General features: G+C 40.1%; 2 protein-coding genes across 3 annotated transcripts; one reads left to right on the plus strand and one right to left on the minus strand.

Moving 5' to 3' along the window:
- Positions 1–25,166: 25,166 nt before the first annotated feature.
- LOC121352576 (prolactin-like) lies at positions 25,167–29,144 on the plus strand. Its single transcript, XM_041465643.1, has 5 exons — positions 25,167–25,203; positions 25,286–25,437; positions 25,568–25,675; positions 26,729–26,908; positions 28,607–29,144. Exons 1-5 carry the CDS (start codon positions 25,167–25,169, stop codon positions 28,799–28,801), a joined length of 672 nt encoding a protein of 223 aa, XP_041321577.1. The 3' UTR covers positions 28,802–29,144.
- Positions 29,145–33,221: 4,077 nt separating this feature from the next.
- Positions 33,222–57,302, minus strand: DBX2 (developing brain homeobox 2). Of its 2 annotated transcripts, XM_041465624.1 has the most exons (7): positions 56,705–57,302; positions 44,734–44,829; positions 39,933–40,120; positions 37,209–37,520; positions 36,964–37,000; positions 35,240–35,379; positions 33,222–33,856 (listed from the first exon to the last, which is right to left on the minus strand). In XM_041465624.1, the coding sequence occupies exons 1-6, from the start codon at positions 57,246–57,248 to the stop codon at positions 35,297–35,299; spliced, it is 1,260 nt and encodes a 419-aa protein (XP_041321558.1). In that variant the 5' UTR covers positions 57,249–57,302; the 3' UTR covers positions 33,222–33,856; positions 35,240–35,296. The 2 variants fall into 2 exon arrangements, with proteins under 2 accessions (XP_041321558.1, XP_041321557.1); XM_041465623.1 differs by lacking the exon at positions 36,964–37,000.
- Between the last annotated feature and the right edge of the window lie 11,004 nt (positions 57,303–68,306).

Genomic DNA, 68,306 nt, shown 5'->3' on the forward strand with positions numbered 1-68,306 from the left:
ACTGTACAGCAATTCATCATTAAAAATGGAAGAGGCGGAGAAGAAAAATGAGAAAAAAAAGTAAGATTTCTCTGCAGACAGACATTTTTCTAAAAGGTACCTCTCTAAAAAAAATGCTGCAAGGGTTGTATTTGCATATTTAATCATTGCTTTTAAAGATCTTTTCACTCCTTTGAAATTTCAAAGCATAAGGAATTTATTAGTAAAATGACATTTTGTATTGAATTTGAATATATTATAGTTTAGATTATAACCTTTATACAACAAGAAATATTTTTTATGTAGTCTCATTTAAAATTGATAGATATACATTCTGTGCAGCCAAATGTTTAATTTGCTATGAGTACTGCCACCATTTTTATTTCTTGTAAAAGGTCTTTAGAACTATGCAGACACAGCATGGCCACTTTTGTTAATCTTTTCACAAACAAGCAGTCTTCTTTCATGTAAAAGTGTTAAAGGAAATTTGCTTTTGTGCTATGAGTATTTGAGGGAAGAAATGGAATCTTGAAAAGCTTTCACTGGTCCACACCTGTACTTTTATAATACGTGTGAAAATCTGTAAAGTGACATATGATTTTCCTGTAACCAGTTCACTACATTCCAAGTAAAATATTTAGGGATGCTGTTCTATAAAAGGTATGGGAACTAGTTTTAGACACCTTCTGGTACTTTTACATGAGCCACCTTGTAGCCTGTCAGGTTCATTTCAAATGTGTATAGTGTAAATCATACTTTTCCCTTTTGCACTTCATCCCCTGTAGTTATGGCAGGAACAGCTTGCACCAAAACTGTCAGCTTTATACCAAAAATCTCTCAACATGCAATGCATATTCTGTGCAAAAATGTCAGGATGAATTTTCCTGATGTGTATGTCATGCATTGTTTTCATCAATCTTTTAGGAGAGCAGGAAAAAAGGCCTATTTTCCTTTGCAGATGAGAAAAAAAATGTATGAAGAATAATTTAGTTAACTTTCCACATTATTTCTGTTTTCTTCAGGAAGATGGAGCTGTGTTTCATCTTGTAGCATATATTCTACACGCTGCACACTTGTCTCTAAAAACATTAAGAAAATCACATCATGGTATCAACTGAATGTCCAGAGTTTTGCATTTTAGATCTCCTGTCTGACAGCTAAGTGTCTCTGTAATTATCCATTGTTTCTGCCAGCTCTCTACCTGCTTAGACTTCTGTGTCATACAAATGCTGCTTGTGAGAAAAGAGAATAAGTGTGTGCCTTGGAACATGACACAGAACTGATTAAAAACCTGTGAGGAAAGTTAGTATTTTGTGGAAGATTATAATATTTCATATCAGATTATAATCACTGCATGCATTGGAGTGTCAGGTAGCAGAGTGCCATAGAGGGACACTTTGGAAGGTGAGACAGGTAGATTCACATTTCATTTGTATGAGTTTGGGGTGAATAGGTTACATATAAAGGCAAGTGGGTGACAGACATTGTGCCTTCCCCAAAAGAAGGAGTATTTCCCCCACTGAAACTGATAAATAGCACACTGTGTTTTTATACCAGCTCTCATTTGCATTGACTTTCCATTGAGGAGCATAAAGCAAGTGTGGATTTATTAGATGGAAAGAAGGGGAAGTTCAGATGTGCTGTAACCACCCTTCTCCACCATCAGCATGACCTGCTACAGCACGTATGTCTCTCATCCCAGGGCATAAGGCCTTATGATACAACACAATCTTTCTGTTTGCATTTGACTGAGTTGCAGCTTTAGCTTTCTGTGGAGGGAAACATTCAAAATTTTTTCAATATTTCTCTTGTGTCAGAAGAGCTGATAAAGTGAATATTTTTTTTGTTAATGTGGATTATCATTAAGAATGCAGCAAAACATTATTCAAGATGAACTGTATCATGATCATTGTAGAAAATAATTTGATATAATGGTGATTTGAGCACTCTGGGGGGTTAAGATCTTATTCACGACCATCAATCTCACACAGACAGTCTAGGAAAATGACCGAATAGAACTAAAGAAATTAGAAAGAAATTAAGGATTGAATTCTAGAGAAAACTTCTCAGCCTTCTACAGGACAACCCAGGAAAAAAGGTAGATAGGTATATTAATTTCACCTAACCTGAGACATCTGCAATACAAGTGCTTCTATCTGAGCTTATAACACTAAATACCCTTCATCTGGAGGAGGCACTTCTAGGTATTGAGTCATCTGACCCACTTTAGATGTTGGCTCCAGGGTGAGATGATAATAGCACAGGAGACCCAATTTCTCTTTATAAAGGTAGTGTAGATGACCAGCTGTGCTGGGATTGGCTGGGGTAGAATGAATTGTCTTGACAGTGCCTGGTATGTGGCTGTATTTTGGATTTGTGCTGACCACAGGGTTGATAATACAGAGATGTTTTTGTTATTGCTGAGCAGAGCTTACACAGAGCCAAGGCCTTTCCTGCTTTTTGTACTGCCACACTGGGGAGGAGACTGGGGGTGCCTGGGGGGCTGGGAGGAGACACAGCCAGGACAGGTGACCCAAACTGACCACAGGGAGATTCCAGCCCATGTGCCATCATGCTCAGTGCATGCACTGGGGGGAAGGAGGAGGAAGTAGGAGCTTCTGGACTGATCGAGTTTGTCTTCCCCAGTAGCCATTACATGTGATGGGGCCCTGCTCTCCTGGAGATGGCTGAGCACCTGCCTGCCCATGGGAAGTAATTTTGTTTTGTTTTGCTTATGTGCAGCTTTTGCTTTTTCTATTCTTTATCTCAACCCATGAGTTTCTAGTTTATACCCTTCCAGTTCTCTCCCCGATCCTGCTGGTGGAGAAGTGAGCAAGCAGCTGTGTGGGGCTTGCCTGATGTGGGGTTAAGCCACGACACCAGCTCAGACCTAGATGTGTACCAATCCATCACCAGGCAGAGCAAGTTTTTACAGCATAAATCAAGTTATAAAATGGATCCAAGTTCTACCACCACCTTTGTTTTATTCAATGAGACATCTGTACTTGCCAGAGATGTATGGGTCACTTCTGAAAGACTGAGTAATTTTAAAGGTCTTAACTGAACTTTTATCAACCAAGCTGAATTATCTTAAGAAATGGTGTTTCCATAAACTGAGGTGAACAAGAAGTACATAGTACTAACTCCAGTTTCCAAGTGTCAACTTTGGCTCTCTCTCTGGAGTTCAACTAAAAAGTGATAGTTCAAAAAGATACTGTGGGAGAACTTACTCTGTTCAATTTTGCCCCATAATCTGGATAGTCAACTTCTGCAGCCCAATTACCTTAGTGAAACTTTTTTTTTTTTTTTTTTTTTTTGTCTTTCTTGCCATAAAATTTCCCAAATTTTCCAGGCAAACTAAATCATTAAAATCCCAGAGTCTCTAGAGAAGGTAAAGCAAATTCAGTTTTCTCCTACTAGGCACTGATGAATCTCCAAAAGCTCAACATTTCCAAAGTCCTCCGAGGAAAAAAAATAAGAAATCGTAGCTGGCAAAGGGCATGTCAGAGATGAAATGACAGCAGAGGAGGTGAGAAAATTGAATGCTGAGTACACTCAAGATTCACACCACATTTTAAAGAAAGGTCGTTTGAACACCTCACTTTATTCCAACCCAGCCTGCTGAAGCCTCAGCCAGAGCCTGCAGCTTCTTTTAGTCCTGGGTAGTGATTCACTGATGAGCCTTTTGGGCCACAGACCAACAGGGAGGTTGTGCACTCTGCTGCTCATAGGGAAGGGGTTTGCTACAGCTTCTTTTAATGTGATTTATAAACAACCTCCCACAAGCTGTTTGCTTTTTCTTAGGCTGCACAGCATATGTTCACCTTGGAAGAGGTTGCTGCAGCAGAGAGAGCAACTTCTCCAAAAGTCCTTCAGGCTTACACCCACTAGCCCCTGCTTTTTGCCACTCTCCATGATCCCTTCCCCCACGCCAGCTATTTTTATTCTAGTGAAAATATCAGCTGCGAACTAACTAAACTTATTTTCAGATCTCTTTCCTTTAGAAATGGTAACAAACACTGTACCCAAACACTTACACTTCGTTCTATGAAGGGCTTTCAGCTGCAATGGTGAAATATCCCAAATGACAAATCAGCTGAATTCATGTCATTATTTCTAATATGCTCTTTGAATTTTTTCTTTATGGTGTATTTACTTTGACTGTTTTGTCCTCTTGCAGCTGCAATTTCTTTCTATACTTGTGCTCATTTCAGTAATTTTGTGGTTTGTGGGGGTTTTTTGTCTTTCCCAATATATCGCAAATGGTGATGAAGGAAGAGAGTGGTTGAAGAAAAGAAAGTGAAGTGGTACAGAAAAGGAAAAGTGAAGTGATCAGCCTTTGGCTTAAATCATTCCAATGGTAAGCCATGAACCTAGTTTTGTTCTGCTGCCCTCATGTAAGGGGAGGGCTCATAGATTTGGGGGTTGGTTTTTTTCAAACATCTTCAGCAAAACAAAGCAGAAGTTGGTATGTGTTTCTTCATTATGCTGGTGAATATGTTCAATACACCTTCTTTACAATTCCCTCCTATTAAAAAAAATATTGTACAACCAACAGGGATTTTGTGTCTTTGTTTTCCAGGCTTTTATTACCATGAAAGACTGCAGCCAGTGCAGCAGCAGCATAATTACTCTTGTTCAGAAAGGAAAAATGCAATTCCTCAGAATTTAATTTGCTACACTGAATTAATGACATTCCTGGTTCTAATCAGAAACAATACGAGGAAAAATGAAACTAAGAATTATCCATTTCCTGCAAAATCACTCCAAATTATATCAATGCAGCCATTAATTGCTGAAGCCATTTTATGACTGGGTCACAATAATCTAGCAATTTTGAAACCTTTACTAACTCTCTGCATGTTTGTATCATAGCACCAGAAGTTCCTGCAAAGTTCATCAGCTTGGAACTAGTGTGGAACATGCTCACAGGTGAGAGAAACAATAGAAACCTAAGTCACCAAATGTGAACTTTTAACAGCTAGACATAATAACTTTGTTTAACAGAGGCTTAGGGTTTAGAAACTATGGGTTGGGGTTTTTTAAGTAGATATTGACAAAAAAATCAAAATGGAGTGAGAGCTTTGCAGATGTCTCTTAACCTGTGTGGCTTGGCTGGCAGAGAGCCTTGTTCAGAGAGGATGTTGTGTGACAGGTGGCATCAGACTGGGCTGGCCAGTGAAGGGGAAGACAAAAGCCCAGTAAAGATCATCATAGCAGGTGCTTGGGGGTGGTCTGGGTCCTGGTGAACTTACCATTATTGCTTAGTAAGCATTTAGTAGAACATAAGGGAACTCATTAGTGGAAACAAATGCACATAATTTAAATTTAATGCTCTTCTCTGTGGGTGTTTTCATGCACAAACAAAAAACATAAACAGGTATTTTCGAATCTCAGTACATTTCTGAATATGACAGCTCTTTACACCTACTTAGACTTGATCCTCTGCATACAACATATCTACACAGGGGGGTTCTAGAAAAATCACAGAGCAATCTGAGGAAGGGTATATTTGGAATGCTTGGATGTTTATTCAAATGCCTGACAAGGAACTTTGGGTTAGTTGAGGGGGTGAAAGGTCCAGCCAAACATTCATGGGTAGTTCATATGCATCCTGCACTGCTCTGTGCATCTGACAAATCCTGCAGAAGAAAATGTCAGAACGGGGAAACAAGACTGAGAGAACACAGGAAGCACCATCTTGCAGTGATTTGTATCAACTAATACTTCAGGAGCAGAAAAGTCAGAGTGCCTGCAGAAAGTGAGGAAACATGGAAAGAGTTACAAATATGAGGCAGGAAACAACATGAACAACCTAATGCCTTTAGGCCAGATTATTGGAGCTTGGATCCAATATTTTCCTCTTCTGTCAGGTATGATGATGAATGGGGTCACTAGAGAATAAAGTTTCTAGTTCTGATAGGGCCAGGACATGTTTCATGAAGTAAGCTAGATAAAACTTAAGGCTATTGGAGGACTTATTTATGTCCCAGCCAAAACATAAGGCAGATTCTGGAGTGGAAACTGCTGGTCAGAAGGCTATGAAAAGAGCTTTTGCTTTAAACTTTTCAGAACCAGTGAGTACTTTTTCTTTACATTTTCAGGCTTATAGTCTTCACCTGAGGAATAGTATCCTGATTACCCCATGTCCCATCTCATGGGACTTTTGTGAAGATTATTTTGCAACTATAGGATGTTTTAATGTGATAATAAAAATCAAGATGGAAATGAAAATGTATTGTCTGAGAGGGTTCAGAGTCTGTAGGAAAGTATACCTCATCTGCATGTATGTATTTCTCTCTCCATGATTAATAATTCTTTCCTTAATCTAAAAAAACCTTTCCTTTGGAGTCTGATATGTATGTTCTCGTTTTAAGAAAAGTACAAGAGGGAAATAAACATTGCGCAATGAAGTTTTGTATATTATAAAATCAGTAACAAGCTTTGGGTGACATACTAAAGATCTTTGCTGTAAGGGTCTTAGGATTCTCTTTCCAGTATAGAGGGCTACGTGATCTTCCTTGACCATTTCCTTCAAATTTGCTCCTTACTTATTGCTGTCCTTATCCTGAGGCTATTTCTTCTCCAGCTCTTGACTAACAAGTGCAAGTGCTTTTGCTACTTCTGTAGCTCTAATGTTTTCTCAACTTTGTCAGTCTCTCTCCTCTCCATTCAGTACAATTGTGCTTTCTTTTACAGAAAATCTGTATTTCCACATCTCAAGGTTCTTATCTCAGTGCTAGTTTTACTTACAGAAGAATTTACTCCTCTCTTCAATCTCTCTCTAGTGTGTCTCTTCCTGCAAAGAAATACCCAGTCTCAGTATTCATATTAGAATCATCCAAAGTTTTCATCATGCCCCTGCTTACTCCCTAGTCTCTGGTCTCCTTCCCCATACTGGTGGGCAAAACAATCTGTTTCTCAGTGAGTGGCTAGGCTACTTAGCCAAAACTGTTAAAATAATTTTGCTGAGAGGCTATAGTCTCAGGATAGAGAATTTCAAACAGAACAGACTTGGTCATAAAAATTGGTTAAAATGGTCTTTTACAATCAGACAGGTTTTGTGCTACAGGCCCCAGGTATACTGAAGAGTCGTTTCTCTAAGATTACTGATGCAAAGTAATCTATTGAAAGTGATATACTGCACCAGTATTCCACGATTCCAATTTATAAAACAGAAAGTTTCATGGCCAATATTAATTTTCTTTTGCTGCAATACATGGTTTTATTTCATGCTCCATTAACAAGTGTAGGTGTACTTGACACTAACTCAGCTCTTTCTAATTAGGTCTCATGCATTCATGCTCTTCCTCCTACAGTGCAAAAAGGGGGATAAGGTAATGTTAAGAAAAAAAGGGAGATGACTTATTACTCATAGGCCTAAGAACTTTAAGTTTCTGTGTACAAACTATTTTCCCAGCTTAGCAATTTCCTTAAGACGAAGGTGGTCAGCCTGTGACCGCCTGACCAAACGGCTAACCCAGCATGTCCAGCACTGTCCTGGTCACAGGAAAAAGAGTGCCAATGTGGGAGTAACCCAGCTATGTCTTCTACACCCATCTACATTATTCCTGGACAACTGGTAATGGTGGGTAATTTGCAACAGCTGCCCAACCCCTCAGGCTCCCAGCTGGGTGTTTCAAGATAAGGAAAAAAGAAGCAAGCCTTCAAGGCAAGGTAATGTTTCTTTTTCTTCACACCAATGACTCAGCCCCATTATGAAGCTCCCTGCCCTGGGGGAGATACTGAACATTCCTGCCTGGATTTGAGGATACATAATCTGGGGACTGGGATCACTACTACCACTGGACATCCAGAGAAGGACATGAACTTCCACAGGAGGATCAGACCTTCCACAGGACCACTGCTTTTGACAAGACTGCAAACACTGCTTAACTGGCCATGAGCATCATGCTGACTGACAGGGACCAGGTTGTAGTCTGACTTTGTGTATTCAAGCCAATTTTTCTGTACTGTTGCATTTATTGTAATCTTTCTATCAAATTGTAATTTCCGTCTTGAAATGTCTTGCAAAGTATTTGTGTGGGGTTAGTTTCTCCTGCTGGTTTACCTTCAAACCCTCACTAGCACCCACATCCCTCCTTCTTCCAGACCCTCCTTGAATGCTCTCCAGCAGCTGTCCCAGAGTAAACAGTTCATTCTGAGGTGGCACTGGGTCGCTCTCTCTCCCGAGGCTTGGTTGCTCCATAGATTTGTCTATCTCCTGTTGTGGCCTGTGGTCCCCAGGAAGGTACAGCTGAACCATCCCAGGCCCTGACCTGCCCAAACTAGCAGACTGGGGAAGGCTTGGAAGGAACCCTGTGATTATTTTGTAGCTAAGAGGCCACTGCTGTCTGCCTCTTTTGCCAGGATCAGCCTCAAGGCAGCAGCTAGGGTTTATGTGCACACGCTCACAGCGGACGCAGGAGCAGTGAATGCTGCACAGGACAGCTGCAGATTGTCCTGTAGGATGTGGCTCCTAGTGCTATGGTCTCGATGGCAAAGTGGTGACCAGCTGAAGGCTGGACTCAATGATCTTGGAGGCCTTTTCCAGCCTAAATGGTTCTGTATGTCAAGGAGATGGAGGCAGACCATGGGGCAGGGACTGTGGTATCTCACCCTTGCCAGCCACTAAAGGAAGCTTTGTGGCTTGCTTGCCTAGAAAGGTTTAAACTAGCAGATAAATGTACCTCTCATATATCAACAATGTGTTGTTTTTATGAACAAGGATAAACTTTATGAAATTTCCAAATTCCCAAAAGCTGAACTGTTTTATCAATTGTAGTGCAAGTAGTAGACTAAAATCCTCTGTGCAGGTCATTGTGTCTCCTGTTAACCTCACTTACACCTGTCCTGACTGTCAATAGTAATTCAGCTAAATAAGATGCCTGTTTGTAACCTTTTATACTGCCAGAAAAATGTGCTGTTGTTATAAGAAAATGGCGAACTGAGGTCTTCTGAGAGGAAAAAAAATCCCCATATCAGCAAGCACCTGAGTAAGGACACCGTATAACACTGAACTAATGTAATAAATCCATTTATTTGAAAAAATGTCTTCTCTAAGACAAGATTGCTAAGTCTCATCCAGTTTTAATTCTTACAATGATAGTGCATTTAATTACAATGTTAGCAGTATCATCATACTGCTGGAAGATGCAATTTAGCTGAGTTAATTTTGCAAAAGTACAGAAAAAATAGCATTTAAAGCACTTATGTTCAAAATAGGTGAGATACCCAGATGAGAAAGAAGGGATGAATTGTAATTCTCCTTTCAGAGATGAGGACTGACACACTGAGAGAAGAACCTGTCTCCCTGTTTTTCTCTTCATCTCCTTGACACCAAGGTCGCAGGAAATCATGGCAGTGAGCAGAATTGTACTCAGCTGCTTCAGAGTGCCAAGCCCAGGCGTCAACCATAATCTACCTAAAGAAGCTTTTGCAAATCAATGCAACAACAAAAGTAGACATTTTGACATATCTTATTATACTTAATTAGATAGAATTGCGTCTCCTTAATTGCCTTTATTATATGCCGATTATATGCTGATGACAGGCATTGTGTTTTAAATTCCTAACAAGAAAGCACGTTTTTAAGTTCACCTTTCAAACTATCTTTTGTGCCTTTGGCTCTGTGTAAAAAGTATGGAAAGCTCCTTCGTGGAACTTTAAATCCATACAGTTTACCAGAGCTCTATGAAGGAAGCATTTGAAGGACTGCACTATGGTCCTGGACTCATTTTATTACCTTGCTGCTTTTGGATAATTTCCTGAGCTGAGATTTTTTTTTTTTTTTTTTTTTTTTCCCAGAGCTGTTCCCAGCTGTTATCTAGATGGAAACTTCTGGGCCATTGACAAAAGAAAAATAAAACCCAACAATGCCCTTGCAGTTATTTTTACATTGCAGCAGGGAGGTTGGGGAAGCTAAGGAACTGCCAGATGTCAAGCTTTGAAGTGGTCTCATATCTTGATTCCACAAAGCATTTAGACGTACTCTGAGATCCAACTTTCTTCCAGGCAGCAGGAGATTGCATTTAGGTACATGCAAAAAAAAAAGTACTATAATAAGCCATCCATATATTGCAACCATCTGGGATGCATATAAAGTGCATAACCACAAAATCCTCCTTTTGCTGTACAAATCTATTTAATGGAACTAGTTTTATTTGTCCAATAGTTAAACAGCAGTGGTGCATGTTCAGGTGAATTATTTTGGCTAGAATTATGAATAACACCAATTAAAACAACTATCATGCCCTTTTTCCTTAAACTATAAAATGTCCTAGAAACAGTCCCTTCAAAGTGTTGTTTTGTTCGGAAAGTTGGTCTCTAGAAAATGAAGTTTGCTGCGCTCCCGTGTCGCTATCTAAAGGATTGCACTGCCATCTTGTGGCAAGAAAAGCAATTTAAATTCGGGTACTGATTGTGAGGCGGAAATTAAGCAAAAAAAAAAAATAAACAAAGCAAGTATCCTGTAAGTATCCTGTGGTAGAAATTTACTAAGAAGGGGTAGAAGATAATAATTTCCCCACTCTTCATCACATTTCTTCCAAGGGTTTCCCAAGTGGTTAGAGGTGGTCTCTTCTTGGTAAGAGTTCTTCCATTGAGTTGTGACATCAAACCCACCAATTAAAGGTCTTCAATACTTTAAACAGTGGAAACACACAAACTTCTTGTCAATATCGGCAGCTTGAGGTACCATTCTCTAAACAAACAGTCCCAGCTTTACTTCTTCAGGGCACTTTTGGCATCCACTGCACTCTTAGAAAGCCGGGCTACTTTCAGAGACCCATAAGCAATGCTGTACGTATACTACACTTGATACTTTTCCTTCACATCAGCCCAGAAATCCCACAACATCTTTTTCTGTGTGATGATCCTGACCTCATCTTGTCTTCACACCTTCACCCCATCCTTTCCACATCTTTCTTTCTCACGCAGATGTGGATACGTGCAATGGTTTCACAGAATCACAGAATATGCTGAGTGGAGAAGGATCCAAAAGGATCATCAAGTCCCACTCCTGCCCCTCCACAGGACACCCCAAGAGTCACATCATGTGCCTGAGAGCATTGTCCAAATTCTTGGACTGTAAGACTTGGTGCTGTGACCGCTTATCTGGGGAGCTGTTCCAGTGCCCAAGCACCTTCTGATACCAGATAACAAAATGGAAAAAAAGGAAGAAGAAAAAAATCAGAGGTAGAAAGTGTGCAAAATGTGAAAATTAAATGTAACATTGCAGGACCAGAGTAATATGGATTGGGAGAGAGGATAAAATTGCTGATACCTTACAACAGTCATAACCATTTTCTAGGGAAACACAGGACAAATCATCTGGTCATGGAATAGAAGTACAGTATTATTAATGAATGCCTTGAGTGCATCAGAATTAAAAGATCAGCAATCCAAAAAACCTGTTAGAGACAAAATAGTTCTAGAAAGAAAAACAGGAAAAAAAAGACAGCAAATCCAAAACTTTTGAAGATAACAGGTGTATAAACAAATTAATAACAAGGCTGAGAGTTCTCCCAAGTTTTCTTCCACTGTACATTTTTTCATAACCAAAACTTGTCTTAAGAATTGAGCTTTTATATCCAGAGGGTCCAACAGAAATGAAAGACAATGAGTAAATCTCCAGCTATTTCAATACTTACGTATATATCTCTAATACTTTGCATGATTCAGGGAGATAACTAACAGACCAAAGTAAATAAAACTGAATGTCTTAATGTAAATACAACTTTTTTTGAGGGGAAAAAACCCCTCTGCTCTACATTTTCTGGAGGTTTTTTTTTTTTTCCAAATTAAAAAATAACCTGTTTCCTGTTTTGGGGTTTTTTTTAGAAAAGGAACGAGAGGGGAAATTAAGTTTAAACTCTTCTGTAAGAATCTTGGCAAAGAAAAAAGATGCAACATTTTTTTTAAAAACGGGTTTTCTTGTTTGGGAGATTGGGATTTTTTCTTTATTCTGAGTTACATTGTCTGTTTGCCAATCCTCTATTAACTATCTACCTGTAAAGACAAGCAGGAGGCATAAGTCTGCAGTGAAGCAACTCCTGAAGCTATGACCCTTTTCCCATCAACCATTCTGCTTTAATTGCTATGGCTAGATCTGAATCTCAATTTCTCCTCTGCCTTTCTGTCTTTAAAACTCTATTATCAGTAACACGCTAGACATGTAGGTCAATATCTGAAGAGCCCTCACCAGGACCTCTGAATTCATGTCTCAATAAAAAGCAGTATGCTGACATTTAGCTCCTTGATTGCAAACACAAGTGTTGCCTGCCACCACAATACAGAGTTAGATATCAAAATGCTCTTTCTTTTGCCATTTGGCTGAAAGAAAACAAGACTGTTTAACTGTTTAAGGACTTTTTTCTCTAGAAACATTTCACACAATTTACAGCTTGTAATAACAATGTCTGCAAAAGCTTTTATGTGTTTCTCGTTATTTTCTGTATTACTTACACTGTTAGAAAAGCTATCCCCAAAACCTAACATTTTCCAGTAAATGACAGATGATGTAATTGATAAGGGAAAAAAATGTGGACTTCGGTGAAGTTTTTAGGAAGCTGCAAAATGTCTTCTTCTGTTATGTTCTTATGGCTGTAAATATGATTTTATATATTTTTCATAATTGGATAAATGCTAAACTCTTCTAACAATTAAAGTGTTTGTTTAGAAGCAATTTTTCCCCTTCTTACCTTTTACATTTCTGTATAAGAAAAGGGAATATATATACACATTAAATCAAAACATCTCCAAGTATCATGGAGCCCTGGCATGTTTGCATTCAATTGAGGAAACATTGTTTGAATGGCTTTTTGCTTTGGCCAGATGAATATTTGGTTGTGTCGAAATCATACTGACTGATTCTTTCCTTTGCACCTGGAAACTACCACTTTTATTTCAGTTTGAGTTATTCTTCCCAGAAGAACTGAAAAATGAATATGCTTTCAGCTGTTTAATTCCATGTCATTTCAGCTGCCTTTTCACTTGTGCTAAAATGTTATGCAACTTTTATCAAAGCAGGCGACCTACTGACTTCAGCAAGCCAAAGTAAATATTATTTGTCCATCTATAGTAATTCTGCCATCCTCAGTGACTCACTCTGCTCATAAGTGAGACAACCCTCCACTTCTCCATTTAATAGTGCTCTTCTCTCCAACCTGGTCAACAAATATCCTAATAAATTGACTGAATGGTCTCATCTTTCCCCTTTGAGTTTCCATTGTATTGTGTTACTTCCAGCTGCTTGCCAGAGACCCTGCTGAGGATATCTGTACTCCTGTCATGTGTCAGGGTATAAGTTGACAATGCCACAGGGCAGACAGTCACTCTGCTCCTCAGGGCTGGTTATACTTTACCATCCCCACTTCCCATTTGCACTACAGCTTTTTTCATCCCTTTATTCTTGTTCCACTTGATGCTGTGTTTCACCAGCTTCAGTGTCACTGTATTCATCTTGTTGCTCAGTACTAGTTCCTGATTCACCAGAGACACTTTGCCATCACCTCCAGACTTGACATCCTGGTCATTGATCCTCATTAGGGTCTCCAAACTGAGAGTAAAATGCTGTGCCATCACTCTTTGACCCGAGTCAAGGGCTGACTAGGGTGTGGGTAAAGGTTGTAAAGGATCACAGCTAAAGATTAGCTGTTATCTAGTATCCAACCTTGCTTTGCCTCTGCTGCCCAACACCCAGCTCTCAGTTCACTGGTCTCCTGGATTTTCTCTCTTCAGAATTGTTTTGGAGTAGTTATCTGTAGGACAGAAAAAGAAACCCTAATCCACAAGGCAAATTATCAATCTTCCTGTCAGGGTTGGAAGATCTGCTGCTATTAAGCAAACAGCCCCATGGAGGTCAGTGGTGCTGTGTCAAATTACAATGATAAAAACTGGACAGTAAAGGCAACACATAGCAATAGATAAGAAACATGTTGGCTGTTGGAAAAAAAAATCTAGTTACAAGATAAACTACTAGTGCTCTATCATCTTTGGATTTATTGCTTATGATTGACTTGAGTTTAGTGGCCTTTGGTAGCCTTTAGTTCATATCAACTTCACTTTGTCATGTAACTGACAAATACCACAAATTACAACAAAAACAGAAAGACCAACATCCAATGACAAAATATGACTAAAAATTAATTAAGCATAAAACCAAAATTCCCTATTGCCTAACTAGAGGCTACTTCTACAGGTCAAAATTAAGGTAAAATTATAGAATAATGGAGAAAAACCTTTGCTGTGACCTCCTTCCCTTCAAGACAGTATGAGCTCTGGTCAAGATCATCCTCATTTAACCTTGCATTATGAAGTGACTCATTCAATGTCTCCTAATCATTGAAAATCTACCACATGAGAAGGACACCAGACAAAAATTAGTTCCACATGTGCTCATGCTTGAAGCACGCTTTTAATGATTTGAATTGTATGAGTCAAATATTTGCTAATGGGCAAAGACAAAATATTAACTTATTAAACAATAGACTGAGCTTCTCAGACAATATTTATGCATTACCTAAAAACATTAAATTAAAGATAACATTTTCAAAGACCCTGACTTGAGCTCCCACTGACTTTCCCATCTCTTTTCTGTTCTCTTTTTTGGTCCCTTTGAAAAATCACCTGATAAATGTCAGGCTACTTAGATAACAATGTAGCTCCAAAGCACAGTTCTCTCCCATCAAATGATATAGAATGCACATTACAGAGAAAATCAATATATTCACTATCACTGCAGACTTAAAAATACCTCATTCCAATTTATATCATTTGTCACTGATATTATTATAATAATATCACTGGTATTATTAATAGTCTTTCTTTCAAATGAAGAATTTGTTTAAAGTCTTGCCTGGAATTAGTTTTGCATTAGAGCTGGATGTGAATGAGAATCCCAAGTACAATGGCAAATCTCAACTGAGAGTATTTAATTTCAGCTTGCATCTTCTAAAATATCAGAGGTGGTTGCTGCTGTCAGTTCCTCAGACCACCCTCTTGGACCTGGATTCTCTACAGCTGCAGAAGGTCTTCTCTGGATGTAGTCCTTAAGACTTCAGGCTTGAACTCCAAGAAGTACTCAGCAGTAGCTTTAAGTAATCCTGCAGCTGTCAGACTGATCAGTTCAGCTAGCAGATGTTCATAGCCACACATATATTCTCACACTCTGCAGAGCTGGTGTCTTTATACCCATTTTCTTTGACAGTTTTTCCCTTCTAAAGACATACTCTGCCACTGACAAACAGACAACCACACCATTTTAATTAAATGGCAAATAGTTGCTAGTCAAGAGAATAGTTACTATAACTTAGAATGGCTACTTAATGTCATACTTAGTTACTTGTATATTTAAATACATTTACATGACAGACTTGACAGTGGGAGAAGAGAGGAAAATATTACTGTCATGTCAGGAGTGAAGAATGAGGAAATAGGTATAGTTCAAAATCTATACACATTTAAAAACCTGCCAGAACTGTTCTTGCTAAGCCTTAGGTTTTGTAGCATGATGATTAATGGCCGTAAATAAACAAGAAAGATGGTGCAACAACATACTTCCCTATAAAAATCTCTCAGTCTTTGGTTCAGTAATTCTAAATCAAATATATTCTTGGCAATTAAGTTTCACTGTCAGCATATTCTGTCTGTGGTTTAAAGAAAGGAGCATTTGCTAATGAGTCTGCCTGTGATGGTTCCTTCAGGGTTCACATTTTTCACTACAAAGTCGAGGACAAGCTTTCACTGATAGAAATTGTCATTTCCTAAAGATCATTGATAGCTGGTGACACACAATTATAATTTATTTCTTAATGCCAGGTACAGTTTTCCATTTGACCATGTGCTGGTTCATTCATTTTTATACAAGCATCAACTAAAACACCTGTATACCTAAGAAAAACTGAAAAATCCAATAATACATCCATAAGATAACATTGAGAAAGGCACAGTGTTAGATTTTCTTCATTTTATTTATCATGTAATTTTATTTCCTACAGATTTTTTTCAACTGACATTCCAAAAAAAAAAAAAAAATCCCCAACACTATTAACAGTCTCTTGTCAAGTAAATGGGAAACTTAAATCAGAAGAGATGGGAACACAAAGGTTTCTCTAACCTATGTCAGAGGTGAAGCAAACTTTGCTCATTCTTCTCATTTGCTGAGTGACAGACCAGTCTGAGCAGTGAGCTTGAAATGCTGAATGTTTTTGTCCATCTGGGATCTTCCTCCTTTTGCCAGGTTTTCTAGCCTCAGACTGGCTTCCCTTCCTATTTCTCCCATTCTTTCCAAGCTTCACATTTGAGCCGGTCATTGCAGGGAAAAGGAATTAGACATATTTTTTTGCAGTAATGGCTGTTAGTTCCTTCTGGCTGGACTTATGTTTTTGTTAACACTGTTTACTTTTTTCCTTCTCAGATTTTCTCTTAGCACAAGCTTTTTTTTTTTTTTTTCCAGAGATTTTCTTCTACTTTTTTTCCCTTTTTCACTACTATAGACGTTGCCTTGTTGGATTTACCAACAAGAAAAGAGCTGAATGTTACTGGGATATGTCTTAGGGCTAGTGAACATCCAGTCAGCTACACCTTAGACAGATTTATGAAGCCCTGGGAAAGGGATAAAACTGAATGGGGCAGTTCGACCTCATGCCATACCACAAGACTGGTCAGGCTCGGAGTCTTAAAACATCACGGATTTAATCAGAAACACAAACCCTTTTGCTCCTTAGCAGGCCTTTCCGTGGTCCCTTTATCTCTACTCATGTATTTTCTTGTATTCCATCTTGTGGTCAGGGAGATCAGACAGGAGTCAGGGGAGCAGAAGTCCCTGTAACAGAGTTGCTCTTGGCTTTGGTCTGCTTAAAGCTTCAATTTCCCATTCTTCTGACAGGCTCTACCCTGCCTACTTGCAGATAGAACAACACATCCCTGGCAGCAGATATGTATTAAGAGGTGATAGGGTGTCTGGTATATAAATCAGGAATATCATCAGGCATTTTCAGAAACACTGTCAGGGTAAGGACTCTTGCCATCACTTGTGATTTGGACTCTGCCATTCAAACAGCACTGGCTCCTGACAGGGCTGAGCACTCTGATAAGCACAGAGCCACAGCACCCATGGAGCACGAGGACCAGCAGATGAGGACCAGTGCACAAGAAAGAGCAGCACTTGGCCTCCAGCTTCCTTTGCTCCTGGACTTGGCTGGAACAAGAAGGGCTGCTGCCATAAGCTGTGGGGATCTTGGCAAGTGACACACTAGTCCCTGCAGCAAAGTCCAGAAGAATGCTGCAGTTCCATGGGTCCTGGGCTGCCAGTATGGAATTTATGTCTTTTCTTTCTCAGAAAGATGAGAAGATGAGGACAGCAGACAGGAAGAGTCTTGTACTCCTGGCTGGATATGCCTGGTTCAGGATTTTTATTTCTCTGCACTCCTTTCACACAAAGGTCATTTAGAGCAAATACTCAGGGGAAAGTAAATTTTAATTTGCATGACTGCTTCTCCCTTTTGAAAGAATATTCTGGCCACTCATTTTAAATAATTCCTGTCCTGGGGACAATAAGGATTATTAGAAAATGCTGGAATGAAGCCTTAAGTTACATTACAGTAATTTGTTATTTAATTATTTTCTTTGGCAAGAGTCAGATGTCAACATATGTGCATGATAATTATATATATCTACACATTACTCATTCCAATTAGTTTTTTTATAAGTATGTCATATTTCATCCTTGTCAACTCTGACACACAACAGGACCAGTGGGTTCTTAACATTTGGTAGTAGGTTTATTTTTTCCAAGGAGTTTGACAGAGACACGTGAAAGACAGACACACATTCCATGTGACAGTAAACAAATTTAGAGACAGCAGCCTCTATAAATAATCTATGTTCATCATCTTACATAAGAAAGTGGAAGGTTAGCGACTTATTCCAATCTATTAAATGGTTTGCAGCAGTTTAGTAAGAAAACCTGCAGGGTTTCTCATTATCGCTGTGCTGTCACATGGCTGCAGTCAGATGACACAAGAATAAAGTCCATAAACATGTGAATATAAATGGAAGTACAAGTCAGTGATTTGGAAAGACGCGCACACACACACACACACACACAAACCCTCTAGGGAACACCACCAGAGATTAATGAAGATGGAGCAATTTTTAGTTTCTGGTTCTGAATAATTTGTTACTTTATACAATATTTATTGTAACATAAAGGTCCAAAGCATGTGCACTAGTCTTTTCTCAGCATGGAGCACCTAGTCTTTCCAGGGAAGGATTCCCGAGGTTAGAGCACTGGAACCGAAAGGCATGGGGGTTTTTCCCAGCCAGGAGGACTTGCACCATCTTGGAAGAGTCACTTTTCCACTCAGTGCTTCTTCCATCTGTAAATGATTGAAACACACCTCTACTGTCCCACTTACAGGTGAGATACTATGCACTATCCCACCTGTAAGCGGGGTAGTGCATACTGTTAGCACCTCCTAGGAGTATGAGGTCTGGTTCTCTGCCTTCCCTAACCCCTGGGTATTGTGGGTGGGGTGGGCAGGGACTAGAAAAGTCTTTAAGTCAAGGGAACAGAATTTGTTCCACAGAAGCCGTGTACAGCTCAACAGCTCAACTGTAAACTATAAGCTCAGATAGGTATTTTCTATTCTTGTGCAAATTCACCCTCTTATTGTCAATTTGTAACCTTTTGGAAAAGGAAAACACTCTTCATATCTGCAATATAACCTTCTTGGTATTAGCTGGAAACTTTCTAACCAATTTCCCCTCCACTCAACCTCCTTCATCCCAGAGATGATGCAGCTCTAAACTACCAGGGGATAAAAGATCTTGGCCATGACACTTAACTCAGAGTATGCACCATTTAATCTGCATTGCCTCTGCCTCTGCTGTGCTCTGAAACTCTGAAAGAAGAATATGCCCTATTCAAACACAGAGAGGATGTGTACCAGCCCCATGTAGAGCAGTTTGGGAAGTACAGTTAGAGGAGAGCAGGACCTGAATTTTTCCTTCCAAGTTTCAGGGACATTCTGTCAATCTTCAGACCTGACTAGTGATAAAGCAAATAGAATGAGGCAAAAAGTCTTGTGCAAGGAAGAGAATGAATTAGGTTTTAATGAGGCAGATAAGATAACTAGAAGCTAAGTCTGAGGTGAAAGACTTGTAAGAGATATAGGGAAAAGTATGCAACAGGTTGAATAGGTATCTCAAAACAAGAAGGCAGGGGAGAACTGGAGAAAATATCCATATACAAGGAATATCTGGTGAAGGGAATACCTACCATGTATCAATATCTCAGTACTGGATACAAGACTGACAGTTTTGTCTAATTACAGCACAGCCCTTTTACAGCTTGAGAGGGAACAAAATGTTCCCACGTCTCACTTAGTGTCAACAAATATCTTCACCCTTTCCCCAGGGATGAATAATACCTTACCACTGCTATCAACTCCTTGCCTTACAAGAAAAACAAAAATAGACCTCAGTGTTCCAAGCAGAGGCGAGTGAAACTACCTATTTTTCCCCCTGTGATTGTGGTGAGGAAAGTATCTTCAGAAGACCAGAGCTGGGACCTAAACAAAAGACTTTTATACCTGAGTTCAGTAAAGATATTACTCATATATGAAGCTTTTCATATATGATGTGAGGCTTTTCTTCAAGTACTATTAATTTCCTTTGAATGGCAAATTGATTATCCAAATGAGCACGTAATTTCACTGTGATTTTTCATTTATCTACAAAATGGACATGATAGCATCCATCCATCTCAGGAATATGCTGGGATAATAAATTAACTAATGTGTGTGAACAGAAATATATTTGAGAGCAATAGAGAGCTTCCAAAAGGAAAATGATTATGTATTCAGAATGGGTTGGAACAGTGGGTAGTAAAGAAGGCATGAGAGCATACAGTGATCATCAGGAGAAAAGCACAATTCAATGGCCATGTATTCAGTTGAGTAAGCCAAAGTAGAAACCATGAGAAAAAATACCGTTCAGTCATATCATTAAACATATTAGCATTTATGCACAAAGATGGCAAAGGAAGATTCCATAGCATAGTTAGTATTTCCAGCCTCAGCAAGGTGCAATCAAATGCCTTGATAATATTTGAGAATATGAAAAGAATGTAGCAGAAACTACAAAGTATTTTTAAAAATGGAGGATCTATATATTTATGTCATTTCTCCTGTGATTCCTGATGTGAACAAAGCAAAGCTTGAGTTATTGCCAACTCCTCTATGCTGTAAAATATCATTATGTCATTGGGAAGGCACATCTTGGCAACACCTGACACTAGACAGATGTTAAAATTAACTGCAGTTAGGTTATGTCCATACTACACTGGACTTTTGGTACCTCTGACAAGATTCTGTTCTACAGTGATGACTTCAATATGGTGGCAGATGGGAAGTTACATTTTAAATGAAGCATAATTTCAAATCTGTAGACAGTCATAGTCTCTTCTTCCCTACTTCACTAAATGCTCTAAATAATTTTATTTCCTAATTATTACAGAATTAACCCCAGGGGCTGCAGTTCATTTTCAACTGCAAATGTTTATCAATAATATAAAGTCAGGACCCAAACCTAGTTTTTGTGACATCAGTGAACCAAAAGTAAATACACCAAAGTCAGTGAAACTACACCAGCATGATGGTCTAACCCTGTGTTTATTAAAGTCAGCCAAAGCTGATTAGAGATTTGAGTGGGCATCGGGACATGGTATTGAAATTGCCACCTTTGTGTGACAGAGATATCTGTATTTCCTTAAAATTCTCAGAACTGAGGTAATGACTTTGCCTGAAATTTATCTCCAGGCAATTTCAGATTATGAGCTAAAGAATGCATTTTTGCTTGATGCACTTACAAACATTAAATACATAAATTTATTTTCCTCTACAAAAAAAAAAATTGTTCAAATATAAGCCCATCTCCTCTAAAATTTAACACATCTTTTTATTATGTTAATACTGATCCTCTTGACACAGCAGTGACACACTTCCTATCAGGAGAAATACAGCTAAGCTTGAAATACTTAGTATTATTACAGCACATCATGTAGACTGTGCTATATGGACACTGTCAGAAGTAGAAAGCAGGATGATGCACCTTTATAGCTAGGGTGCAGCTTCTTTTGAGAAGACTGGTTTCCTTTATGGTGGTTTAGAGGAAGATGAAGTTCCGTTGTAGGATTTCCATAATCTGCAGCTGGTAAAATATAACACCTCACCTCTCTCAGTAATGTTAAGACAGTAAGAACATCTGTAAATATTCAAGCAGTAGGATTCAATCATGTCTTTCTATTTTTCAAATATTTTAATATATTTTATAAATATTTTGCATTTATAAGTATGCGTATTCTTCAATGGAATTGAACATCCCAGAACGAAGAACTTTTATTCTCCTAAAGTTCCATTGTCTAAATAGTATTAAATATTTTAAGTATAGATCCTACCTTTCATGCTCAGATCCAATTTGTTTCTCCAGAATATATTCAAGACCAACCGCAAAACTGAAATATACAAAATTTTATATAAAACGTATAATATAAATTTGAAATAATTAAATTTCACAAACAAAAATCTGTGTAGGAAAGGACCTAAAATTCCAAGTTAAGTTTTCATAGGGTGTATTACACTTTCAAGTTTCAGTGAGAATCAGAATTTTCACCTATTTTTCCTGTGATTCGATCTGTCCTTCAAAATCAATATTAAGTAAATCTTCTATCAGATAGATCTAAATTCACACATATAACTAAGCACACTGAAGCCAACAGAGATGAGAACAGAAATGTTCTCCTCTTAAAAAATAAATTGAAACAGTATCCTAAAAACAAAAAATCATAAATAAAGCATTAAGACATTGATTTTCCCACTTGACTTGCATGATGTTTAGTATGGTGAAAATCATTGATTTACAGTAATATCTGTTTTTTTAGCATGGCAATATTCTGCTCAGACACTCCACATAGACTGCAATCTGTCCTTACAGAATTGATTCTACCACTTTAGCAGGATGTGAAATAACATTATAATAATAATGAAGGGATCCAGAACTTAAAGCACCTGAATTTGTAACTGGGTCTGTGTCTTCAGTTTTACTTAATTATGTGCATACAGGTCTCGCCTAAAATAGCACAGAAGTTCATTCTCATGAGTAGCCAGCACACCAGCTACGGAATTCATCTCCTCCAGAGGGTTGGAATAGAGCAGATGTTTCAAAAACATGTTTCTCTCTACTTGTGTGCTACAATCACAGTCACAAATAGTAGACATCTCTGTAGCCCCAAGGGAGGCAAAAATGCAATATCTGTACGAGGAGCAGAGGAGTAGAAAAAGAAGCAGCTCACCAGCTCCATTTGATGCATCAAGCACATGCTCCATCAGCTCTTGGACTACATTTGCAAACAGAAAATGAGATTTCCCTGCACTAGCTCAGTCTATACTGATCACCCTGATCTCAGCTGAGAATCAACAGGCAAAACCATGCACCACCAGAGATTAGTGAATTACTGAATGAAGCAACTTCTCAGTGGGTGAAATTATTTAATGAGATGGAGGATAGGGAAGGATTTTGCCCAGAGTGATAACTGGAGACAAGAACCAGTTGCTTTAAGATGAGAGAACTAAAAATTGTTTGTACTGTGTGAAAGGGGAAGGAGAAGTAGAAAGATATAAAGGCAAGAAATATATAACCCAGAGCAAGATGAGGTTTGCAAACAATATATTTTTTTTTAAAAATAGTTGATCAAGCAGACAGTTTTTCAGCTTCACTTTGAAAAAGCTCACATTTCCTAAAAACATTGTTTCCATTTTCCCAGCTATATCAGTAGATCTAATGAAAAATACTATGTGTTTTTACTTACTTTGTATTGTCTTCAGAGTCTCAAGATTGCAACAACCAAGAGCAACACAAATCAACACAATCAAATCAAGAAAATCAGCAAGTTGATTACTACATGAAAGCAGGGAGACATGAACTGGACAGCTGTTTCCATAGAGAAGAGAGAGAAGAGCAGAGAAGAAGAGAAAAGTCAATTCTACATGAAGTGATTCTGTTTACAGAAGTCAGAAAAAACACAGATCTGAGACCCAGCCTTCTGAAAGTGGTTTACTCCTTTAAGAAGGTAGCTTAATTTTCCTTTTAAGATCCAGGTTACATAGTCTTCATCTTGTTTTATTCAAGAGCTTGTATTGCCAACTTTCAGAGCAGAAGTGTGTGACATCTCCCTTCTTGAGCTGTAAAATGTGCCTGTTGTTATAGGAAAAGGTTCAAATCCATAGTAGACAGTATTTGATTGAAACAAAGCTTTTCATTCCAGCTTTTACTCCTTCCTGATCTAAACTCAAGATTGATTCTTGAATACGTAATGAACTCCAGCTGATCTTGCACTATAAATCTTTGGCAAGCTGGAAGGGGCAGAGCTGCTGTCCAAGTAATTTACATTTTCCAGAGTTCAAGTTCATTGCTCCTTCAGAACTTAAAAATTTAATATTTCAAGAAACCTTTTTAAGATATGCATATATCAGGATTTCTCCAAGACACATGAAAAAGAAAAGAAAATGGCTATTGGCCAAAAAAAGTAAGTTAGTGATCCATGTGTTTCCCATATGCAGACTACCAATGGCTTTCAGATCCTGTCATATGCACGATTGCTTGTTTTATGATAATTATTAGAATTAATTACTATTAATATTCCAACCCTAACTATTAATTAATATTAATATTCCAAGCTGGACCACAAGCCATTAAGCAATTTATCAGCTAGCAAACAACTCAGAGCTATAGCCATAGTGGTATGGTCCCCAGTAAGAACTGGCTCAGCAGAACTAAACTGAAATCACCTGAAATCATCTGCATTGTTTTTGTCATTAGGCACATCTTAGTAAACTGGTTTTAAAATTAACTTTAGAAACTCTAAAAAATGAGGGGTTAAAACACAGGTCCTTTGGAAATGCCTCTTGACTTTATGCAGAAGCAGTGGCAGACAATTACTTTTAAGATCAGGCTAGAGAAGTAGCTACCTCTACTTGTTTTCTACCACTTTTTTTTAGTACCCACACAGAATATAGGTGACAGAGCTTCCTTTCACCTTGGCCAAGAACTAGTCAAACTCATGTCTTCTACCTCCAGAATGAGTTCTAGTCACCCAGCTGCCCTTAAAAGGTGGGGAGAGGGATGATATTCATCATTCTGGCAGAGGTATATTCCCTCCATTTTCCATAAATGAAATCAGGATTCAGGGGCTAGAAAACAGATACATAACTCCAGCATAATGGCTGAGGAGAAAAGATAATTTCATGTCACATGTATCCTCATTTCTAAGCAGACTTTTCCCCTGGCAGTGAAAAACCCTAGTAAGAAGGGCAGAGTCAACTAATTTTCCTCATGACAAGCATCTCAACTTTTCTTACATGTCCTGAGGGTTGCTCAGGATCTTGTGCCCCAAAATAGAGGACACCAACCATGTCCACAGGACTTGCACCCCTTTAGGGATCCTGATCTAGGTCCTTTGCTGCGCTGCTCCCTGAGCATTTAGCCTCATGGGATCAACCATCCTGAGGTATATTTGCACCACCAAACACACATTCACCAGCTATTACATCTTCAGCAGTCTTACCTCTCACCACCTGCAATGGAGCAGGAACAGCAGATCTGAACATAACAGCGTGATTTGAAAAGACGGCTAAGGGATGAATGTCACCAGACCAGGCTTCTCTCCTACCCCTCATTTTGCCCATTCCTGCCCTTTTATAAACCCCGTTAACACGAGCATAAGCAATTTATTTTCCTGGTCTCCCTTCTCCCACCCTTACCCCCTCGGACGCGCTGGGACGGACCCGACCGCGCCACTTCTGTGCGGGGGCGCGGAGCCGCCCCCCTCTGCCCAGGGGAGGGCTGTGACGGGCGGGCGGCTCTGGGGGTCTGTAGCAGCCCCACCACCGAGCCCAGGAGTCAGTTCCATTCCTGCCGGGCCCTGTGGGTTGCCGAGGGCAGTCTGTCCCTTCGGTCCCGTCCGCCCGCCGAGCCGCGAGCCCCGCTCCGGGCGGGCTGGCTCACGATGGCCGCGCACGTCAGGGGAGACACCCGTCCCCCCCGTGAGATCCCGGCATATATAGGAGCTGCGGGGGCATCGCCGGCCGATCGCAGCCGCTCCGTGCCGCCAGGGGCTCCGCAGCGCCATGGCCGTGGCCCTGGCCCGGGCGGCGGGGCGAGCAGGTGAGGGGGCGGGCGGCGAGGTGGGGGCGATCGGGGGCGCACCCCGACATTCCTCGCCCCGACGCCGCCGCCCTCTCTGCAGATGCGGTTGCGGCGCTGGCGCTGCTGTGGCTGCTGCTCGGCGCTCCGGGGGACGCCGGCTGTCACCCTCTGACCGTGGCCGATCTCTTCGACCGGGTGATCCGGCACTCGGGCAGGATCCACAGCCTCTCCACGGCGCTCTACGCCGAGCTGGTGAGTGCCGGGCCGGCCCCGCCGCCGCGGAGCCGGGCTTGCGCCGCCCTGGGAGCGGGGAGCGGCGGCCGACGGGCGGGATGGGGGAAAAGGTGCTCTCGGTGCTCGTTTAGGTGTTCTTCCCCCGCAGGAAAAACACTTTCCTCCCCGTGACAACGAGCTGGGAAGGCCCGCTCGGAAGTGCCACACGTCGGGGATGCTGACCCCCAACGGCAAAGAATACGCCCAAAAAATCCCGGTAAGGGCAAGGGCGGCGCCGACGGACAGAGACAGGGCAGAAGGGGGTACTGCGAGGCTTGGGGGACGGGAAGGGACTCTGCGGTCACACCGCCTTTTTTCTCCCCACCCTGGAGAGGGTTCCTATATACCTCCTGTCCTGTCAGAACCCTAAAATATCTCATTCATCATGCTGCAATGGTCCCCCACTCCAGTCGAGCTGGAGATAGGCAGAGAGGTTTTTATGCTTCCGGAGCTTCATCAACAATCTGGATGAAAGAGGCTGCTAAGTTTTGACACCAAACAGGTGCACATCACAGAGGTATTGCATATAAATCTTTAATTAGTTGAATTTTAAATCTGTATGTGGTACCTAAAATTGGATCATAAACACTAGTTATAATAAGGATATTGCAGTAGTACTTTGTCAGAATGACTGACAAACATCCTTTGATTTTGTTGAGGCATACTCAGTGGAACAGAAACTTAGAAACTTGTGTGTGTGGCAAAGAAGTCACATTAATCAGTATCACTGCAAAGTACAAAAAGCAATCAGGAGAAAGGTATAACAATCATCTCTGAATCGGTAGTTAGGTAAGGGGAAAAGAACAGTAAATTTGTTTACATCAGAGTTGTGATGGCAAAGAGAAAAAAATCGTTATTAGTTTGGGGAAGAGTAGGAAGAGTTTATTCCTACAGAGAAAAAGCAAATTGTGATGTTGGCAACAAACTAGTGGGAGAAACTTTTGCCTCTAGGAGACAGACAAAGATAATTGCTAATATTTTGGCTTTTGGTTGTGATGGAGTGAGGAGCTTCCCCCAGGACGTCCTTCTAGAAGGTCCCCTAGAAGGGCAATGAGAGATGAGGCCCTGCTCATGTTAGCTGAAAACATGACAAATACAACTTCTGGGTGTTATTATATATATATACAAATAACCAGAGACAGAGTGGTGTTTTAGAAGTGATTTGCAGATATAAATCTTGATCCCACTGAGATTTCATCATGAGACTAAGAGTATTCATATGATCTGCTGCAAAGTAACAGACACATTCTCTACTGTTTCAATTTATAAGAGAGAAGAACTAACTCACGTGATACTGAAACTTCTGCAAGCCTGGAAAGAACCACTTTCCCACTTTAACCAGCATATTGAGCACCATCAAGAGCTACCTGATGACAGCCTTAGCAAAGCTAGGCAAATCAGCAATATGGTACATGAGCTGAAGACTGGAGTCGAGAAAGTAACAGAAAAGGCAAGATTTTCGATGTAGCTTTTATTTATATCAGTTATGTGGCATGGGTGACTTCCAGGAGGAGGCGATGTCTGCTCCCACTTGGATTTGGAGGCTCTTATTCAGTAAAATGCAGGACTTTGTTAAAGATACTTTAGCAAAGTGTCTTCCTGTCACAGGATGTGACTTAGCTATAGATTGGCAGATATGTACCTAGGAGTGCATATCTGTGAGGCAACATTTTATTAATATGACATATATGAACAACACACACAAGTACAAATGCTTGAGCCTTTTGTATCTTCATATATGAGCCAGTAATGACTTGAGTTTTCTAGGCCAGGAGAGACAATGTGGGTAGACCATAAAAATGCTTAATAATTGTGTTAAGTTTTATTTGTATTTACATTCTATGCAATTCAAGTATCACTGCTGTCTGATGCAAAGAGCTCCTTCCTAAGGCAATAATTTTATGCTGGGATAAGTTCTTCAAGACAACAGTGGCATTGCTTAAGTCTGATGTCAGTCACAAAACATTTTCAAAACTCCATTCCAAATTATGGCAGATTATATATAAATCATTGGATTAAATTCTTTGCTGTTTCCATTTCTGTCTTCTCATTACTATCTTGAAGTCCTAACCTTTGCAATTTTTGTTCATTTATATCTAAAATTAACTGTGGTTTTGGCTGAACAAATAAAATCTGTGTGCCCATTCTCTAAAATGCCTACACTGCCAGGGAGTCTGTTTCACTAAAAAAAGAGTGATTAATAAACTAGTATCTTACACTAGCAGATCACCTCTCAACTTTATGAACACAGGTGAGGAATACAAGTTTTAAAACAGTAAGCAGCTCATCACTAGAATAAGCTGAATTTTACTCTACCATAAAATGCAGCCTTCTTTAGGGTAACTCAGAGTTACAAACAGAAACTCCATCATCGGAATGCAGCCATGCAGCCATGGTTCTGGGTTAAAATGGCCTTAAAGTTCAGAAGTCTTCAACCTCAAAGCTTGACCTTTGCTTCATTCTGTAGCTGAAGCAAAGTCTAAACTAGGCATACTCTTTTGGTGTATTTGCATGCTTTATTTTTTCTAAAACACCTTTGAAGCTATTACTAAGAGGGAAATCTCTGGAGTATTGATTTCTCTGTACCATGGATATTTCTACGCAGGGTAGAAATATAATTACAAAAATTAATGTATACCATATTTTGCATCTATGTTTTTCTGTTTAAAATTAGGAGAATTCTAAACTTGCTTATGTTGTGAAGCACCTACTCTGAGAGGTGATCACAGTCTGTAGAATTCACCAGGTTAAATAAACAGCACTGGTGGATGCTCACGGTTAGGAGCATCCCTTCAGAGAAAGCACCAAAATAAATGGCTAAAAAAATCTCAAGACTGATTTGCTATAATTCTTCAAGAGGAAATAAGGATTACCAAACAGGTTCCTCTACTTAAACTCAGATAAAGTATTCATTTCTAGTGTATCAAGAAATTTCAGTCTAGTTTAAAAGTTGCAGAGATACCATTAGGATAAAAAAACAATTTTATTCTATGTAAGGACCTTTACATACATCTTCAGTAAGTATGTGAAAGATCTGGAATAGCACAGCCCAATGGAGTGAGACCTCAGTTGTCTTCTGCAGTAGTATTTTCAAGACTTGTTGTATGTGTAGTTACAAGTTGAACTTCTTTTCCTGTTTTCAATACAGATGCAGTCAATGGGGATCATCAGCAATTCATTAAATGGAATGGCATCATCTGAAGGAACTGGTTTATCAATTAGTAATGAAGCAAACATGATGAGTGACTCTGATTTCATTCACTGTTTTAGGAGAGATTCCAATAAAGTACAAAGCTACTTAAAAATTCTCAAATGTAGGATTATGCCAGAAAATAGTTGCTAAACTCTAATCCCTTGACAAGTAGTCTTCAGCATGTTGTTTATAAAGATTTAAAAAACCCCTAGAACTTCTAAATTTCCACTTTCACAGTAATTTTAATAGGAAAGTGTGTTTAAAATCCTTTGGAAGCTGACACAGTTGACCAATACAGATGAAATACAAAATAATGCCTCATGTGTGTATGCTGGTTAATGCACCAATAAAAAGGAGTGCTCTAGCATTAGATAAATAAATGTTGTTGCAAGTTACTCTGTGGCAGACTGTACTATGACTGATTCACACAGTTTAGATAAATACACAGAATTACAGAATGGCTTGGGTTGAAAGGGACCTTCATGATCATCGAGTTCCAACCGAGTTCCCCACTCTGCCATTGGCAGGGATGCCATCCACTAGATCAGGTTGGTGAGGGCGCCACTCAAGCTGGCCCTGAACACTTCCAGATATGAGCCATCCACAATTTCTCTGGGCAATGTATTCCAGTGCCTCACCATGCCTTTGAATAAAGAACTTCTTCCTGACATCTAATCTAAATCTCTCTTATTTTCGTTTAAAACCATTCCCCTTTATCCTATCACTCTTTATCCGTGTACAAACTGCTCTCGCTCTTTTTTTATGAACAAACTTTGAGTCATGTAAGCCTGCAATGAGCTTTCCCTGGTGCTTTCTCTTCTATAAGCTAAATAATGCCCAATCTCAGACTTTGTGATGTTCTTGTGGGCCCACTTCTTAAGCTTGTCCAGGTTCCCCTGGATGACATCCCCTCCTTCTGTTGTGTCAGCTGCATTGCTCAGCTTTGTATCTGCAAACTTACTGAGGATGCGCTCCATGCCATTGTCTGTGTCATTGAGGAAAATACTGCAGAGCACCAGTCCCAAGAGACAGAACCTTGAGGGACACCACATGTCACTGGCCTCCACCTGGACATAAGAACCACTGCTCACAATCCCCTGGATGCATCCAGCCAGCCAATTCCTTAACCACCAAATAGGCCAGCCTTCAAACCCATGTCTCTCCAATTTGGAGATAAGGGTGTCAAATGGGACCTTGTGGAAAGCCTTACAGAAGCTGAAACATAGGTACAACATAGTTGAAAGTAAGATTCAACCTGTTAAACCTTGGTACATCTGTATACTATCAATAAAGTATTTTACCTAAAGAAAATGTTTTCCCTCATTTCTACATATATACCCACCTGCAGAATATTTATTAACACTGAAGAGGGGCACTGATGTTGATCAGCTCATTTAACTGCAGGGCCTATGCCAGACTTTTATATTCACGTCATACTTCTTACTGATTTCTGAGGGCTTTCATATGTGTCCCATAAAATCTAGTATTTTTATTCATTTTGAATGCTCTTTTATGTCTGTAATGGCTTCACTGATTTCAGTGCAAACTCCTAAAGAAAAAGTTTGTGAAAAGTAAGTCAGAATTCTGGTCCAAATAGCATTTCAGTCTAAGGGCTGAGCAGGGAGTAACAACAAGTCTCTTTCCCATTCCACATGCTGCCACAGCTCTTGGGTTTTACAGTAATGATTACAAACTCTATTGCAAATAAAATATGAAAGGTGTCAGATATTTTAAGGAAATCACATTTTCCTAGCAGCAGGGTGGTGCTGCTGGCTGTGCATTCAACAAAACTTCTTTGCATTCAGAGCCTGAGACATTTGAACAAGTAGATATAATCAACATGGATTTATTTTTAATATTCTTGACTTTTTTACCACTAAGTGCTCTTTTCTGGCCTTTCATGATCTTGATGGTTGCTGACAGTAGCAGGAGCTCAGGCAAGCAAGAACGAGGAGTAAAATGCTGATGATTTTTTAATAACGATACTACATTTGGGCTTGAGAAACCTAGCAGAGAAAGATGTCAAAGAAGCATTTATGCAGACCAGAGAAACAACACTTTAGTTACATGCCTGTAACTGCAAATATCCTCAGATATCTCCTACCAGGTAGATGGCTGCTGTACTTTTGCAGCTAGAAGCTGTGAGTGGTCACAATTTGCATCTGGTCCCTGCTCTGCCAAGTATAGTAGAAAAGCAATGGCTTACATTGTGCTTGCCCTGAAGTCAAGTTAGTGGCTGCAGTTCCTTATGCAGTAAGATACCACAAACACCTCATGAAATAGCAGCATTCATGGGCAGATTTTGGGGAAATTCTGGAAACCAAACACAGCTCCAAAGAGAGCAAAGGAAGGCTCTGAGCAAACACACAGAACCAGAGGGGGATGCCCACACTGCCTGCATCTAGCTGTGTTCACAGAAGATGTAGTAGCAATTAATAGCTGTATCATTAATGCGGCCATCCGGTGCAGCCGCAGTGGCGGAGCACAGCAGCCCCGCGGCAGCGAGGGGTCACTGCTGGCTCCCAGGCGCTGCAGCGCCTTCACTCGGGAGACAAGCGGTGCCAGGGCACTGCCGCGTACCGACACAGTCAGCGGCCAGGGGTGACAGACACGGGCGGGGGCACTGCGTCCGAGCGGCTGCCGGCAGGAAGCTCCCTCCGGACCGGCTGTGGCCCGCCCCGCTCCCCGGGGCCCCGCGGACGGGGCTGACAGGGTGGGAGGCGGCCGTGTTCCCCCGGGAGGTGGCCGTGCCCTGATGGTCATGGCTGGTGGCAAGTAACCGCAAGCGAATTGCATGGTGACTCAGAAATAGCCGAACCCGCGGCTGGCAGGACGTCCCAAGGGTGCAGCTGAGGGTCAGGTGGAAAACCTCGCAAACGGAGCAGGTCATACAAAAAACTCGCACCTCGGCCAAAGTGCTAAACCCTGGGAACGTTTTTCTGTACAGAAATGTGAAAACCGAGAAAATTAGATAGTGGGTGGCACACGAGGAACAGTGCACCGAAGTGTTATCCACAGTCATTCATCCTCATTAGTGTTATATTTCAGTTTTGCCTTTGGCTGAAGCGAGGCATGTTGGTAAAATAAAAGACTTCCTATATTGCTGGCATTGCTTTGCTTCCTCTTGTGATTGAGGAAACAACTGAGCAATGGGCTGAAAAGGGCATGTTTTTCTCTGTGGCCACCGATGCCTCAAACAGAAATACAGTGATGGTTGCTTTCTGCACAGGGGAATACTTCATCTCCTGCATGATTTCCTCCAAGACAGCAGCACAAATGGTTAGGAGAATTTGATAATGCTAAATCGTGTGCTACTACCAAAAGCTTTGGAGTTTGAGAATCCATCACTTTTATATCCAAATATTAATTTAGGAGAAACAATTCTGTAAACTAATGGAAAATCAGAAAATCAGGATTGACTTCCAGTTATGTGCAACAAAATAGGCAAGTAATGGTATAATTTCCATTTGTGAAACAATCTGTTTCCATTAAACTTTCTTGCCAACCAAATAAATTTAAGAATTAAAAACATCTCCATTGTTCTTCAGACCTTATTCCATGAAGCACTGCAGGATAATCCCAGAATACTGACATTTTTGTACAGTCCAATTATTTTTTTTGTCAATTATTAGAACTGGCTTTTGCAGGTCAGTGATTTCCTCATCATGTTTCCATTTTTTCAGAATGATGAAGGATGCAACAGAGACCCTCCCAGTGTCTGAAAATTCATTTTGCTCCTTTCATAATGCACTAAATGGTATTGATGGCGTATCTTAAATTTAGACTGAATCTTGTATGTGCTGATGTTGCCATGGTAGATTAAGTGGCTAATGTCACTCATAGTTTAGCTCTTATCTAAACCCATGACTGCAAAACAGAAACAAATTGAAGCAGTCTTCTCTGCACAATATACATGCATGTTCTGCTACCTGCATTCAAATATTGACTTGTAAATAAAAATTACTTGGAAAAACTGAAGAATTCCTCAAGGGTTGGATGCTTATAAAAAGTGGCATTTCTGTGTGCTTTAGAAAGCACTGGAAGATCACTATAGAGATGCTACCTTCTGACATCCCTGTCCACCATGCCCAGCTTCAGTGCACAGAATTACAACCAATATAAAAACAAGGAGTTGCCATTCTCTGGCCATGAATTTTGGTACAAGTCTGCATGGGGGAATTTCAGACCCAGGTTTGACTATCCCACTTTACCTTACAGTAAAGGTGAGCAGCAGTCACCAGGCACATAGCTTAGAAGCACACTCATTTAAAGACTTCCTCAGTCCACAAGAATTTCATCCACTGTGAACCTTTCTCTTTAGGGGCTTTTTTCTCTGTAGGTCTCCCCGTGGTTCAAAGCTGAGTCATAAGTTAATTGGACTCGAATGCCTCTCTATTCCTTTCTAAAGGCACTGGATTTACAGCTATGATCATGAAATTGGTTTGTCTTTCCTTCTAGTATGTGAAAATCAGTAACAGTCTAGTTGGTAGAGGGTACTGAAGCATGTGAATGTACTTAATTTATGTCAGTCTTTTGACTGCAGAACATACATTCATCAGAGATGTGTGGCTACAGTGATGGCAACTGGTATTTAAAACCCAGTACTAGTAAATCACAGCAGATAAAACAAATATGATGTATTAGTGAAGATCAGGAGTGACATTTGACCTTTGTACTACTGTTCTGACACTGAAGTTAGTAATGCAGTTTTGTGCCTTAAAGCAGCCCTTTTCTCAGCAGATCATAACATTTATTTCCTGTTTGGCAAAGGATCGATAAAAACAAGGTAACTTTCAGAAAACCATTTTATACTGTAAATAAGTACAAGTTTAAGTGCTAACATACCTGTGGTCATCAAATCCAGCTTTTAACAATGTTATATGAGGTCCATGGAGGAGCTAGCTAGCCTTTCATGTACACAGGCTCACAGTTATTCACATGCAGTAAAACATGACTGTGGCTGTGCCTGATAGAGACTGAAAAAATCTGCATTGTGATACATTTCAAAAGTCCAAGAGCTTAGAAGGAAATCAGCAGCCTCTTCTTAGGTATCAGGGAAGGTCCTCTGCCTGACTTTAAGAACATACTTTCACGATCCACATTCAGACGCATATGGAGGATCTTCAATAGGTGGGATGAGAAAAGTCTCTTCTGTTCCTGAGGCTGCTGGGCTGGGCAGTGAGATCTCTGTGTCAGCAGCACAGCCTGAGAACATGGAAGTCTGCAGCTCAGTTAACAAAGCGAGTACTGAGCCTCAGCCTTTCCTCCCTTTCCTTGTTGTATTCTGTATTACATTAGCATTGATAAGTTGCCAGAACAAACAGAGAGGTGCCCAGTGAGTATAAGTATCTGCTTTGTTTGCAGCCTCTGAAGAGATGAGGTTTTTAACTGTGGTTTGCAATTTCAGGTATCTGAACTCTCCCCACTCCTAGGATCTCAATAAATGTCCATCATAATACGCCACAGCTGCTAACTATAGTCTCAAAATGCTACATACAGGAAATACCTCAGATACTCTACAGCCATGCTGCAAGATCAGCCATCAGGTCAAATCTCTGAAGTCCAAGTAGCACACTGCTGGTTTTAACCTAGGTGTCACTGGTATCTACCATGTCACTCCTTATACCAGCTGCACTACACCTTTCATCTCTGCAATGCATCTGTTATGACACAGTTCAAATATCTGCTGGGCACTTTGCATACCTGTGCTTTCAGTGTTCTTTCTAAAACTAGTATGCATACTGTATTTGAAGAAACCAAATACCACTTGATCCTTCACAAAGAAAAGATTGGCACTGAAAATATATTTTTGTATTTGTACAGGGTGCTATTTCTCATTTACTAAGCTTTCACAGTATGGACTGATGAGAAACTTCTCCTTTATACAGCATAAAATCAGAGGAATCAAAATTGTGTGTCTCATGGACCTAAATCATAATTTAATCAGACTATTTTACATATAATTCAAGATTTGCATGTATACTTTTAGAGTTTTTTTATAAAGCTTGGTCAGCATTTTCAGATAAAGAATCTTTTATCTGGCATACTGAAACTTCACTCTAGCTGTAAAATAAGAATACTGATAGGAGGTGTTAAGAGATTTGGAGAACCTTGAAATAGTTTAACAGGCTACAGTGAAACCAGAATTTGTTGAATTAAAAACACCTGTAATATTACAACCAATGCTGCATGAGCTTTGCTTGATCTTTGCCTCAGTGAGACAGCCTTCAGATGTATTCTGTTCAGCACATCAGCTCAGTTTTGACAGTAGGTCACATTTTGTGCTTGCAACACCATGAACTGAAAGAATTTCCCAAGAAGCATCCTGATTTGCATCTCCCATCTCCAAAAGTGTTGCTTCTAGCACTGAGGCTTCACTGACTTGCAGTAAAATAATATGAGCAGCTGGGAAGGCTCCCTTTCCATTAAAGGTGAGATTAAAAAAAACCCACAACCCCTACCATACAGATTTCCTCCAAAATGGGAAGCACTGATGAACAGATGCACATGTATATACCACCACCTGATCATTAGATGGTTCTCTAGAAATACCTGCAATGCAATTTCACAACCATCTGGGCTACTAACCCGAGCCGGTTCTTCAGGCAGGAGCTGGTCAAACAGGGCAGGATTTCAACATCAAATTCATCCCCATGTGTACACAATCTGTCTGTTCTCCTCCCCACCAAATGTTTCTTGCAGAATCTGAGTTGGTTCTGGGATTTCAACTGCAAGAGAGGAATAAACTCCTCTCATTACTGACCAGTATACAACACGTGTTCAAGGGCTTTCTGAGGGTAGGTGTTGAGGCAGCTTACACTAATGAAGATTTGTATATGCAGGAAGAGATAACTTCTTAGTTCTTCTGTAATTTGTTTTTTTCTTTAGATCAAGCAGAGGAAACCACATGCAAGGAATGCCACATAATGCAAGACTAGGATTGCATATCTGGCCACTGAGATGGCAGGACATGCACAAGGCAAGGCACAAAACTCACCTTATCATGCATAAATGTTATGATATAAGGATCATCATTGCAATCTCAAGTTTTTTAGCTGCAGATGTATCCAAACTTCATCTCCCAGATAATACAATGTAACAAGGGGACTAGTAAATCATCTATCAAAAGGTAAAGCATTAAATAACAACTTCACAACAATTGCACGGCTTTTTGAAAGATGTACAATACAGTTCAAAATATCTGAAGGTCAAGGCAAGAATAATCAGAAACATTCAAGGCATATATGATAAAAAAAACCAGACTAGATTATCATAATCTTTCGCCTATAAAATGTATGAATGCCAGAAAGAAAAAAGTCCCTATAAAACCATAATGGTCTCCATAAGGTTTTGCCTGTAACATAAAATATCTTTAGTCTCTCTTCTCAATAAAAGCATCCATAAATGCATGAAAATGAAAATTAATGCTATGCTTCCATTTTGAGCTATAAAGATTTCCAAATAAAACAAAGAAAGATACACCTAAATTCATAGACTGACCTCCTTAAACTGGATTAAGAAAGCAAATAATTTTAAGTAGCTTTAACAATATTCAAGACTACTTGTATTACAGAGAATACTGTCCTATCTTTGATACAGATATATGCTAATGTGTCCTTACTGGCACCAGTTTAAACAGCAGTAAGCCAGGAATAATGCTACTATTGGTACATCATCTCCATAAGTAATTTTCTGAACTGGCTGTAGTAGCAATTTTTCCAGTTATGGGTGTGTTGCTTCGTGCATTTTTGGCTATAATTCTGCACATTGTCATTACAGTTTTGAAATACTAAAGATTCTACCAACAGCCAAAAAAAAGACACTGCAATTCAAAGTTAAGAATGCTAGTAGATTCATGCATGGACAGAAAGACAGAAGCCAGTGAACTGCACTTTCCAGTACACACTCTCATCAGAGTTACTTAAAAATGGAACATTTTATAGACTAGGTTGGTTGTCTTGTAATATTGCATAACTTTACTGAGGTTATCAGTTGACCTGTGACCATACTATTTAAAGCTAATTGAATACTGACATAGGTGAAGACTGATGGAGAAAATACATCAAAATACTTGTATTTGTCCATATGAATCTATTGTGTTATTTAATGAATTTCTAAAAGAACTCAAACCCACTTACTGTCTTGAGAGACGAGCTCTTTTTATCTCATGCACAAAAAAAATTAATTGGTTTGACTACAATGAGAGATAAAAGTGAGTCTCTATTAGTGTTTTCAATGAGCATCATATACAGTGCAGATGTATAAATCAGAGCACAAATTCAGCTTCATGTTCTTCACTTCATTTTACTTACCATCATTTCCTATTTTACCTTTAAGGTCAGTACAAGACTGGAAAAGACACAAGAAAAGACTGTATATTGAAGAATGCTTCTTTAGTCATTAGTTGTTTGTAATTTTAATGGTGTTAGACTTTAGCATATTTTTGAAGCATAAACTAGTTAGCTTTACAATGTTCAAATATTGTTAATCTTAAAAGACTGCTCATTTGAAGCCTGCATTCTCCCACTCCATTTACAAACTGCCCCTACTCCCTTACACTTGATGATGCCTTGTTTGCCGTGTCTTGGTCAGGATACAAATAGAGTGGGCTCTGCAATGAATTTGCTCTTGGAGGTGGTTGTGTAGTATTCAGTCTTTCAGGATTTCCTGGAGAATTCTCCCTCCACCTTGGACTTGCCCGCTCTTCAGACATTTCCCACACAGATGGGCATGGGGAGGTAAAATTCATGGTGGATCGTGAGAGGTAGTTCTCCTGAAGACCTTCTTCTTGGAGGCACCTGTTAGAAAGCACTTCTTTTTCTTTGGAGTTTCGCCATTTCATCCTCCGATTCTGAAACCAGATTTTCACCTGTTTGCAAGTTAATGAGAGTTTATTATTATTGTTCTTTGCTTTAAACAACTTTGCCCTAACAAGTGGTTTTTTCCTTTCCATCCTCTTAGTTTCACATTCCTTCCTTATTTGTTGTTACAGTAGAGAACCAGTGAAGCCAGCTGACCAACATTATCTGAGGATTTTCCCATCACTATTTACTACACCTGGAACAAATATTCTCCTTGACTTTCACCATCACAGTAGATGATTACTTGGCTTAGACTGGAAAATGGACAGCCCAATAGCTAGGGATAGAAGAGTTTCCTACAAGCAACATCCTTGACAGAAGAGAATTCCCAGAGAAAATTAGTATCATCATTAAGAAAACTAAGTGATATTACTGGTGGTGTGAGGGTCTCTATTAAGCAGAGGCTGTAAGAAGCATGACTGTCCCTTTCACAAACATAGCTAAAATCAGCTTGGCCATACAGCTCTGAAAAGTGTGTTGTGACATCGGAGATGGGATTGAGGATTTAGAGACATTTTGTCTGCCTGACTACAGTTTTCCAGGAGTTGCCTACAACCCATGTGATTTTGAGACAAAATCAACTTTTCAAAAACTTTGAGTTGCAATTTTAACACAAGCATTGAAAGGCGTTTATAAAATGCTAGGGAAAGGTTGGGGGAATATACAACCAGGAACTGGTTTTACATTAAGAGAAGAAAGGTGAAGGTGAACAATCAAATTATTCAGACTGTGTTCTCTTTTCCCTTAAGCATTTACATTTAGGTCTGAAGATATGAAGACAAGATATGAAGGCTGTGGTTTCAAAGGTTTGAGAATCATTGTTTGAGATGACAGGTACTGTTCCTCCAGCACAACTGGTCAGAAAATTGTAGAAGTAACCTTCACAGCAACTTCTCTTCCTTTCATGAGGGGAATAAAAGAGACGAATAGCATCTGGTCTGTCACTATCATGAAATTATATTCTTTTAGTGGTAGTGGTTATCTATGTATCATTACATTATTTTTTACACACCCAAGCCCTCTTGAATAACATGAGCACAGAAAATAATCTCGAGGAAATAACTGTAATACTAGGAATTTGACTACATTTTGGGAATTTTTTTAGGCAGCACACTGGTGAGTGCAATTGCACATTTCCATTGAAATAGTTTTCCTGCAGAGATTCCAGTTCTGTACATCACACTGAGAAACACCACACTCTGCTTGTTTTTGTGTTTATTGTTGCAGTGCTTGCAACAGTGTCAGAGTCATCAGTTTGCAAGGAACGACCACAGACCACCAGATCTAACCTCCTGTGCAAAATAGAGCCAACTGCAAAGTTAGATCAAATTGCTGAGAGCCTTTTCAAGTTCTTAAAATCTCCAAGATAGAGATGACAAGAGCTGTCATCACCACTCCCAGGCTTTTCTGTCCCCCAGAGAGCTTCTGCACATGTATCTGAGGCACTTTCACTCCTACTGCATTCAAAGGAACAAAACTGTACTGTCACCTCTCAGTATTTCAGCTGCAATCTAGAGGGCTGCATCTACTCCAGCACCTTCAGAATCCTACCTGTCAGCAAATACCATGTTCATTTTCTGCTGTTACATGCCCTCACAAACTTTTTTTTTTTTCCCCACAGTTTCTTTCAGATTATGTGCTCTTCAAGTCAGGCATTTTTCCTTTGTTTTTTATCTGCAGATAGGTGAGGGCCCAAAGATTCCAGATTGGGCTACTGCTGCTCAGCACCACTATTAATGTAGCAGTTCAGCCGGAACAGCTCACTGGAGACATTAGACCCTCAGCTAAACTCTAAAATCCTGCAGTGGACCAACTCAGGCTCATGCAAAAAATCCCATGAAATGGGAATTGGCAAATAAAGTGGGAGTGTTTTAGCAGGTCACCCTGCAAAGTTTTTCTTCTTATGGTATCTCTCAGCTCTGAAAATCTCTTTGTGCAGTCAAGTGTCTCTCCATAGGAATGGTTGCCTGTCTCTTTGGGCAGAACAGTTGCAGAGGAAGTGCTGTTGACTGCCTTGTCCCTAGTTGTTCATCTGTGAGTGCAAAGGGTGCTCAGTGGAATGAAAGAATGATCTATGTTCTCATGTTTTTTCCACTGCCGTTAGAGCAGTGGGATGGAGCATAATTCCCTACCCCAAAGCTTCCAAGAGGGCTCTGTTGGACAGCAAAATAAAAAGCTAGTTGGAAATGAAACGCAGAGGTCATGTTTCTTTGTGTGAAAATGGAGCCATCAATTTTTGAATGCATACATACAGGAAATAAACCAGGAAACTGTTCAAGTATTCCCTGGTTTAAACTGCCATTGATTTACTGAGGTCTTTGCAGATAAAAGAGCTCAGGGCTGCTCCTGCACCTGCTCCTGTTCAATTTTCCTCCTTCAAAGCCATTTTAAAGATTTCTCCCCAAAAGTACATTTCTTACCTGAGACTCCTTTAGACCCAGGTTAAGGGCCAGTTTCTTCCTGTCTGTTTTACTAATATACTTCTGCTTCTGGAACATTTTCTCCAAAGCTTTCCTCTGGTCTTCAGAAAAGACAGCTCTTCTTAATATGCCTCTCCGGGATTTGGAGCTAGACTCCTGGGTCAGAAGAGGCAGCACACTTTCCTCCCCTATTGGAAAGAGATGAGAATTTCCCAAAACATCTAGCACATATCAGAGAAATATTAAGTGCTGTTCATTATAGTGTTTGCAGACTTTTGTCCCACTTTTAATTTGTTGGTGTTATAAGTGTGTTGTAATGCTTCAGTCATTCTCATTAAGGATTAAATCCTCACTTGGATCTAGAGGTGTTGACAACACTCAAGAGTCTCCCCCTGACATGGTACAAAGAAAATCAGATAAGTTCATAGAGGAATATTAGGATAGAGCCCATGCTACTGCAAAATTCAAATACAGTCGGGGGGAACTTCACTTTTCTTTGCCGGTCATCACCACTAAGTAAACTGCAACATGTTTTCCTATGAGTTTATTTACTCCTTGTGTGGAATGTAAAATGAGATAAAAGTGGTCTGTAATAGTGATTCAATAGTGATTCAAAGAAACTAAGTAGGCTTTTTTTTTTTTTTTTTTTCTAATGAAAGGGTTTCAGAGTGATCTATTTCTCAGAAAATCCATGGTCATTCACTTAGTTATTCTGGAAACTACAGAAATTCCTATATTAGAGGATGTGGAGAGTACTTGGACTTACTTCTTTCAGCCTGGTTTCTAATCCTTTGACATCTCATAGCAAGTCCTGGGAGGGCAGCTTTCAGTGAATCCAATCACATCCCCTTAATGCATGCCTAGAGGGAGCCCTACCCTGGAAAACAGCCTGAAAGCTGGGGGACACAGCTGCAGTGAAGAAGTAGAAGTGTTCACACAAAGAGCACAGAAACCCCAGGATAAGTCTCTCGTGCTCCTCACACCCAATAAAAGCTAAAGCCATAGTGCTTTCCCATGCTCCCTCTCCCCCAGAAAGATATGGTGTATGAGAAGCAGTCCTTGGTGAGGCTTCATATGCTTCCAGTGCACCCAGCTTCCTCAAATACTCAGGAAGCAGGAGCCAGGATCATTTGAATAGGGCCTGTCATCAAGCACAGCATGTGATAATTAGGGAGATGCAAGCAGGCCAGGAAACAGCTGCACTTTGGCTCAGAAACCTGTGCCATGGCTGTACAGCCACTGACACCTACAATCTTGCTGTAGGAGTGGCAATTCAGATGCAAGTTGTCCTCCTTCTGTCTACCTTCTCAGGTCCATGGGCCTAGATTGCCACCCCAGCTTATAGTTAAGGCAGCTGCAAAGGTGTGCTGCTGCTCAATTCCTACAAAGGATCTGACCATTTTCATATCAAAGCCAAAAGCAAATTCTCCCTGAATAGCAGATTTTCTAAAATACTAAACATTTTTTTTGTGTAGAAGTCTATCTATTCTAGTCATCTGTAATGGGGTGGGGAGGGTAAATTAAATACATTTTTTCAATTGATATAGTGCTCTTGAAAATACTCATAAAATCCAGATGCAGCTTCCACAAACTGTTCTTGGGGCTACACCACATTTCAACTTCTGTATATTATACATATATACACATGGGTATATGTATCTTTAAACACCCACAGAAAAACAAACACACATATACTGAGGATATTGTAGTACAATGATGAGAAACTGAAGTGTATATCTGTATGTCTTGCAAAGTTGACTAAATACTTTTGTAGCCATGTGTTACTGGTAACATATGATATTGATATTACTTACACTGCCCCTGCATCCTGCTTCCAGCTCTGACCAGTAAAGCAGAGCATCAGAAGCTGAGCAAGTGTACAATGATTACTCCCTAAAATAAGACTACCCCTGTGAAATGTTACTGATTTAGGTAATTTACAATTTACTGACATTGCATTCTGTCAATTCTTTACTTGAAATTTTCATGTCAAGAAATCAAGATCTTTTTATCTGTCACTCATAACAGCGTGTGGTAAAAATAATTATTATGATTTGCAATGTTACAGTATAAATAATCGTTAATTCATACAGATGTACTTCAATTCTCAAAATTATATTTAAGACCAGATACAAAATCATAACCTACTGGTTAATGTCCTGGTATTTATTACACTGTGATACACAGTCAGACTTCATCCAAACCAAAACAAACAATCTGCAAAAGATTTTGCAGAACAAAAGTCAAAATTTCACAATGGAAGGGCAAGCCAGGATGATATTTCTCTGGAGACTGCAGAGTATCTTCATAACCCCCACTGCATGCTCCAATCACACCTACAAAACTGGGAGCAAGCTGGGAGCCTTCCTTCCTCAAGCATGTTTTCGCTCTTTCTTCTCAAACTTAGTGAATTTAAGTACCTTTTTCCAGGCAGCCTCTGAGTAGTTTCTGCTGAATTGTCAGCCATTCTCAGGTTTACTGGAAGGTACAGTCTGAACCAGCAGCAGAACTGGTACCTTCTCTCATCCCCACTGTGGGATGAGAGACACCAGCACGGGAAGAGGCGTAACAGGGCTGGTCCTTGCCTCCCGGCCTCCGTTCCACAATGGAGTTGTCAGCCAAGGACAGAGGACGCCAAATTATGTGACCCCTTAAAATTTGTCTTGCCTGGCTGGTTGTTAACAGTCAATCAGCAAGGAAACAACCTCCTGCTGGAGCCTCAAGGCACCAATTAATTCCTGTACAGGCAGTATGTAGGGTCCAGGTTAACACCTATATTAGACTAATAGTGAGGCATCTTTGCACAGTAAGGCACAGTATGTGATGGATTTTAAAAGATTAACTGAACAAAATTTAATGATGAGCAGAATGCTCAAAAGCATTAACAAACAGCCTATGGAGCAAAAAATCTAAAACCTACGACCAACCGAGTAGCCTAGAGAATATTTTTTTAGATAAGCCATACTCTAAAATGCACGCCAACTGTTACAGAAAAACTAAATTTCAGTCAGCTGATTACAGGAGTTTTCAGTGCATCAGGATAGGCAGGCATTTATACATTTCAACAATTCCAGCAAAATTAAATATTAAATTAAATAATTAAATATTAATTAATAAAATTAATATGCAAAATTAGTCAGTTTGCAGCTCGTCACTCTGAACATGCAGTAGGTTTAGTGTTCTGCTGACACAAATGGGACCAACTATTTCCTATGTTACTGATTTGATTTTTGTTAAGTCTTTCCTTTGTATCCTAATATATAGTGATAAATGTCCTCTTAATCTGTGGAACAATCTTCATTTGCCTTCATGGCAGAGACCACCTTGAAGGAGCAAGTAAAAGCTTTAGTCATGGTTTCCATTTTTTCATTAGAATTCAATACATTCTAGTTAAATGGACAATTAATAGGTCACTTCCAAAATAGTAGTGTATCAGTCCTGGTTAATAAACAATCCCCACAGTTGATAATGGGCCGATGTATTCAGCAAGTCCCTGTATACACTCAGCTCATCCACTAAATCCCTTTTCAGGTAGACAGGGTTATATGGGAAGATGAGCTAGAATGAGTCTATAAAAGTCAGTTTCATTCACTGCTTTATTTTTCAGTCAAGTGCTTTAAATGGTGTCCAGAAAATCTCTTGGAATGTGAGACAGGAGAAAAGACTGGCACATAGAGTATTGCTTTATGGCCATACAAAAGGGCAACTGACCCTTGCCCAGGCCTTTTCAATGTGAAATGGTTCCTAAAGTTCATCTGCACAGTGAAAAATTGTGGTGAGGTCGCGTGTGGATGAGTAAAGTGAAAGTGGTGATTGGTCATGGTGCTGTCAGCCATTGTGGGAGAGCCGAGGCCATGTAAAACGCTCTGTGGGAAAGTGTCAGCCCCCTAAAGAGGTGCTCAGAAACTTGCAGCTCATTAAACTGCCAGCATTTGCTGCCTCACTTGTCAAGAATCATTCAACTTAGCAACTGCCCTTCTGAAACATTAATAAAAAGCATGCACTTTAGTCAGGAATGGCTTGAATGCAACTGTGATAAAAAAGTATATCGCAGAGCACACATAAGCTCCAATTTCCATTTGGATTTGACAAGCAATTTGTGCTTTTTTTTTTTCCTGTTTTGAAGAAAGAGGAAATGCTCCTTCTGTTTTAATTCCTGAGCCATAAGCACAAAATCTTGACTTTCCATTCTTAAACTATGGCATGCAGTCTTCCCAATCAAGATTAAATTTAGTTTTGGATTAAATGGATTCTTAATCCTAAATGGATAGCGAACACTGGTCAAAATTCTCTTCAACATACTTCTTCAATATTTTGCATTATGATTAAAGAAGAGAAACAAAATTAAACATGTGTACACATTTGACTGCTACAAAAAGAATGATTGCTGTATTTAAATAATGCTAAAGCTTCCCGAGTCATAATTTACCCCCAACAAACATTAAAATGCAGCACGCATTTTACGATCCTCCAGCTCTTTTCTTATTTGCAAATGTTTATTGACACTGATTTTTAAAAGAGTTACTGATTTTAAAGAATTGTTTCTAGCAAACTGAAAATAAGGCACTTTCCTAGGTTAGCTCTGTCTGGGTGTCTCAATGCCATTAGAATCCTCGCACAATTGCTCAGTGTACTTAAGTTTGATAAATCTTTGGAAACCCTCTGAATAGAATTGCTGTGATTTTACTAAGGAATTAGCCGCTGCCATTGCATCACCAATTAGTTTTCCAGAACACATTAAATCCTGCTGCTTTGGTTTACAGAATAACTCAAGCATTACTGATGAAGCATAAAAACTTACTTGGAAAAGCAGTGGGGGATGCAGGGTGCTGACAGGACCCACCGCAGCATGCTGAGTAGAATGGCGGGGCTCGGAGAAAAAAGTGTTTGGAAAGAGCTGCAAAGAAAGCATAGATCTAATTGATTATCCATTGAGCTTAGGTGATATTCATAACAACAGTCCTCCAAAAAGTCAGTGTGTAAAGTCCTGCCCCACAAGTTCTTTTTCCTTTTTTCAACATGGTGATATTTTTAAGGCAAACAATGATAAACCAAGTAATTGCTCTTTAATTTAGCAAGGTTATTTTACATGTGTAGTTTAGGTATAATATGCAAAACTCTCCCTATATTTATAAGAATGAAGCTCTGCAGACTAGAAATTTTCTTCTGTAATTGCTGTAATTATGGGGGTTTTCCTAAATATTGGCATTGAACACATTGTTTCAATAATATGTCATTGAAATAATGACTATAATGAATCTGAAAGTTATTTAAAATAACTCTAGTAAGCATGTCAATTTACAAAAGAATCAGCTGGTACTCCAATGCTGTTAACAGCACTCAAACCAATAATGTCCTCAACAAGAAACCTTTAGGAATAAAATTTATAAAATGCCATGAGATGAATCAGCTGAGCTCTACAGGCACGTACTACAGGGCCTGATTCTGTTATTCTGACTGTCAACTTAGTCTTGCTGGACAAGTGCTCTAAATTTAAATAAACTACTTGCTGAAGGCTCTGCTTGATACAACAACAACAAAAAAAATCTGCAAAGTTAACACACAGAATTAGGTAACATTTGGTAAATTTTTAATTGTTTTCTTTTTTTAATCGAAGTCTCTCATACCTAAAAAGAGCTTCCAAATCATGGAAAGGTCTTCATTATCTATTTATCCCTTTTTTTTTTTTTTCCTTAAGTCTCATGGGCTTTTCCATTAATCTTAATTACCTATCAATTTCTGCTTGTACTAGTCAACTATGAAACATGCAACATTTTTTTGTTTTGAAAAAGATACATCATTGCTAGAACTGTACACTTGTAAAATGTGATCAGCATCAAAACATCCATGTCACTTTCTTGTTTTGGTTTAGGCAGAAAATAAGTGGCTCTAGAGCCTGTACTGTAGTTGTCTAAATCTCCAGAAAAAAAATCCCATTAAATTAAAAAAAAAAAAGAAACTGCACACTTGGGTAAAAAAAAAAAAAAAAAAATTAAGAAATCAACAATCAGAAATAAAGGTAAATAGATAACTGTATCTAAGCTATGCTGCTAATTTTTAAACGTTTTTCAATTGCAATTAAAAAGAAAGATCATTCAAAATTAAGTTTCTGAGTATGTATTAGGACCTCAAAATCAGTTTTCTGACCCTTAAATTTGCTGTTATCCCAGTGCAAAAACTTTATTGCTGTAAAAGTCTAACTCTAAACATTTTTTAAAGTATTAATTTGCAATTGCTGATTGATAAGCATTTTGCTGGTACAGCTTGCCATTAAAATTTTTCAGTTGCTAATGAAATATAAATTAACTGCCTGGTTTTGAGGCATGTATTTGCAAAACATTTACAAAAAAGAATGATTTACACCAGGCATTAGTATTCTAAAGCTTCTTTTCCACATAAGACCACCAAATGTGGAACCACATCCTTAGAAACTTAAAATAGTCAAGAACGTGCAGCCAAATACTACTTATCCCATGTATCCAAAGGGTTTCAATGCAACTGGTGAGTGTGTAAGCTGGAAAGGATCTGAATAACTCAAGAAGCACAGGAGCTGTAGAAGATAAATATTAGCCAAACTCCTGGACATTAGAGCTTGTCATTGACAGTATATTTTATCCTCTGAAATTCCCAGACTCTCAGGTGAAGGAGCTTTTCCTCCCTTCCTTGGGAGGCTCATTCCTTGTGCTTTTATCAATTTTCCCTTACAGTCAAGTAAAAGCCTCCACTTCTGAAAATATAACTTAGAATACAGAAGATGGCACACTCCATTCCTTTGCTTTCTTCTTAAATATCTTGGATATTCCCTGGCTGCCATAATGTCCTATTCCCTCCAATCATTGCGCCAGCACCTTATTCAAGCCATGCAATTTTTGTCAGACTTTGTCCCGTCCTTGGTATTCCCTCTTGTGGTTTCTTAACTCTGTCCAGTTCCTTGCTCTGTTTTGATAATGTGGAGTTCATAATGGTGTGTGATAAAAGCACAAGACACATGGATAAATTAGAATTGAACAAGCTATTGATTCAGATAGACAATATGTTCCTGCAAGTAACGACAGGAATAGAAAGGAGTTTTCTCCATTCACTACATCTCTCAACAAGTAAGCTGCAAGCATAAAGGTCTGAAGATGGATCAGAGTAAAAACTTAAGCAACTCTTTGCTTAAGCAAACTTCAAAAAAGCAATATATTTCAATGGAAGTTGCTGACAATGATTTAATACAGTAGCACAGTACCATAATGCAAACAGAAGAGATCTTGACCCTAATTCTGGTCAAGTTGATGGAAATCATGAGTCTGGCTTTCCTGAGCATTTTACCTAATTCTTTCAACCAATTGCTGCTTTTTTTTGCTGCAGGGTGCATATCTATTTGAAGCAGAATATTTCCTAAAGAAGTAAGATGCAGGTGAAATTCTCATGTAACTTTGAACAAAGAGGTTCGTGAGCTCACTTGTCAAGATTTAGTCTAGATCCTGCCATGATGTCTCTCTACACCTATAGCCAACATGTATGTCCAGTTAATGACCTTTTTTAAGGTGCTGCAGCTATACTGATGCACAGGTGAATTCTACACTATGTACATGAAACGACATCCCTACTGAAGCTGTTGCACTCAAACCAATGTGCAGCAGTTTTGCAGTTACATCAGTACAAAAAATGAGACATAATACAGGGATGCTCAACTCTCTCTTGGGAGTTCTACATACAGAAAAATGTTAATGCTTCAACATAACATATCCAAGTATATTTTTCATCTTTGATAAAAACAACACAGTTCATCACATTAAATGGCTTCCACTACCTGTATGAAACTCCATTAACAGAATTAAAATTACCTAGAATTATACTGAAATCATACCTGTAGAAATGACATAATACAGTTTTGAGAACAATATAGAGGAAGCACTACCTATTATTTTTTTTCACATACATCACAGCAACTCTATCAATATCTGTTGATCAAGAGACCTAAAGCAAACACTCTTTGCTGTTCACATAAGGCTGAAAATTGTTGAGATGTCAGAATATTAATTATGCTACTTTTTGGCCAGAATTAATTAATAATTATTAATTATATATATAATTAATATATAATTATTAATTATGCTATTTTTTTGGTACACAGTAACCAAAAGGCAGCTGTTGCTCCTAAAGATGTATAGGAACTTAAAGCAAGGGCAAAATCCTAGTAATTTGTATTCAGGACACTAAAGCCTTTTTCTGCTCTATATCTTCATTTCATAAAACTGAGACTGTGTGGAATTAAATGTTTCACAAACTCAGTCTTTACAGGTTTAGCTTCACACATGCATGAAAAGTATAAAAGTATGATATAAGAGCCTTTTGGCACTCCAAAAACTACACTATATGCCTTAAAAGAAAATGTCTTGGATCATATATATAAAAGTATTAGATACCTAGGGTTTGGAGTTTTTTTTCAAAAAACAAATACTTTTGACATAGGTGCTGTATGCAAATTCTAGTAACAATGTTCACTACATTTACCTTTATGAATAGAAATAATTTTACAGACAATAAAATAATACTAAACATGTAAACACGCCTCAAGTTTATCTAGTGCTAAAACTCAGAAAGCAGATATTTTAAAAGACACTGTCTGCTCTGAAAATATTCTAAATTCAAAATCCCTTCCATTATAAAAAGTCATACTCACAATGGGATCAGAAGTTTTCTTTCCAACTGTCCATCATTTTGAGACTAAGGTTCCTAAATACAATCCAGCTCAGTTATGCAACTTTGAAAATGGCTTATTATTAAGGACACTGTTTACTCTAATTCTAGCATTGTGAAATAACTCAGTAAAGAATGTAGGCTATCAGCCATCAGGAAAGTGGGAAGGGGTGAAGGAAAAACGGCTACTGAAGGAAAGTGAAACTGATGGCAAACTTCTGGTATTATCCATACAGGCTCCTTCACTGCACATGCTGCTAGTCTGTTGGGGGATTTTAAAGATAACTGATAAAAATGTGGTATCAACCTCTGAAGAGAGCTGGAACACCTCCAAAAAATTATTCAGAAAACTGCCTAGAGCCAGCTAACAAAACTAACAACAGGAGCAGAGAAACCTCAAGCTGCGTGTACACTTCAATTCTCCAAGCATTACTAAGTCCACATGAACTGCTTTCCACCATGATGCCTAGGTTCTAGCCCTTGCAGGAAACTTAAATATACTATCAGTAAAATTATCACACTTCATCTGAGAACGTTGGATGGTTTGTGCCCATAACATGGGCACAACTGCAATTTCCTACCTACATCCATTCTTGGCAATGTTTAAAGCAGGCTTTTGCAAAGCTGCAGGGAAGTTTCATGTCATGAAGAGCTCCCTGAAAACAGTCCAGCAGTAGCTCTGCCAGCTTTGTGATCCAGCTGAGCTTCATTTCTGCTCCCGAACCACAAGCCCTGGACCTCATGATGAGTCATGGCTCTTTCCCTAGCAGTTAGTCTTTAAAGTGCAATGTTCCAGCAGCAGTTGTGCAACCCCAAAGCATTTCAATCAGCTGAAGAGGAGCCTCCAACTGTGAGAACAAAGCAGCAGCCACTGCCATATCCCACCCAAAAGCAACTGCTATCACATGGAACTGGAAAAACTTACTGCAAGCAAACTTACACAAGCCTGTGGTGCAGGACCCCTCAGAACTGGCTGTCCCGCACTCCCAAAGTTACCATTTGCTTCCTACTTACTCCTGTAAAACGCAACCACATGAATGCTCAAAGGAAGTCAAGCCAAAAGGGTAAAGCAGAGCAGCATCCACAGGTCAGTTTTTAAAAACTGCCAAACATTCAGAGAAAGGGTTTTAAAGTTCTAAATATATGTATTTTTAATTCCTACACAAAACATGGATGCAAGAAGTGGGCTTGCATTTTTACGCTGGGTCATGGAGGGGCTTTCAAAAATTGGCAGAGCAGCCCCCAAAAATGGGCTTGAAATGCTAACACCATAATCATGACTTACATCTACAGCAATGTAATGGCCAAGAGCATCACACTGCAGATTATCTGAAACCACATTAATCACTGTCAGTTTTCAGAGGCATCGTTCACATGCCTAATTATTATGTTGTAATTTGTTGTACATGATTTTCACCACCTGAGGAAATACACCAGCCTGAGGCTGGTGACAATACATGGTCAGATCTCACCTCTACAACCCAAAGCAACAACCAAACTCCACAATGTTTGCCGAAGACTCCATGGGTACCCTGATGTCAGGAGTAAAAGTGGCTTTTAGCCTCTCTGTGCCTCCTACACAGCCTTGCTGTTGAGAAGGTGGGAATCTACCTGTGGATTTACCAGCTTTTTTCTGACTTTGTCCTCCCTCAGGATGCCCATGTACTAGTGTGTCTCAGCACTTTATTATCAGTTCTTGTCAAAACAGACATCATTGTCAGTTCTCTGTCTAAAAATTCAGTGTTTTGCCCAAGTTCCTCGTCTGGGCCTCCAGTTCAGTCAATGAGAAGAGGTAAGTAGCTCTACACAATAATTCATCACCTTAAAACAGACACAGAAGGTGTTTCATCCTCTGGAGGCATCTCTCTGTATTGACTACAGCTTAGACAGGACACCTACTTTTTATTAAACAGCTGAATTACCATGACATTCTTCTTGTCCCTCATAGGTAACAACAAAAGAATACTATCATCTGTACAGCCATAAAGACTCTAAAAATGTAAAAATTCAGCTAGGAAGTCATTAGTTATTTTCTTTGATTTTCAACATATTACAATTTGTTTAGAAATTATTTCCTCAAGCACGGCAAAATTAGGGTCAGCTGCTGCAAGTCGACATTTCACTGGTTTTTCATTGTTGCAGCACTAATTCAAAATCTTACAAGAGGCCAAAATGCACCATTTATTCCTGTGGTATGACTGATTTGCCAAAATTTTTTACCTGAAGCACTCTTTACTTGTTGCAATACTGCTACCTCCAAACAGACAAAAGTCCCAAGATAATATAAACAGTGTTAGAATAAAAAATAAATAGCAAATTCTTTTTTCTTTCTTTTTTTAACAAAAGGGGTTTAGTATTTTTACACTTGTACAAGGAAATACTTTTTCAAGTTGAAACTTGAGATATTCACATAGTCACAAGGAGGTAACATTCTCAACACACATTCAGAATACCTCAAGAGAATTATGTGCTACAATTGCAGACAAAAGCAGCCTCTTATGAAAAATTTTCATAAGCTTTTCAACACAAAACAAAGGCCACTTCTCCAAAGTGACAGCTCACCTCAAAGAAACAGTCCAGGTTTCTGAAAATATTTGGATGTATAATTTTATATATATCAGGGTCTACATAACAGACATTTGAAACAGCCTCCTACTGCTTTATATACCTGCAGTTGTTTTCAATTGGAAAAAAAACAAACTCCCCTTTCTACTGTGGGGTCATGACTGACCACAAAAGTACCATGTAAAACATGTGTTATTTTGTAGAGCTGCTTTATAAAAGAAGCAAAACACCTTCAGAGGGCAATGGAAGCAGAGAACTCACCTTTCCAAATTTAGGATGATTTCTTAACAGAAAATAATAAAGACACAGTACAATAAAACCTGAAATCTGCACTTGAGTTTGCCTGATGAGATTAATCCTTACCACAGTCATGTGTTTTCTAAAATCATGAGCAATATACTACAGGATTTCAGAAGACCAGCTCTTTCTGCTGTACAAAGTACATTTTACAGAAGTTAATTCAGTAACTGTAGGCATGACTGATTGTATGGTTTCAAATCAGTCAATTTCTTTTCTACAAACTCCACCACTTGTCTTCCTAGTGCAGCTTTGAGATCTTCTGGTAGTATCTAAATCTTGCCAAGGACCAAACTCAGGAACCTCTTCCTTCTAAGACAGCGCCATGAGAGCAGCCAGAGGAAGGAGCAGTGTCCAGCCAATGCTCATACTCCTCACCGAGCACAGACTGCCAGACTAGCGGCTGGGTCGGAGAGTAGCTGGCACTAGTCTAGCTCTGGCAACCTCACAATGAGGACAACAGTTTGTCCTTTAAAAGCCATTCTGCAGCCATTCTTAAAATACGCTGGGCATTCCAGACCAATTCTATTAAATGGCTCACAAAGTTAACTGGAAACAGGAAACGTGCTAGTCTGTGATTTCTAACACTTACAAAAACTCCTTTGCTTCCAAAGACAAACTTTCAAAACAATTAGTGTCTCAGTACTCCTGGCAATCAGGGAATAAGAAAAGATGCCAAATAGATCTCCCCACCTTAAAGAAGCTTTCCATCTCCAAAAAACACCCACAAAACAAGAAAATCCTAAGACTTGTCAGTCAACTTGTTGCCTGAGTTAGATGAGTCAAGACAAAACATTGGACTCTTTCCTGTCTTTTATTTTACTGAAAGCTAGTGTTACATGTCGCTTGAGGACACACCCTGGCTGCCAGTTGGCTTAAAATCAATAATTAATAAGCATTAATTCATTAAGAAGAGGTCCAAAATGAAAGAAAAAATATAATTTAAATTTCAGTAATTTAATTGTCTCCTGATTGTTATAAAGAAACACAAGACACTTTATTAAATATGGGGAATAAGATATGTTTGATTCGAGTAAGTATTACAAGATAGATTTGGTATCATCACCTGAGAAGGGAAAAATTTACATCATTTTCCAGATACTTAGCCTGCAGAAGACTTGGTTTAATTTCCTTGCAATGCTACCACTTTTCTGTATTATCTTAGGTAAGTCACCTCATTTGGTTTTGCTCCAGCTTCCCGTCTACGCAATAGAAATCTCTCCTATCTCACTGGCACAGTTTGATGATAACTGCATCAAAATGTGAAGTACCCAAATGTTACAGAAAGAAAAGACACATCTATAGCACAAATGTATCTGGATATGTATCAAGTACATCTACACATGCTTACTCTAAGTCCAATTTATATTTATTATATAGTTCTTCTGATTTCTTTTGTGTTACATGTGGTGTCCTTCATTCTGCTCTCTTGTATTCTGATGCTTTAGGCAAAAATCCCCTAAGATAAATTTCTCAGCAGGTTTTACAATGGAATTATCTCACTGTTTGTTTTGCTGCAGTTTTCAATTTCCTTTCTCTGTTCATCTACAAAAATGCCAAAATTAAAGCAGAAAGTCACAGTCTTGACACATGACCATATTCACACTGTAAAGCACTTAACTGTCAACCTCCTCCAGGACAAATTACTTAAGAGCAGAGATACTTAGAAAAATTATTTCAGGTAGCAGAGTAACTTCACTTTGCCAAGGAGGTCACTCAGCTCTAGTGCCAGCCAATACTTCTGGAAACTAAGGCATGAGGAAATATTTGAAGTGCACCTCTTTACAGCACCTGTGCTACAAGACACAGCATCTCAGCATCGTCTGGCCAATTTTTATGTGTCAGAAAGCACTGAAGAAAACTGTCAAGTCTTCTAATTTATCCAGAAGATAACAATAGGCTTGGAGTCAAGGGACTAAAACCCTGATTAGCAAGAAGAAATTGAGGACAGCACAGAGCAAAGGGGCTTCAGATGAAGTGCAAGAAAGCCTGTGGGAATCCCAACCCAGTATAAATTGGCAGACCATTGCAAAAGGCTCATGAGTTTATCAAAAAGCAGTAATGCTTCTTCTGCTTTTCTTTCCTAAGTTTTATGTAACATGCTCTTTGCTCATGTTCTTATTAAATTAAACCAAACTAATTTGCAACACTACAATTATTACATTTAATTTTTCAAAACTTATATAATGATGGAAAGTGATTATTTACACTTTTACAGACAACAAATATATTTCTTTCTAACATGCTCATTAGATGTAATATTTAGGGTGTGACACTTCCTGAGTTCTCGTTCAGTTTTTTATAATAATAATAATAATTACGATCATCACGATAATTGTGCAGGATAACTTTGTATACGTAAAACACACATGCAGATAAGCACTTGAAATAGTCAAACTAACACTTTGAAACCTGTAAATCATGGGAAGGAAACTTGCTGATACAACTCAGTTGCTGAGGAGTTACAAAAGGAAAAATTACCATGATGAGAGAGCCCAGCTCAAGAATGCCAACCCACCTGGTCTCCTTTGCCACCATGGATAAGTGCTTTCCAGTTTACAGAAAGAATACAGGATTTACATTCTTTAGCACTTTTATGGAGTGTTAAAAGATACTCTAAAATGGAGTGCTTTCTTCAAGTCTTCCCTTTGTAGGTACCCTGGATACATATAAAAAGGTTCAGCTTATTCAGTTAAGTCCCTGGTGTGATTCTACACTTCCTTCTTTTTGAGAACTTTTGGTGACCTCACTACAGAATTTGAGTAATATACTGTTTCCAAAAAGTCTGGTACTTTTTCAATATCCTTTTTTTTTTTTAATTAAAAAATAAAAGAAAGCTTGGCTTATGCCAAGCTAGTTTATTAGGGAACTTTTAGTCCCTGCATGATCTATAAAGCACTTGCTAGTTCAGAAATATTTTTTGAAAAAAACTTACTTTATCATTTTCAATAATCTTTTTTAAGACTTTGAGAAAGATTTTCCAAAATGGCATGTGATTTGAGGGTTCCAAATATGAGCTTATTATTATTTTTAAAAAATCAGTAAACTAAAAAACCCTACCTAGCACAAATTCCTTAGTTAAAATATCTTCATTAGTCCCCGAAGGCTAAAATTTTTGTTCTGCCAAAATGCTTCTTTGCCCTATCACTGTATAAACAAGAAACATTACATATAGCCTGACCACCCCAGCCCTACTCACAAATGCAGTGTCTGGTCTGAACAGTTTCCTCAGTATACGCCTACACTAGAGAAGAGAGACTCCTTAGAAACCACAAACTGGCTCAGGAAGACAGTTCCAATCTAATTCAAATTTATGAACGTGGAGACAACTAAGCATCCTCATCACTTTAAGACATACAAGTGAGATCAGAATCAACAGATCCCTGTTAGACTATAAAAGTCACTGTTGCAAGTGTACAGTCACAGGAGAATTTTCTTCTAGGGGCACAATGAATGAGGAAACACTAGTATTTCTCCCTGCTCAAATCTAAGAGCCTGGTGCTCTTGCCAAGATCTGTGAGAGCTGTGGAATCAGAAGCAGCACAGGACTGGACTCCAAATCACTAGGCAGACTTAACACACTAAAATCACAACTACTGCTATGGGTTGATCAAAAGAAGAAATAATCCTGGAAACAAGCATTTGCAAAACCTGACATTCAGGAACTTCTGTAGTAATTTACCCATAGCTTTTTTAAACAAACAAAAACCCAGACAAACAAACTAACAACAACAAATAAAACCCAACAAAATACCTTTACCTCTAGCAAATAAGAGTGCTGGGGCATCTGCTTCTCTCGTTCCACAAATAAATATAGCATTTTCTCTAGAACATTTTTTCAGGGTAAGGGCAAAGGGCAGGCAGGGATAATATTCATCGAATTGCAGGAAGATGACACTTGTCCTTTTCCCTGGCCTAGCCTACAGTTAGTTAAACACGTTTAAGTAACTGATATGCTTAAGGTAACACTTACCTGAGAGGTCAGCAACATTCAGAAACTTTAATGTACACTTTGACTCTCTCCTGGCTATCTTTAAAGTACATAATGCTAAAGGATCAAACACTGCTTTGGATTTTGAAGAACAATTTGCAGGATCCAATTATGTTTGAAAAGAAAACAATTACTTCTGTTTTCAAAACAAGCCCTCTGGTTTCACATCTCAAAGAATTAATTCAATAAATACAATTCTGCTTGTCTGATTTTCATTTTAAATGCATTTAAAACTGCATGATCATAAATAAAAATTCTTAAAATACCGCATAATATTGGAATAATTTATGCATTCTAACAGAAAAGCAAAATACGATATAGATAGCGAGTCTAATACCAAATTTAATTAATTGACTACAATCAGTTCCATGACTAACAGAAGTACGCATTTCTTAAAATATGTTTCTCGTACCCAGACAAAATGTATTTATAGGAAAATCGGCGCATTCAAGAAACTGAACGTGTTTTGTAAACCTGTTTGTTTCCAATTCCCTGGCACAGATTCCTGCGGGCCCCCGGCGCCCGCGAGCTGGTCCCCACTGCCCGGCAGGGCGCTGGCTCTCAGCGTGACACCGGGCCGAACGGCTGATAACGCACCTTTACACCTCTTTAAAACTTTTTTATTTTTATCCCCCGTCCCTAGTTTTGTCAAAACTTCCAAAAAATTGCCTGTTCTACACGGCTTAATCTTCCTTTTGGCAGGAAGAGCCGGGTCCTCCACGCCTTGCTATCCCGCAAGGCAGGGCGTGTAGAGAAATGGGTTGCTGCCTCCCGAGCTATCGCTACTCAGGAGGATGGGACCGCTCGCCTTCCTCCCAAAACTTGGAATTTCCGACTTTCCCGGAGCGCCTGTTGGCGGCGAAGCTTCTACCACCTCTTGAGGCTGCGGGACGTCTAGACCTGAAAGAACTGCGATTAGGGGCGTTTAACAGCACCCGACGCCGCTATCACGGGGCTCTGCCGCGCTCTCTGCACCCACAGGTGCGCCGGCCGGCCGCACTCGGAAGCCCGCACCACCCGCTCCTCGGCGTCCCGTGGCCAGACCCTCGGCCGGAGCCCCGGCGGCACGGTACCCGGCGGGGCTCGGCGTCCCGCCGCCGCCTGCGGGCTCCTCGGGGCGGCCGCGCCTCTCCTGCCGCCGTCTCCGCGTGCGGAGCGCGGGGCCGAGCCCTCGGCAAGCCCTTCGGTCCGGCCTCCCCGGCGGCAGGACGCGGGAGGGGCCGGCGCTCACCTGTGGCTGCCGGCGGGAAGATGCCGCCTCTCTCCGCCGCCGCGGCCCGCGCTGGCGGGCGGCCGCCGTCCGCCGCCGAGGGGTTAAGCACTTGGAAAGCCCATCTTGCCGGGAAGGGACCCCCTGAGGGGCTGATTTGTTCCGCCGCGGGGCACAGCTTGAGGGGCACGGGGTTGGCGGGGAGGGGACGGAGCTGGGCAGGGCTCGGAGCCCCGGCCCGCAGCAAGTTCTCGATGAGGAAACTTTTGCCCAGGTTGCCGAAGCCCGGCGCCGCCGGCAGGTTGAGGAGAGCCGAGGAGCCCACCAGGTCCCAGTAAAGGGCGCTGGGCAGCATAGCGAGAGTTTCTACCCTCCTCGCCCTGCCCAGCCCGGCCCGGCCGCCGCGGCCCCTCACTGGGCTGGGACGGGGCGCCGGGCTATGGGGCCGGGCGGGCTGGCGGGGCGCCTCCCCGAGGGCTGTGGGGAGCGGAGCGGAGGGCTCGGTGAGGCTGTCCGTGGAGACGCGGCGCCTCTTCGCCGGGCTGGAAGGTGTGTCCAAGCGCATTCATTATGTCAGCCGGGGACGAGGAGTGATGGACGCGGCCAACAATGCCGCCTTGCCCAGCAGCCCCCCGGGGAGGGGGCAGGGCGGCGAGCCGAGGTGGCTGTCCCGCCGTGCCCGCCCCGACATGGCGGCGGGTCGGGTCTCCCGCTGAGGGTGCACCTGTGCGAGGGGACGGCAGGGGAAGGGAAAGGCCGCTGGCCTCCGTCCCGGCGGGGAAGCGGCTCCGGTGCTGGCCGCGGAGAGATCATGTCGACCTAATGATCCCATGAGGTAATGGGAAGATAGTCATTAGCTCACTCCCTCTGGGCATTTTTATCTGGCCTTTTTTTTTCTTCTTCTTCTTTAGTTACCCACACACAACATGCACGCTGGATTTTCAACATTTGTCTTAATAAATCTGATTAAGATCAGCACAGTACTGTTAATCATGTTTTTCTCGAGATGTTGGACAAAGCTTTGTGTGGGCATAAACATTCTTTGTCTGGAATTGCTTAGTCCATTTCTACTTCCTGGCATGTATTCTTCTTTATTTGCTTACAAATCACGTAATATGGCAAAGATGTCTCATTTTGCAGTTCAAACATGCATGCAGAAAGTTAAAATTGAATGCTGTTCCAAAGTCCTGAAAGCATCTTCCTGTTTTGCAGAGAAATCCTTTTATTTCAAAGCAGCTGTTCGCCAGTCTAATCTTGAGGATATTCCCTGCAGAATCCTCTGGAGGAGGTGCATCCCTTATTTTTGTATAGCAGCAGAGCATAACCCTTGGACACCAGGGTGGTTCAAAGCTAAAACCAGCTGGACTAGTGGAATCATCTGTGCCCTTGGATGAGAAATGGGAAAGATGTCTTAACTGCTGTGGTACTAAGTAATACCTTGGGGAATATAAATTAGATGCTCACATGTCCGAATCTTTCCTTTACATCTTTGGGTAGGTTGGCCCTGCTAGAGTTTTGGCACTTAATTCCATTGGTACTAAAATATGGTGAATGGAAGCCTAAGAGTTGATAAGGCTGCTTCATGCCAGAGTCTGATGTAGCTTGACCTTTTGTCTTACAGCAGTGGCTGTGAGCGGGAAGAAGTCTAAGACGAGTCTGATAGTTTTGCCCTGATGCATTCTCATAAGTGTTCTCAGCCTAAACAATTTCCACAGCTTGGGTGCTTGTATTTCCAAATCTGAAGGCCTTCATCAAGAGATATTAATGCAAGTATTTTACTCATGGGCATTTTGGGACTCTTGCTTCTTGCTGCAGAATGGACAGAATCCAGGCTGTTGAATCCCTGACTACATCTGAAGCTACTGTGCATTGTTGTAGTATAAGGTGCAGAAATTATGTTTCTAAGGGAAAGAAACAAGTCAGGAGGGCACTGGCTTCTGAGCATTGCAAGTAGCTGCCTTTCCAAACCCCTCATAAATTTATTCACACTTAAGGATTTATTTTGTCTCTCATTTCACTGATCAAATTCTCAGAGAATTCCCAAGGACCCGAGACACTGAAAACCATAATTCAACACTTGGGATGTGCAGTTAGTCCATCCAGCTGTGCTGCATGAATAAAAGGTGTTCACCAGGGAAATGATGGTTGTCAGAGACTGTAACCTTCAAAGACAGACTTGGTTTTTGGTTTCCTCCAAGGCTACGTTTGATGCCAGAAGGCTACTAATATGTTAATCTCAGCTGTGTAGTTTGGTAAAGTATGATTAGCAGGTTTCATGTTTCTATGAACTATAAGCACAACACACAGAAATATAGCACTATACACAGAAATATAACACAACACACTTCTGAGTTGGAAGGGACCCACAAGGTTCATCAACACATGTGGCATTTGACTGCATTGGAAGGAAGTGATTGACCACATGATGAGTTAACAATTCATGTCAGGTTGCATCTCTAGTTCCAGGGTTTAACTCATGCCTTACAATGTGTGTTTAAGCAGTCTCTTTCTTCTCTCTGATTTTCATCTATCAGTGGCATCTCTCACACATGATCTGACTCTCCTGGCATAGCTGTACTAGAAACCTACCAAATCACAGGACTCAGGTTTTAAATAAGAAGGAAATACTATTTTTCAAGAGTTTCCCAGTGGAGACCTCAAACTGGTTGTGTGATGTTAAGCAAGGGTGGTAGAGCAGAATAGTGAAATGAACTCATTAAACCAGGGCAACCTCTGAGCATTGGTCTCTGGGGCATACATCTGCAGCTCTGCTGAGCAGTAGCTACCAAATTCTGTCTGTCCTCTGGGCATGTGATAATTGAGTACAATCAGGCCCAAGAGTTGTTACCTGTCAAAAGCTGGAGAGCACAGCACAAGAAAATATAAATTCCCTGTTCAGATCTGGAGTATGGAATGATTTGAGAGTAAAACAAGTGGCATCCCTAAAATCCAGATCCTTTCTGGTGAATTGCATGACAAGTGGATCCTTAGCCATGGATGTGAAAAGTTTTTGGATGTGTATTATCCAGATACTTTCAGAAAGCAGAGATGACATTCACATGATTAGTAGCTCTTACTTCTTTTCATTTGATTATGCAAACTTGGAAAGTACTTGCTCTGCACTTGGATTTTGCCAATTTACTAATTTACCTTAATCAGACTAAAGGAGAAGAAAGTTTGCCTTCACTGGGTATTTTGGCTTGTATCAGGTGTTTGGAAAACATGAAGATACACTTCTCAGATTGCAAAACTTTAAAAATGGGATACATGAAACATACATTAAATTCTCAGTACTCAGTTAAGCCTTCCCTACTCAAAGGACAGTCTTACTGATAGGGCAGACAGTTCATGTAACATACCAAGCACAAGATCTGTGCAACTACACCAAAGTCTCCCTAACGATCCTTATTCTACATCAGCTCTGCCCTTTCCCAGATAGCATTTCCATCCTTGATGGAAATTTCCTGATGCTTAATGGCAAGCATGCATATTAGCAGCATCTACATTTTTTTGCCAGATTTACATACATATGATTCTTCTGCAAGTTTGTTTGTTTTTTTTGTTTTTTTTTTTTTTTTTTAGGTTTGAACAGCTAACATTTAGGTCTGCACTCTAGTAAATCCCCATCTCTGGCCTTTGTCCTCATGGTGGACTCCAGCTTATCAGATGTTTGCTGGAAATGCAAAACAGCTTAGAGGAAACAGTCAAGGAGGTTCCTGGACTGTGTGGAAGGTAGCTTTCCCGCACAGCTGGTGAGTGTGCCAGCTGGGGAAGCTGCCCTGCTGGACCTGCTGTTTGTGAACAGAAGAGGACTGTAGGTGAGGTAATGGTCAGCAGCAGTCTTGGGCACAGCAGCCATTAAATGATAAGAGGTTTCTGTTCTTGGAAAACTAAGGAAGGGGCTCAACAGAATTGCTGTCTTGGACTCCCAAAGCCTTGGCAGGCTTCGACCTTTTCAGGAGCTTCATTGGTAGAGTCCCTTGGGAGGCAGTCCTGAAGGGCAAAGTATTCCAGGAAAGCTGGATATTCCTCAAGAAGGGACATTTAAAGACACTGGAGCAGGCTGTCCTCATGTGCCGAAATACTGGAATGGCTGAATGGAGAGCTTTATCTGGAACTCAGGAAAAAAAGGAGAGTTGATTACCTGTGGAAGAATGGCCAGGCAGCTCAGCAGCACTACGAGGACCTCATGAGGTATTGCAGGGAGGAAATTGGAAGGACCAAAACCCAGTTAGGAGTTACCCTGGCTACTCCATAAAAGACAATAAAACTGTTTCAATAAATACCTTTGTGACAAATGAAGGAAGAGCCATGGAGGCTCTCCATCCTTTGTTGAATGGGAGGGGAAACACAGGAACAGAGAATGAGGAAAAGGCTGAGGTACTCAATGCCTTTTTTGCCTCAGTCTTTAGTAGTAAGACCAGCTGTTCTCTGAGAACCCAGCCCCTGACCTGGGAGATGGGCAGGGAGCAGAATGAAGCCCTCATAATCCAAGGGGAAATGGTCAGTGACCTGCTACACCACTTAGACAGACCCAAGTCTCTGGGGCTGTATGGGATCCACCCAAAGGTGGTGAGCTGCTCGTGGCTTGGACAGGTGCACTGTTTACAGGGTAAAATGTTGGCTGGATGGTTGGGCACAGAGAGGGATGTTTAATGGAGGCCAACTGGTGGCCAGTCACGGGGGTGGGGGTTTCCCAGGGCTCAGTATTGGGGCCAGTCCTGTTTAATATCTTTGTCAATGATCTGTACAAGGAAATTGAGTGTACCCTCAGTCATATTCCAGGTGACACGGAGTTGGGTGGAAGTCTTGGTCTGGTGGAAGGCAAGAAGGTTCTGCAAAGGGGCCTGGACAGGTTGCATTGATGGGGCAAAGTCAATTGTATGAAGCTGAACGAGGCACAAAGTGCTGAGTCTTGCTTTAGAGTCACAACAAGCACATGCAGTGCTACACACTTGGAGGAAGTGTAGCTGGGAAGCTGCCTGACAGAAAAGGACCTGGGGTGCTGTTGAACATCCTGATAAACATGAGCCAGCAGTGTGCCCAGATGGCCAACAAGGCCAGTGGCATCCTGGCCAGTATCAGCAAGAGTGTAACCAGTAGGGCCAGGGCTGTGATTGTCCCTCTGTACTTGGCACTGATGAGGCCACACCTCAAGTGCTGTGTCCAGTTCTGGGCCCCTCACTACAAGGACATTGAGGTGCTGGAGCAGATCCAGAGAAGGGCAACACAGCTGGTGAAGAAGCTGAAACTCAGTTCTTCTGACAAGTGGCTGAGAGAGCTGGGGTTGTTTATCATGGGGAGAAGGAGGCTCAGAGGTGACCTTATCACTCTCTACAACTGCCTGAAAGGAGGTTGTAGCAAGGTGTGGGTCAGTCTCTTCTTCCAAGTAACAAGCAATAGGACAAGAAAAATTGGCCTGAAGTTGTGCCAGGGGAGGTTTCGATTGGATATAGAAAAAAATTTTTCAGTGAAAGGATTGTTGAGCATTGTAACAGGATGCCCAGGGAAGTGGTTAAGTCAACGAACCCTGGAGGTATCTAAAAGACATGCAGATATAGTGTTTAGGGGCATGGTTTAGTGGTGAAGTGGGCAGTGCTGGGTTAATAGTTGAACTCAATGATCTTATAGCTCTTTTTGCAACATAAATGATTCTGTGATTCAATGACATTATTTCAAGGCATCCAAAAGATAATGGAGAGGCTCCTTTATTTTACTACATAAGCTGTGTTGGAAACTGGTAGCATAGGTATCTCAGGAGAAGATGTATTTTCCAGGACCTTGTGACAGTAGCAGCTGAAAAGCTTTGTAATTCAAAAGACGCATGTAAATATGGGGAACGTCCTACCTAGCCCAGGGCAAATTCATATTCTGTTTTTCCTGACTACAAGTTTTCCCAAAGACACCTCCAATCAGCATGGATAAAGTGCATAAATTGATTTAAGAAGAGAAATTAATAATTTAAATGCCCTTTACCTTCTATTAAAATCAGATATGCAAAAACTTCTGCACACCTGCCATTTCTGTCGTGAACACTTGACATGGTGTGAGCCATCTGCCTCCATGCATCCACACAATGTTCCTCTCTGGCAGCCTGAGATGCTCAAGCTTTATGGAAGCCATATAGCTTCTATAAAGCCAAGAACAAAGATCTTGATGTAGAAACAGATGCACACTTGCAGGAGACAAAGATGAGGTAATTAAATACAGGTCTTTTCTAAGGCTGTCTTTGCTTAGATGTGTTAAAGGCAGCTCTAGCCAGTCATAATTTTACTGGACTCTGTGTATGACACTTTGGAAACAACTATTTGAACTCATTAATGATTTCCAACTTTGCTTTTCCAATAAAAATAATACCATGTACTCTACATTTCTGCTTGTAAGCTTTGGAGTGACATATTCTAGCCAAAGGAATTATACATTAATCCTATCAAAGCATTTTTTGAGATTGATCCTGAATTTCTCTGGCAAAAAATGCTTTGCACTTACACATTAAAACGTATTTGTAATAACATAGCTCTCTGCCATTTTCCAAGGTAGATGGATTTTCCACACTCTTGGAGATAATTGTCTCACACTGTTTTGTCTAACCTGAGCATGTTAGACAGCAGACTTTAAAGTATGTTCTTCAATGTATTACCAAGTTTGGCAATGTGGGCCTGGGTTATGTCATCACTGCAGACTTTTAGGCAGATTTTGCTCTAAGTTTCCCCATTCAAAAATGCTCCCTTGACATTTTGGTGATGATCATTTCAGGGGTGTCCTGGTCCAAGAAAGTAACTCAGTCAGGTTATGCTAACCTGGATGCAAACCACTTAGGTTAGCTCCAACTCAGAGATACCTCAGAACAGCAATGGTAGAAATAGCACTCAGCAAACTAGGAGCAAGACTCCCAACTGTGCAGGAGGGATTTGACTATGTGTTTAATTTCTACATTCTTGTACCATCCCCAAAGTATTCTGGCTTACACCTGCTGCTTTGTTTACCATGAAGCTTAGGACACAGTTCAAATAAAAGTTATGACACCTGCCTGATGTGGGGCATGAACCCATTATAAGCTGACTTCTTAAGCATAGCTGGCACCAAAAAATGTTGTGGTTGCTTGCACTGTGCTGACTTTTGGTATGTGAGTGTTACCTGCACCACATTAAGATTGGGTGTACCACGGGCAGCCTGGAGAAACCTTTGGTCTATCTTTCAAGGAAAAGAAAGGATGTGAAAGGAGAGGAAAATTAGATTTGTGCACTGTGGCCAGGCTTGACTCCTGTCACAGCTCAGTATTTTCTCCATTTGTCTTGTAAATATTTTCTGTGCATTGGGGAACATAGTCCATGTTCAGAAAACAGAGTAGGAAACTACACTGCTCTCTTGCTCTACATGCAGCAGCAAAGGGGCAGCCTCAAAGAGAGCCTGGGTGGGCTTATGTTTGGTACTGGCTTCCTCTGTAGCTGCCCACACAAGCCATTTGCAAGCTTCCCAATCCTTGCAAGCCACAGCTGCCTTATGAGGAAGGAGCAAAAAAAAAAAACTGGCATCCAGCCCACAACATTAGAAGATTTGGGGCACCCTGTTGTTGCCATTCTAATTTCTGAGGAGGCAGTTTGCCTTGACACTTACTTCTCTTCCTACCTCCCGCTGTTTCTTTTTTTATAGTCCTGACATCCTGAAAGCAATATAAACTTTGCCAGGTTAGTCAGGCTTTTGAGAAATCTAGATTTAGCTAAAGAATTTCAAAGCACTCCAAACTGAACTTAACCATTCACCAGGAAACTGCTGTGCTTAGGAGTCACCATCATTCTGAACAAACACAGATGGAATTAGCATTCTTTCAATCCAGTTCCATAAAAAGCTTCAACAGCTCAGTTTCAGATGACTGAAGTAATTTCTGTCAAATCTGGCTTGGCATTAGAGCTCAGCAAGTTGCAAAAAAATACACAGAAGTGAAATACTGAAGTGTGAAAAGAAATTGATTCCCTGTCAAGTTATGTTGCAGATGTGTGCAAAATCTTACTGCAGCATGCACCCTGACTTTTGTGCGTGATTTTAACACATGTTGAAAGCTAGATATATGGATGTGACTAAACTTTTTTAACTATGCATCTTCCTGCAGAAACCACACATGGAATGCTTCAGTCATACAGGACTTTATTTGGAAATTTCATTTTCCTAGTTTGGATTTTTTTTCACCCTTGTGACATATCAGGAGTAGTAGAAAGCATAGTAGTGAGAGAGCTTTTATAAAGGAACTTGTAATTCATATTAAATTAGACAGTAGCATGATCTGTTGTTCCCACTTTGGTACAAAGGATTAAGAAAAAAGTTTCCAAAACATACAATGATTTCTCAGAAGATGATTTCTATTCCTAAAAATAAGTCATATTTACAACTCTGCTTACATGAAATGCAGAGCTTATCCAATAGCTTGTCCAGTACTGTTTCATGTACTTTGGCATGATTTACAGCAGTGTTGATTCTTCAGGCATCTGGTGATATAAAAATCAGAGCAAGATGTTTTCTGAGTGTCTTGGGTATTTCACACAACTTCTATTGTGTGCCTTTGTCCTCTGGGAATAGTGATGGTGTTAGAAACTTGTGTAATTGTTTTAGGGAAAGTTTTTCAATTTTGGATAAGCCATAGTGGTCAAAAGTATCAGCTACTTCTGCAATCAGGCACTGTGGTCCTCTTATATGTCATAGTTTCAAGCTACATTTTTACAAAAGGCTTAATTATTAAATGTTCTTCTAACAATTTATATATTTTAGTAGTTTAAAGAAGGTGAGATGGTAACAGTTTTCTCTATTTCTCCTCCCTTTCCTACTGACTTCCTCTGTCCATTCTCTCACGTGGACTACTATTTCCTATTTTACAACTGCTGACACAGTTTCCAAAGCTTTAACCTCTTCAGGTCAAAGGGCACAGCATGCTGCTGCACTGCTCCAGCACAGGTGAGTCTGTCTCAAAAGTATCTGGGACAGATGGACAGTCTTTTTCTATTCCCTATATATGTTTCAATTACTATACTAATTTCTTTACTACCCAGAAAGGCCTACGTAGCATAAAGGTACCTAGAAGAGCCCTTCGATAAGATACATGCAGATAAGGCTGTTAGGAGACAAATTAGTCACCATCGTATTATCAGAGGGTGTGTACTCTTTTCATGCTTCCTTTGAAAAGAGAAATTTCACTGATTTTTTAAACATTAGAAATAATTGTTTCCAAAAAAATATAGCGGAGTTTCAAGTGCAGTTCTGTGTATGAAGAAAATAATATTTGCCCACTTATTGACATAATTAGATTCTTTTACACTTTGTAACATAATGCAGGGGAGCATCAGAGGTGAGTTACTACATTCAAAAGTATTTACTGAGGTGAAGGTTCACAATTTGGTTAGGTCTCAAATGGCTGACTTGAATGACTCTGGCACTTCCTAACTGAAGTGTTAGGTAATATAATGAAATTTCAAGGCAAAGAAAAACACATATAGCTTGTGCAGTTGTGAAAGAAGTAAAATCTTGACAGCTAGGTCTCAACCTAACAATTATGATACAAGGTCCTTTAGTCAAGTAAAAGTCCTGCTCAGGTAACACTGCATGAAACGTCGTGGGCTGGTTTCCTCTGACAGTTTCTCTTTACTGCACACCAGCCCTCGTCATTTGCACTGAGGGAAACACAAAAACTGTTAATAGAATAATAATAAAAAAAAAAAAAAAGAAAAAAAATCTAAATTCAGGGTGAAGAGCCCAGCATGGTCTGAGCAGGGCATTGTTTCCAAGTGATGCACAAGAAACAGGTTTGGCCACATTTTGCCTAAGAACAAGCAATTTAATAAAACAGCATCATTGTTGAGTAGTTATTAATTTATCAAAGGAAAACATCTTTTCTCTTTCTGCATGTGAAGTGACTGTAACCTATTTTCAAAGGAAGAATGGCAGAATTGCCAGTTTGCTATTAGTAACTGAGCACTTTGCCTGCACAATTCAGGATCCATCTTTTGTGTAGTTCTAGCCAAGGTGTTACTGAAGACAACAGTATGTCAGTGTAGCATTCTTGAAAGGTTTGAGCCTTCTTGATCCAGCTAGCTGAAAGGTTAGATTCCATGCTGATCATGATAACTGAGCACCACTAAAGTCAAGATGATAATTTATGTTAGTTAAGCTTATAGAACACTGAGTCGTATCATTTCCCAAAGGAAATCTCACTATTTAGGTAACAGAGTTTTGTTATGTTGTGACAATTTTTCTGCTCACAAACATTTGTTATCATGGTAACAGTAACAGATTGAAGCAGAACCCCAAATATCCTGCTTTTTAGAAAACCAGCCTTAATGCTACCCAAACAAGTTGGGAGGCTGGGGGAGAGGAGAAAAGGTCTGCAAAGCTGCAGTAGGGGTTATGATCCAGCAGGAGAGTAGGTGGGGAGTCTTGCATGGCTGCTGACTGCTGGATGAAGCTGTTATGACTACGAGCAGCATCAGGACTAGGTAGCCTAACCAATAACTCTGACCCAAAAGGAAGCAGGATTTCTGCAAGTAAGAGAAACAGAGACCAAATTTACCCACCCACATTTCTCCTAGTGGCCTGAGTAGGGCAAACTGACAGATCAAGGCAAGGAACCTGCAAAATAATCTCCAAAATTACATTTTGCAGTTTGACAGTAGTTTCTGGGAAGCTCTGCCCTACATAGTACAAACCTTTTTTGTATTCAAATACAAATACTTAAGTATTTTCCTTTGTTTTCCCAGACATTACTCTTTGACATATGTAGGGCACCATGCCATGTGTGTTGTGTCTTTCCTGCGCATGATCTATATGTCTGTAAAATTCCCCTGGTTGTCACAGGAAGGGATAGTAATCCAGTGAAATCCAGTTAAAGCTGTGTTGGAAAAATCTTTCAAGATAAAATACTCCTTCATTCCTGGACATTTTTCTATTTATGCAGTAGAGCTATCACAGAAAACATTTAATAATGCAACCATTACTATTTATTGAAGCGCTTTTGGAATGTTTTTGTTCACCAGACTATGCAAAAAGAATTCTTCTCTGGGTATTTCTTATATTAGTAACTAAAATTATCTATTTTCTTCTTCACAGCAGTTTCTTACTAGCAGTGCTTTCCTCCATTGTTTGCAGACCCCAAGATACCTGAATATTTAAGCACTTATCTCTGTGACTTTTGCCTTGTCTCACGTAAATGTCTGCCAGGAAGGAACTGGGCTGTCAGCTTCATCCCCTCAAAAAGCTTTCCAGTGCCATGAGCTGAAGGCAGGTTCCAATTGTTAAGTCATTCTGGCCCGAGCTGAATTTAAAGGCAGGCTCCTGTAGCTAACGGAAGTTGCTGGAGGCAACTTCTCAACAAAAGGCATTAAAATCATATGTCTCATAATTATTCTTTTGACTCAATTACCCATTTACTCTTTATTTTTATATCCAGTGGAACCTGAGGGCAGCAAATACTGCGTAAGGGGAACAAATCCTGTATAATAGTTCTTGTTTTGGTACATTCACTTAGTGGTGATTTATTAAGGGCTGCTGAATAAGCCTGATTAAAATGCATAAACAGTTCTGAACAGTAAACAACCATGTCTAAGGATGAAAAAATGGGACCCACATGCTGTGCATGGAA

The sequence above is a fragment of the Pyrgilauda ruficollis genome, unplaced genomic scaffold, assembly GCF_017590135.1.
Source record: "Pyrgilauda ruficollis isolate IOZ18807 unplaced genomic scaffold, ASM1759013v1 scaffold19, whole genome shotgun sequence".
In the NCBI taxonomy this organism is placed as follows: domain Eukaryota; kingdom Metazoa; phylum Chordata; class Aves; order Passeriformes; family Passeridae; genus Pyrgilauda; species Pyrgilauda ruficollis.

Excerpts from the sequence above, each read along its gene's own strand:
- LOC121352576 (XM_041465643.1), top strand. The coding sequence starts at position 25,167 with ATGGCCGTGGCCCTGGCCCGGGCGGCGGGGCGAGCAG. Across the intron at positions 25,204-25,285 it reads CCGGGCGGCGGGGCGAGCAG|ATGCGGTTGCGGCGCTGGCG; the intron begins GTGAGGGGGCGG and ends CCCTCTCTGCAG. Across the intron at positions 25,438-25,567 it reads CGGCGCTCTACGCCGAGCTG|GAAAAACACTTTCCTCCCCG; the intron begins GTGAGTGCCGGG and ends CTTCCCCCGCAG.
- DBX2 (XM_041465623.1), bottom strand. The coding sequence starts at position 57,248 with ATGCGCTTGGACACACCTTCCAGCCCGGCGAAGAGGCGCCGCGTCTCC. Across the intron at positions 40,121-44,733 it reads ATCCCCCACTGCTTTTCCAA|GGGAGGAAAGTGTGCTGCCT; the intron begins GTAAGTTTTTAT and ends TCTTTCCAATAG. Across the intron at positions 37,521-39,932 it reads TGGGTCTAAAGGAGTCTCAG|GTGAAAATCTGGTTTCAGAA; the intron begins GTAAGAAATGTA and ends ACTTGCAAACAG.